Below are 72089 nucleotides of genomic sequence, written 5' to 3' on the forward strand. Positions count from 1 at the left end.
TTATATATTTTAAATTTATTTTCTTTTGTTCTTTCAATTTTTTTCTTTTTAATAATTCTTCTATCTATTATTATATAAAAATACTTTAGTTTTTATAATAATTTTTAATTAAATGTAATAAAAAAATATATACATAAAAATAAATTAGATTATATTTTATTTTTTATGATATTAAAATTAAAATATATTAAGTGAATTATTTATTAATATGAATATATCTTATATATTATATTCATTAATTTATTTTAAATACATATATTAAAAGTATTAGAGAAACAAATTTATATTATTTATGTTATATCTTTTATAATAAGGATAAAAATTAGAATTTTATGGAAAAAAACCTTTGATATAAATAATTTTTTTAAAATTAATTTTAGTTTAAAATAATATCAAAATATACAATTATTTTTTTTATTAAAACTTTCAGTTTTAATGTGGTACTTTCAATTTTTTTTGTTTTCGATCCCCTCTTTATAAGATTTCTGGATCCGCCACTGATTGTGAGGAAAATATATAAATGCAAGTATAATTGTACATTGTAGGTTCGAAAAAATATATACACACTACTTCATGAGTCCTCTCAATATCATTGTTAGTAGGGTTAAAGTTGTGTAAAAATTAATTTAAGTTGATGGAGTGATTAATTTGTTTATTTGTTTAAATAAGTATTAAATATTTGAATTTCATCTTGTGTATACACTAAGAATTTAAATTCGTAATAAAAAAGTGATGTTAATATAATTTTATATAAAAAGTTATTATAAATAGAGAGTAATGATGACAATATTTTAACATATTAAATTCTAATATACTAGAAAAGAAGTAATTTTTATTCATTTATTTAAGGACCTATGTAACAAGGTGCATATTACAATGAAAAGGAAAAATAGTAAAGAGATAAAAAATTTATTTTGATATATTGTTAGATACTTATTTAAGATAGTGTGTTATTTTATTTTTATTAATTAATTTCTTAAAATAAATTATACAATTTTCTATATTCTCTTTACACAAAAATCACTTTATCATAGAAATTTTCATGTAATAAATTCTTGTAAACATTTTAGAGGCTATATCTACCATTTTTTCTTGAATGGCCCATGATGATTTACAAGTCATGGTTTATAGAGGGATAGAAAGCAGAAACTATAGTGTCCCATAACACTACCAGCCACTACATAACCCATTTTCCCTTCAAATAATATTTGTATTGAAAAAGCATTAAAAATTTTGAAAGAAAAAAACAAAGACACAAAGGAGAACTTTGGCTTTTTAGAGGGAAACATCCACTAAGATAAGGGAATGCCCTTACATTTTATTATTTTATTTGCTCATCAAGTTTGCTGGCTACATTTTCTCTAATGTTCATTCCACTTGGCCAAAGATCCAAAACTAATCCCCAACAAAAAAAAAAAAAAAAAATTAAAATGATTTTTTAAAAAAATAACATAGAATTTAGAAACAATAAATAATGAAATTTCCTACCACAAAAAGTACATATTATTATATGACTTTAAGTTGAAAATATAATCAATGAAAAAATTTATACAAATATTCAATATTATATTACCTAATTTAAAAAATATTTGTCTTTTATTAAAAAATGTTATACAGTTATTCAATTATATTTTTATATTTAAACAATGACCATTTAAATAGTAAATTTAAAGTTGGTTTAATTATTTTGTCTGTCCCTATAGTTTTATTAAATTTTTAATTAGGTCTCTATACTTTTTTTTATTTTTAATTAGGTCTCTATATTATATCAGATTTTGTAACTAAATTCCTATCGTAACAAAAACGTTGGAATTAACAAAATATTCTGTTGAACTATAGGAAATATTCAGTCGAATGTTAGATATATTCGTTTTGTTTAACAGAATATTTTGTTCGTTTTGTTAATTCTAATATTTTTGTCACAGCAGGAATTTAATTACAAAATCTTATATGATATGGAACTCAATAAAAAAAAGTATAAAAATCTAATTAAAAATTCAGTAAAATTATAAGAACTAACAGAGTAATTAAATTTTTAAAATATAAATACTTTTCACAATAGCACAAATAATTTTTTACAATAATATTACATTAAAATTAAATAAAAAATAAATCTTAATAAATGACGATATAAATATATCAAAATTAAACTTTTACTATAATCACAAAACAAAAATAGTTACAAATTATGATGGGTTTTTTTACTATTGTTACATCAAAGTGTTTTGTTTAGTGCATTCTTTATGGATCCGATCTGAGAAGAGAGATCAGAGAGCGAGTGTGTGTTCACTTCAGTGTTTCACTCTTGTTCACTGCTGCACAAAGACACACCAAAGTTACTTCACTTTCTTGCTGTTTTTTTTCTTTTTTTTTTTGGAGTGCTTTTTTCTTAGCATGCCCACATGCTCTTTTTACCTCTCCACCTTCTTTCTCCACATTGTCATGAACAAATCAAACTACATTTCTCGCTCTTCATTTGCATTACCATTTCTCTACTCTGATCAGGTTCTCCCTCTCTCTCTTTCTCTCTGTTCTTTCTTTATAGGGTTGTTTTTTTTATTATTTATTCATTTTTTTTATTCGCTGTGGTTGAAGGAGAATCAAAGAAAGATCATTGGGACTTATAAAGAATCAAACTTTTCAGTTGGGGTGTTGTGTTTTTGTTCATATAAGTCTTGTTGGTTCTGAATGATGAGTGGGTTCTTGGGAAACATGTAAAAAAAGCTTGAACCTTTTACTGTCTCTGGGAACCCCTTTTGAGTTTTTCTTGATGCTTGATGAAGTTGTTGAGTTGATTGTGTTTTATTATGTAAAGAGTTCCATTTGGGGTGATTTTTCCACTGAATGTGTTATTCTTGAAGATTATGTCATGCTTTCTTTTTGTTTTTTGCTTGTTCAAATTCCATTCTGTGTTTGCATATTAATAATGTCTGTTATTTCTATCATCATAATCATTGATTTACGTTTTAATGGTGTGCAGGAGATTCTGTAATTAAAGGGCTTTTTGGATGATCAGATATTGATTAATTCACTGAGCTGAGTTGAAATTTCAATTTCAAGCTTTTGTGTTCATAGTTTCTTCATGGAGTCACCTGCAAATGGAGTACTAGAGTCTTTATCAGAGGTTCAGAATTCAGTTTCTGTTGCACAGCAGCATGATCCTCCTTCTACATCCGGGACTCCCTGTCCTACGCGGCCTCCCTTAAGACCATCTCGGAATCATGTTCATGGGCCTTCTCCCATGCCCCATTCGGCCGGTCACCACCATAGTCACGGATCAAAGTCCATCATCCATCATCAAAATACCTATGTAGTTAATCAGAAGCATTCCTATTTGGAGGGTGAAAATGCGGACCATGAAGGATTGCCTTCGAAATCTTGCATCAAGCAATCATTTGATGATTCCAAGACTTGTGATTCAAGTGTCATATTCGAATCTGACATTGACAATTCCATCTCAGGTCCATCGAGACGAGCCGTTGGTAATCACAGCAGGAGTTACTGCCCATCAGAGGTTACTTTTTATGCAAGTCCTCAGAATAGTTGCTATGCTGCTACTGTCTATTCGGAAGCTAAACAAAGTTTCACCTATACTGAAATTAGTGAGTGTGGTACTAGTGTTGATAAGTCACTAGAAAGTGGCATTGAGGTTGCGAATTCCTGTGATTTTAATGAGAGTAGGAAGACCAGCATCTGCAGGGCGAGTACTGGGAGCGATATCAGCGATGAGAGCAGCACCAGTAGCTTGAGTAGTGCTATGTATAAACCACATAAGGCGAATGATAAACGGTGGGAAGCAATTCAGGCCATCCGAGCGCGCGATGGTATGTTGGAGATGAGACATTTCAGGTTGTTGAAGAAATTGGGACGCGGAGACATTGGAAGTGTGTATCTAGCTGAACTGAGCGGCACGAGGACTTCTTTTGCCATGAAAATAATGAACAAGACAGAGCTAGCGAATCGCAAGAAGCTTGTGAGGGCTCAGACTGAGAGAGAGATATTGCAGTCCTTAGATCATCCGTTTCTGCCCACATTGTATACACATTTTGAGACTGAGACATTCTCCTGCTTAGTAATGGAGTTCTGCCCCGGTGGAGACTTGCATGCACTCAGGCAAAGGCAACCCGGGAAGTATTTCTCGGAGCACGCTGTCAGGTTAGCAATCACAATTCCTTTTTATGCTTGCTGTGTTGGATTGTATCCATGTATCAAAATGCAGGCTCCTATACCTAAAGCAACAATCAGCAAACCTGATATTAGCTGATTCTGTATTAGATTTATGAACTCAATTGTTCCACAGTTGGGGTTTTTGATGTACCTCTAATCACTCCAGTCCCTATTTGTAGCAAAACATGGTTTGCTAGTTTTATAACTAACCAAGTTGATTTGTTTTCTTATGGCTTTATTGTTGGAAAAACTCATGGATATGTTCCTCTTTATTTTACTTATTGCCTTTATGGTTAGTTGATTACTCTATCTCTATGCTTTCTGTTTTCCCAGAATTGTTACATTCTGATTCCATTAGAGTTCGGTTTTAATCGATTGTTGCTTTTGGTGAAAGTTTTACACTGTTTCCAAATCATGTTATTGTGGCAATACATGAATGGATAATAGTACAAACAAATTCTTTTTGTTGACAATTGATAAAAAAAATGATGAACTCATATACCAATTAATTGGCCTCTCTGACAGCTTGCTTAATATGTTAATTTCTCATTATTGAAACTTGTATCCAACTTATGACAAATAGATTAATTTTGCTGTTGTATTGGTTTCTAGTTATATCTTTAATGATCACTCTATTTATAAGTTGATGAATCTTTGAATGTAGGTTTTATGTGGCAGAAGTTCTCCTTGCTTTGGAGTATTTACATATGCTTGGGATCATCTACAGAGACCTTAAACCGGAGAACGTGTTGGTGAGGGAAGATGGTCATATAATGCTGTCGGATTTCGACCTCTCTCTAAGGTGCACGGTCAGTCCAACTCTTGTAAAGTCATCAAACTCTATCTTGGAGACGAAGACCTCAGGATACTGCATTCAGCCTTCTTGCGCCGAACCGACTTGTTCAATGCAGCCAGACTGCATCCAACCGGCATGCTTCTCGCCTCGATTTCTTTCCAGCAAATCCAAGAAAGGAAAGAAGTACAAGCCAAAGAATGACATGCATCATCAGGTGACCCCTCTTCCGGAGCTTATTGCCGAGCCAACAAATGCCAGATCGATGTCCTTCGTTGGTACACACGAGTACTTGGCTCCTGAGATCATTAAGGGCGAAGGGCACGGCAGTGCTGTGGACTGGTGGACATTTGGGATATTCCTATACGAGCTCTTGTTTGGGCGAACACCCTTCAAGGGCTCGGCCAATCGAGCAACGCTGTTTAACGTTGTTGGCCAGCCCTTAAGGTTTCCAGAGTCTCCAACTGTCAGTTTTGCTGCCAGGGACTTGATTAGGGGCTTACTCGTGAAAGAGCCTCAGCATCGTCTTGCCTATAGACGTGGAGCCACCGAAATCAAACAGCATCCGTTCTTTCAGAATGTTAACTGGGCGCTGATCCGGTGCGCGAATCCTCCTGAGGTTCCACGACTCGTTAAACCAACCCCAGTTGAGATGGACCCTGGTTTGAACCCTTCTGGTAATTATTTAGACATTGATTTCTTTTGATCCTAATGTTGTGTTTTTCTGGTTGTTTCTTGGTCCATTGTTCTTTTCCTTTGCAATAAGAACTGCATTGGTCCATTTTAAACATACATTGATCACCACTTCTAATTGTTCATCATGAAAACTGCTGTAAGAAAATTCTAATTTCCCTTGAAGTGAGGATCAAAGTTTCTGTTCTCATTTGTCTCAGTTTCCCCTTGGTAATTTTATTTTATAACAATGTTAAGATAAGTTTATGTTACAATCACATAATATAAATAACCTTCAAAGTAGACTAATTAATATGCTAGTCTTGATTATAAACTAAACTACTTGTAATGGAAAAGTAATCTATATACCAATCTTTATTGAATGAATAGGATCCATTCATTGATGGTCCTAGTCTTTGTGACAAATGACTAGTCATGAACCTAAACCTTGGTGTCTAGAAACTTGAAAAAAAAGTATGCTTCTCCAAAAAAAAGTTTTATGTACACATAACATTAAAAAAAAAAAAAATAGAAGAGGTTAAGGACCGGCAAGACTCTTGTTATATAAACACCATGCTCCATTATGGTTATACGTAAGAGCATACGTCATATATATATATGCTTAACAAAATTTGTTGATTTATATACGCATGCCAAGAGTGACAATTTTTATTCTTGGTCAAAATTAACTAGTCTATTCTATTATATCAACTAATAGTAGAATATTCGTAATAAATTGAAATACCTAAATGCTTAACGTGTACTCGACTTTGCTGAACAAATGAAATGATGCTATTACCATAATACCATCATACAAGCTTGATTATGTAAGAGATTAAAATTTTCATGCCATACTTGTGCCTTAAAATAATTTCAACCGCTTGAATTTAAACAGTTACACACTATAATTTGTTCTAATAATATTTAAAAGATCTTATTTTTGTCCTAACCATCATTACCTTTCTTCATCAAGTGCTAATCACATAGTATGTTAAACGTTAAGCAGAAATTGATGTGCACTTAGTTGATAATTGAGAGACATAAAATAATAATATAGCCAAACTTATTAAATTATTTAACCATTTTTAACTATTAACTTTATATAATTTAGCTGCATTTGAATTTTTACTTAAATATTAACGTGTCAAATCTTGTTATGTTAATATTTTACCTTATCATATTGTAATGCCTTTTTTAATCTTAAAATAAAAAATAACTATATATTATATTATATTCATACAAACAAATTCACTTTATATAATTTTATTTCTCAAAATTTGCATGAATATTTAGATATTTTAAGGGAAAATTAATGTTGACCGACCAGTGCAGCAGAAGTTAAGTAATCATGTGACCGGAAAGTTCTAACTTCTTAAATAGAATTTGGTCTTTAATAGTTTTAATTTTTTTTATTTGTTTTCAGTTACCTGCACCCCACGCAATTCTATTCATTCACCAAAGCGCGTTAATAACATAGCATATAAATTTGTATTTTATTTGGTCAAAAGTCAAATCCCCAAAGAAATTTACTTATATTTAATATGTTAATACATGGAGCCTAAAAACAGGGAAATACTTATATGTCCTCTAGAAGGAAGAAATTTTTTTTTTTTTTACACCCATCTCGCTCTCACACCATCAACTGATTAAAGCAATTTTATTGGGTCTTAATATAATAAATCTAAAAAATAATAAGAAAAACCTGTATATAAAAGATCATAAAAATTATGTGCGTATTTTAAAATTAGTTATTAAAATTAATCATTATATATTTATATATAGATATATGTATTATTTTTAATATATATTTTATATAAATTAATTTTTTTAAAATGAAAAATTAATAAAATAATATTTTAATCGTCTTTGAATCAAAATATTAAGACATAAATAATAAATATTACAAATTAAAAAATAATTAAAATATTATTTTATTATTTTACTATTATTTTTATTTTAGACAATTTTTTATTTTATATTTTAATATATATTTTATACTAATAATTAATTTTGTCATTACTGATTTTAGTAATTAATTTTTTTAAATATTAACTAAAATTGTAGTGCAGGTACTTGATAGTCAACAATAAATTATTAAATTTTATTGAGTATATAATAATAATAATAATAATAATAATAATAATAATAATAATAATAATAATAATAATAATAATAATAATAATATTTATTTGTCCCATTAAATTATTAAATTTGACTCAACAATAATTTTTTATTCAATTTCCGACACTTGATAATCAATTTGAGAACTTCATATTAGATGTCCATCATAATGATCAATTTTTAAACTTCAAATAAGATTGGTATTTTTTTTAAATCGACTCGAAAGAATATTATTTATCCATTTGTATTTCTTCTTGTAAAATTAGTTTTAGTATTTTTCATAACAACTACACTGATTGAATGAACCTTTTTAACTATGAATATCATCAAGAGCTAATTGTATGAACGTTGAGTTTTAAATGATTGTTTAACGACATATATAAAAAAAAGATATTTTGATTATATTATCAATGTTTCAAAATATGAAATATAAAAAATTAAATTTTAAATTATATGTTATTATTTAAATTATTATTTTAGTATTTTAATTTGTAATTAAATATTTTAAAATCTAATCATATTTTAAAATAACAAAATATAATTATAACAATAATTATACTACGTATATATAAAATAATCACTTGTATAGAATAAATCTTAAAATACAAATTTTAAAATATAAAATGTACATTAAAAATAAATTAAATAATATATATATTTATACACAAATTTATAGTAAATAATTTAATAGCTAATTTTTTATATAAACATAATAATTTTTATTATTATGTTATATATATTTTACTGTCACATTAAAATTTTTTGGATTCATCATTGAGCTCATTTTCTTAATTGATCCACATAGCATAAATGGATTGATTGGTCATTATCTAAAAATTTTTACAAATTTTAATATATGCTTGGACAGTTAAAATATTATTTTATAACAAGTAGATGTCATGTTAATTTCTTAATTGGTCCACATGGCATAAATGGATTGATTCAACAGTAACTTGTTAGCTGCTATTTGAATTATGGTCATATATCCAGAGTTGGCAACTAGTAAGGTAGGATAGGCCGGTAGGGTTTAAATTCTATCAATAACTTTATTTGTGGGTTAATTTTTTTTTTTAAATTTTACCTTACTCTATTCGCGGGTTGATGATTTTTCAACCCTAATCTTATTCGTACTCTAAAGTTCTAAATTCTACCCTATACGACTCTATCTGCAGAAAAATAAAAAGATTTTCAACAAATATAAAATAATTCAACCATTCTAAATTTTATCCATATTAATAAAATAGAAAATAAAAAACTAAATTCAAATTAAAATAAAAAACAATAAAATCTTAAAAAAATCTAATATAAAATTACAAATAATATGATCATCAACTAACTTAGTGATTATTTTAAATTTTTATAAAAAAAAGATTGTACGTTCAACACTCACTTTTTTCACTACATACATAACTATTACATATATATTATATTATATATTAGAGGTACGGGTAAGGTAGTATATATCCTAAATCTGTACCGTACTCTACTTGCAAGCAAATTCACACCGCACTCTATCCTACTCATAGTGGGTTGGATAGACAATCATACTCGAACATATTGATTCGAGTTGGATATTCATGAATAGGGTATATATTGCCAGCCCTATATATATATATATATGAATGAATGTTAAAAAAAAAATCAGAAAGAAAAGAAAGGAGGAGAAAAGAATTTGATTGATTAAAAAAATTTACTAATATAAACGCCATAAGACTGAATAGGCATGTGCGTTGACTTTGACAGAATCAGGGGGAGCTTGTGATGTTCGTTTGCGGCGGTTTAAACGAACCGTTCCTTTAGCATAATTAAGGTCACTCAGCTGGCAGTTGGTACAGTGAGTCTAAGTCACTTTCTTCATTGCGTCTAAGCTCCGGTTTTAAATAAATAAAGAACAGAAGCTCTTAACCTACGCATATATGCGCATTGCGCACTCATGACGCTAACTCTAACTCATAATATCTCTGCTCTTTTCAGAGTCCGCAACCATTTCTCACTTTTCGCTCCCATTTTCTCTCTTAACAGAAACACTCACACTCTTCTCCCAAACACCGTTGCGTTCATGGCTTCCGCCGACGTCGACGCCAAGAGCGGCTTCACGCGGCCGGAGATGTACAAGGAGAACCTTGCTGGCACCGTCGAAGCCTACGACCGCCACGTGTTTGTCTGCTACAAGAACCACCACTCCTGGCCCGCGCGTCTCGAGGCCTCCAAAGACGATCCGTTCTTGAAGGGCGTTGGATCGGCTTTTAAAGCTCGCAAGAAGGATCTCTCCAAGGTTTCTGCGGCGTCGTTTTTGTTTTTCACTTTTATACTGCGATTCTTCGTTTGCGGTTATTTTGATTTTTGATTTTTGATTTTTGATTTTTTTGTGTTTGTGTTTGTAGACGAAGATCACAGTGTGCGAGTCGCGTGAGGAGGCTGGTTTATTCGACGGTGACGTGTTGCTTTTCCCGGAGATGATTAAATACAGGTGAAACTTTGCTGCTTGAATATATTAGGAGTCCGGTTCTGGTTGTTCCTTATGTTGTATCGATTGTTTTTCTCCATAGCTTCAAGTTGCGGTTACGTGTTGATTAAGAAAAATTTACTTATAATTAGGGAAACCTATGGTTTGTGAGAACTTCGAAAAGTACAAATGTAATTGCGAACGGCAATTCAAGTTAAACTTAGACTAATACAGCTAATCGCTTGATGTATATTAGGATCTGGTGCTGGGTTCTGCTTCTGTAGTTCTACTTTAGCTTACTGCAAGTGTCAGATTATTAAAATTACTGATATTAGCGAAGTATGTGGCTGATGAGATTTGTGAAATTTTCGAAAGTACAATATTATGGTTCTGAACAGCAGTTTAAATTAGACCAACTTAGAATAATGTTTTGTTGAAGTATTACTTGTTTATGTTACCACCATTTAACTAGTTCAATGGTTCGATGCTTATTCTCATTGAGCAAGGTTTTGAATTTGGGACTTGCTCTTATTCTCATTAACCAAGGTTTTGAATTTGCTCTTGTAGATGGAAAATGTAGCGATTATAGATTTTTACCAGTGGATTGATCCAGCTGCTTGAGCTAAAATAGTTGGAGGTTTTCGATGCTGTTGTTTAGACAACGAGAAAAACACCCTTCTACTTAAGCTTTGGAAAAATATAACTAATAACGATTCAAATGCTTCTATGTTGTGATTTTTGAGACATTTAAAAGTACAATACTGAGTTTGTGAAGTTTAATTTAAAGTAAACTGTAACTTATGCAAGTATTTAGTTGTACGCCAGAATGTCTATATGTTAAATTGTACCTTTGAATTTGTATATTCAGACCTTTCCCTCTGTTGCTTCTGAGGATTTTTTCTCTCTTTCAATTGTCAGGAGGTTGGATGAATCAAATGCTGATAGCTTTTTTGATGATGTTCTGCTGGGTGGCAAACCATGGACTGCTGGTGTGCAGGATGGGTTGACTGGTTCACATATTTTTGTATGTGCTCATGGAAGTCGTGATGTGAGATGTGGTGTTTGTGGACCAGTTCTCATCGAGAAGCTTAATGAGGAAATTGAACTCCGCGGGCTGAAGGAACAGATATCTGTTTTGGCTTGTTCTCATATTGGTGGCCACAAGTATGCTGGGAATGTAATTGTTTTCAGTCCAGGGCCAGATGAGAAAATCACGGGTCACTGGTGAGATCTCAGACTCGTATATGATGTATCCTCCAATTTCGAAGGAATTTAGTGCTTCATGTTTCATTGTAGCTTTTAATGTTACTATTTACAGGTATGGCTATGTTACTCCTAATGATGTGCCTGCACTGTTGGACCAACATATTGCAAAGGGAGTGGTCATACAAAAATTATGGAGGTTTGTACATTTATTCTGCATTTTCTATTTGATGATAATTTAATGTGACGGATATGTTATTTTATTGTTTGTACAGACGGACAGAAAAAAAAAACACCTATGTTCTTTAGATTTGCAAAGTAACCTGTAAGTTTGTGGGTATAGACTTACTAAGATGGTTGCTGAGCATAGCCATATCAATATACATATCTGGGAGGTGAATGGTTGTAGACAACAACATCCTTCTAGTTATCAGATGTGTTTTATGTTCATTATCCTATTATTTACGTTCTATTTTCAACCCCACTATTGAATAAGCCTGTGTTTGTCAAGTAAACTTAGAAAAGTGATTTCCATAATTTTGTTCAAATTTTTTGTTTCCTTTCTTTCCCTAAATGTCAGATTGCCAGCTGGCATTAAAATTAATAAAAAACTAACATGTTATTAATCTAGTCTAATAGTGTTTACTTGTTATTACTTTCTGAGCCTTAAATTCTCTCCTTCAGCCTCAATTCTTCCATTTTTCTCTTGCTATGGTTCTTTTGAATTTTATGTGGTTTTCAACCTAAGTTGCTATATAAATAACTAGAGGAGAGAATTATTTGGTTGCTTTATTAAGTTGTTCATCATCTATGATATTGTTTGGTTGCTTGTTCATTTCGCTCATTGCATATGAAACTCGATCATTACAGTGGAAGATGACTTAATTTAACTATGGAAAATTTCATTAGGGGCCAAATGGGACCAGCTACTGAAGTTGCAAACGGAGGTGATACTGAGACTGTCAAGCAGAATAATGTTGAAAGTAACAATCTGAGCAGCAACGTAAATGTAGGTGGTTGTTGCCAGGGTGTTAATGGAGTTTCTTGCTGCCAAACTGCAAATTTTGAGCAAAACAAAGGGATTGAAGAAACCACTGGAGCACATAAAAAGCAGGGGAGCGAAACATGTTTGAAGTGGCCTGCCCTGCAGCAGCATAATATTATTACAGCTGCAGGTGTGCTTGGAGCTCTGGCAGCTATTGCTGTGGCGTACAGATTTTACCGAAGGTCAGGATGAAATACGCTTTAATAATAAGTATTATATACTAGGTTGCTTGCGGTTTTATAATCCATAGTTCCATACCTTTTTTTGTAGAGAGGGTTTATAACCTTAAGAAATAACCGTGAGAACCAATTCCTACACAAGTCAGGTACTATCTTCCTTTTGTTAAATGGGAAGATAGTAAAATCTAGTCAGAGATCTAGTAATGAATATTATATTTGTTCTTTTTCTACAGAGTTATGAGTTATATCTGTTTGATTATGTTGTATTTGGTACTAAAGCTGTTTGTTTCTATATTTTTGTGTGTACACTACTACCAAAAAATGTAGACACTGAATCGAACCTTATACTCATTTTGGATAAAGAGTACATATGCTGTATGATCTTTTGGTCTGCATTGTTTTTTTTTTTTTTGGGTCCGATACATTGGGCTATATGCAATATATTTGAGACTGCAACTGCTTGAGCATCTCTAAAGCAAGGGAAAACTTGTGGGTTAGGATATATAGTTTTATAGCCACATTTTAAATTCAAGGAACTGTCGGTTTCATCTCAAATACGAACATCCAAGTTGGCATGCGATCTTAGCCTAAATTCCCCTATTCATTCGGGCTTCTTGTTTTGTTCGTTAGCCTGAAGGGATGTTGATTCGTTTGTTCACTTGTTAGGAATTATATTATATAGTGGAAAGTAGCTTATGGTCACTCAGGTTCAAACTTTAAGAATTTGCTACTCACTATCAATATTGTTAGAAAATCATCAATCGAATAGGAACCGCCATAATCAAACTCGATACATATCAGATCACTAACCAATCTATGTACACAGAATGTTGTTAATTTTACACCGTCCTAGAGGACACCAATGCTTTTTTTTCTAGTTTCTTTTTTTTTCTGGTCATGTTTCTTTTCTAGTTTCTAATGGAAGTCTTAGTCCTATAGGTGCTCCACACTGATAACGAAATGTTCAAAAAAGAAAAAACGGGTGATGCTGTACGGCATTATGACCTGAACCTTATGCCCGTTCCTATTTACTCAAAAGATTATGTGTTCAGCTTTGCAATCATCTCCTCCACTAACCGCAGCTTAGCATCAGCCAATTTCTCTCCATCTGCATCAATTTCTTCCATGATCCGCTCTATGAGCTCATGATTCATTTGTTTTTGTCTTGAACTATAATCGGAGTAATCTCTCAGAAGCAACAACAGTTCTCGAGCCATGTTCTTGGCTCTCCGCGTTCCATCTATGCTTAACTGAAGCAGTCCTGGCATCACTCCCTCTCTCAGAATCAAACCTCTGTATTTCTCTCTGCAACTTTGGCATATAAGGAAAAGTATACCAACTGCATGCTCTTTCCCTAGTGATGATCCATCTTCAATAGTCTCGACCAGTATCCGAATTGCCCCACCAACACTAGCAGCCTCACAAAGTGCACTCTCCGATGAAGAGACAATATTTTCGAGCAAACCAATCGCCTTTTCACCCAGCGGAGATGATTTCACAGAGTTGTGGACCAGTTCAAGCAATGAAAGTATAATGCCAGAAGCAATGATTAATGGAACAATCTCTTCGCAGGTTGAGAGGTTGTGGATTGTGGCCACAACATCAAGCTGTAACTGAATGTCACCGCTATTTACAAATTCAGCCAAGTGTTGTAGAGCACCGGATGAAGCAATTGCAACCTTATTTGCCTTGCAGGATGAGAGGGTTAGCATGGCTGCTACTGTCAATTGCACCACTGTTTGGCTTTGAGAGTGAAGGTGATTCAGCAGAACTGGCAAAGCTCCACACTTGATGATCCTTCTCTTGTTTCTGTACAAATTGTGATAGAAGATACCGGTGAGATTTCACTAACTGCTAAGGAAACTTTTTGAAAGGCACTCTTACATCAGAAGGAAATTTTATGATTCTCCCTTTGTTTTTAAACATTACTTTATGCCAAAGATTAAAGAATCATGATGGTAGAATGTACCATTAACCAATGGCTAGCATTATTACCAAGAACATATTCCTTAGTCCCACAGAAAAAAAAAAAAAAAAAGAATCATGGGGTAGTTAAAAAGTTCAAACTTTTTAATCAACCTCATTATACTATCTTGGGTTGGGTTGTTTTATTTCATCTAGATAATCCTCTTAATGAGAAATAATAATCTTTAGTAACCACTAATCAATGATTGTTCTTTTATAATTTACTCTTGATCTTGGAATTGTTCCTGGCTAAATGCAATCTTGAGAAAAGATTTCACAAGAACTGAAAGAAACTTGCATTGAATATTGAAGGCGAATGAACTAACCGTTCGCTGCCGAATGCAAGACTGAGTAGAGCACAGAGAGAAGCTTCAATGGCTTCATAGTCTTCAGAATGAAGCATGGAAACCAGAGGAACCAAGACTCCACTTTCTCCCAACTTGTGCCTTTGCTTACTACTAAATCTGCTTAGCTCCATAGCTGCTTGAATTTGTGCATCTCTGTCACCATTCCAAAGGTTTTCCACAACCACTTTCTCCATTGAAGCTCTCTCTCTAGCTCTAACTCTAACTCTGTTTCTTGTTTTGCTTTGTCTCACTCCAAGGTTCTTCTAAAACTTTGCTATGAAGTGGCTATTGTAGCATCAAGAGTGGTTGCTTGAAGAGGTAATGTTATCCCAATCCATTGTTTCAGCTAGAAGCAACATACAATTCTTTTGGTCAGCTTTTTTTTTTTTCTTTCTCTTTGGTGCATGTTGGTGTTGTGAGTATAAAAAAACAATATCGATTCCTAAGAATGAATCTTTAACTTTCCTTATATGGAAGCAAACGCCGTCAGCTTTTGGAAGGTTATTTATTTTATTTATTTATTTTCTGGGTGTGAATATTTTTCTAGTGAGTTTGTGTCTCTCTATGTTAGGTTTGTAGGGTCTTAGAAAGAATGCTATACATTATAATTAATCCCTCTTGCTGGTCACGTTCTCAGCATTATTCTTTTCTTCAATAATGCCATATCCCTTGGGACCGTTGGTACTGTAGCTACTATTTATTTGTTTATTTATAAAATCAGATTTTAGAAGGATCTTGTTTTAAAAAGAAAGATTTTGGGATTTTCAATGATAATAAATGTATAGAAATTTGCTTTATCTATAAAATCTTTCCTCTTTTTATTGCTACAAGTGTACTAATAAGCAAAATTCTAAAAAATATAAATAGAAACACCTAAAAAAATGAAAAGAATAAGAAGAGCAACTGAGGAAGATAGGATAAAAAAAAGGTATATAATAGATATTTAAATTGAATTGAAGGCTTGAAGCATAACATGTTTTTTTTTTTTTTTTTAAATAATTTATTCTGTATCTATTTAGCTTTTACCTTTCATATTTGCCCACTTCCACGTTCATATTTATTAATCCGGTGATATAGTCTTATTTTACGTGCACTTCAACCCACCACCTCCCTCTTCCTGATTAGTCATTATATACTTCATCATTGTTCCAATATAGTAAATTCAAAGTAAAAGAGGGGACAAAAATTGTTTAGCTTGTTACACTTGGACGTATTCTCTGGCCAGCTTTTACAGTCAATAATCAAAATTAGGTTTCTTCACAATAAATTTAAAGGGATTTGTCTCATTCTTTTCTTATATATATATAGTGCGTTTAGGGGAATTATTCATTCTCTTAATAGTACAACCTAGCCTTGCAAATCATATAATTGGTACATGAATCAATTAGCATATGAATCTAACAGAGTATAGGTATGGTTTTAAAAAGATATGATTTTTATTATTATTATTATTCTTTTGACGTGGATGGGTGTTGATAAAGATCAAAGTTGAAATAACAAGAAGCAATCATAAGATTCACCTGATAAACCAAAAGAATATAGCAATACATGTAATGTACGTGATAGGCAAAAACTCAGGTCGATTTCACGTGAAGTTGATACCTGAGAGTCGTTAGATGAAAAATTAGTCAAATCAGCCAAATTATTTAACGGCTCTCAGGTATCAACTTCACGTGAAGTCGACTGCACCTGAGTTTCCATCTACGTGATATTATTTGAGGTATGACATTCTCCTTAAAAAATTATAGGATACACTATCCTGGTTTATTTAGTTTGGATATTCTCTATCTTTTCCGCGAAATTAAAAGGTTATACAATAATCTTTCTCTAGTTCTCTTTTATTTAGCACATTAATAATTATTAAAGCAACTCATAATTCGCCAGTGTGAAAAATATTTTAGTTCTTTAGTAATTTTGGGTTCGAATATTATTTAAAATAGAAAAAATCTTCATTAGAAGATTTCTATTCCCTATATAAACTTTAGTTAGGTCGAATCGGATTAATCTAAACCCTATTATTATTTATTAAGGATGGCAATAAAATAAGTATTACGTATTAGTGATTTTTTACTTTACCCAACCTTGCTTAGTACACTCTTACACTGATGACTACCTATTTTACGCTGTATAAGTGTAGTTTTATTTATATATTTATTATTTATTATATTTTATCAAAATATAAAAAATAAACATTTAATTATATGATGTGAATATAAATTAAAAATAATTCAATATATAAAAATATGAAAAACATGTATATAAATATATAATTATGGAAATAAAATTATATTGTTAAAGCAATGGCATAGTACATAGTTAACGCCATAACGGAATGATTGCATGGCTAATTGAGGTGAGAAATTAAAAAAAAAAAAGAAAAGAAAGAAAAGGTTCGTTATCCAAAATATATTTGTGTATCGAATCCAATAGCTTCTGCTTTCGTTGTTATTACTTTAGGGATATACTTCAGGTGTTCTCATTTGTGAAATCTTCAACAATTATTGTACTTAATATTATTCATCTATCTAATCAAAATATAATGACTTTATATCTATTATGATTCTCGCCATTTCTTTTGACCCTTGTTTTGCACTTTCTCGTAGACAAGTTCGTTTACCAAGAGAGTTTTTTTTTATATATTATTTTTTTTATTCAATAATGCACTCATGGGACAAGCTCTTTTTCTTTTAAATTTTAAAGCAGTTATTTATTTAAAAATTAAACATGTATGATTGGGCCATTTTTTTTTCTCAATAGACCTTGCTTTCCTTTTATTTTTATTATTCCACATTGTTCTATATATATATATATATATATACAAATAATTCAGGTCTTCCGATCCTTTGTGACAGTGTGATATGAATTATGACACTAACTATTTTTGTCCCACGTTGTTCATTTTTGAAACTTTAAGATAGATGCTCTACGGTTCACAATATTTGAAATGTTATAATCCTTTTTTGTTTTTCTTTTTTATTAGCAATATGACAAGAGTCCAAAAGAAATTAGACAATAATAACTATTTTAAAGAGAGTAACTTCTATTTTATCAACGGGTATTTTTTTTTTCAAATACTTTTTAGGTAAAGAGTTAAAGACAAAATAGATCCAAAAGGTAAAGAATGGCTAAACTTAACTAAATAGTCATAGATATTTGTCTTTCTAAACTCATATTTAAACAAGTCCTCAAGTTGGCACTATGTTTGCCAAAACAACTACATGCTAATTTTAATGTACAAATAATATTTTTATTACGAAAATTAAGGTTGTAAGAAGTTGAAAAGAAATTCTTTAAGATGAACACTAAGAACAGAGAGATATCAATAGAGAAGAGAAAAACATTTTTTTTCATTTTTTGATAATGATAGATGGCACCTTTCTTCATTCTATGCTACACGTATATGATAAGTATTACATATTTTAAATAAGATGTAAATTCACATGTAGTTGTCTTTATGTGAAATTAATATTTTATACCGTTAGATGATTTAACAAGTTTGACTATATTATCATCTAATAATTTTTAATTATGAATTTCACGTAAAGACAACTACATGTGAATTTTCACATTTGAATAAAACATGAGCTAATAAATTTGTAAATATATCAACCATTTCATTCTTAATAAAAATAGGTAGCGATTTCGTCACCTTCTCTTGTCACTTAGCTTATCCACATTTCAATGTGTTTAGTTTTTTAATAGAACATAAAAAATTAAGATATTCAGCTAACATTTTTAAACATCAATATTCTTCACAAAAATTAGGATTAATTTACTTAAAAGAATGAGAAAATAAGTTTATTCAATTGTCCTTAACTAAATTTTATTATATATTTGTCCTCTTTTTTCATAAAATCGTGGTATATTGTTAGGTATTACGTTTATTCATAAAACCATTAAAATACAATGATTTACTAACACGAATTTGCATGAAAATACAGTACTAAGCCTTCGGCTTTGCCAAGAATTTATAAAAAAGTCATAAAACCCAAGGATGTACCAAGATTTAGGAGAGTGAAGTAGATACTAAATCATGGTACACTCCAATAACGATTTAGTATGTTCATTTGTGTAGAAAAAAATGTAAAACCTAGAAAAATATGTACCAAGATTTAGTGGTGTCATTTTTTTTTTCACTTTTGGTCCTTTTTTCCTTTGGAAATTTCTATTACTAACAGTAAATAAATTTTTGAATGATTCAAAAATATGATAAAAATAATTAAAACTATATTTTTTTATAAGTGACAAATAAATTTTATATTTATCAAATAACTTGTACATTTGATTTGAATTTGTATGAGAATATTTGAATAATAATTAAAAAAATTCATACAAAAAATCAAAACAAAATTTATTTTTTGACTTTTTTTTTAATTATTATTCACAAAAAAATTACTTGATGTAAAATGACTAAATTTTAGAAATAAAAATGTCTGAAAAAATCACATCAGAAGATGATTTCAAGTTTTACTTTTTTTTTATACAATCATGCTAAATCTTTCGAATGTACCATGATTTGATGTCTGCTCCATTATATTTTCCTAATAAATCTTGGCACTTTTTTGGGTTTTATGATTCTCTTTTATAAATCATTGGAAAATCCATGATAGTAGTATTTTTTTTTATACAAATTTGTATTAATAAATCGTTGTATTTAAGTGGGCTTATGAACAAGCATAATATCCATTCATATACTACGATATATGTATACACACACACGATAAATATGTAACGAAATTTAATTTAGGACAATTGGATAATTTTGTTACTCATTCGTTTTATTTAAATAATTATCCCAAAAGTTACATTTGCTTTTTATTTCAAAATTCAAATAAATTGAACATTATATATAAATATACCTTTAAAATTTTGTTACAAACATATATATAAGTATTATTCTCTACATACAAGTCATTTTTCGATACAAGCCTATACAAATTATTTATATTCATGCGCGCATATTTTTCTTCGTGCCGTTACTGCATGTTTTTCTTCTTCTTCGTTATTTTTCTCTTTTATTATCGTTGTCACCACCACCACCACCACCTCCTCCTCCTCCTCCTCCTCCTCCTCCTCCTCCTCCTCCTCCTCCTCCTCCTCCTCCTCCTTTTTTCATTGAAATTTCTTCTCCTCCTTCCTTTTTCTCCTTCTCTTTCATCATTAGTTATCTCGTTGTTGAAGATAATAAATAATTCAAGTTCAGATTGTCAATTGAATTAGAACGAAATTGATTATTGTTTTGAATCCAATCAAGTGGCTGAGATGTGATTCGATTCTAGTTAATGTTTTTGTTAGTAGTTTATGATTCTGTAGGTGAATAATATTTTTGTTTGTAAAAATCGTTGATGGTTTGAATTGAATGTAATGTAAAAATTTTGCATTAGAGAAAATATTTTTCTGTATTTGCAGCAAATTTGGATGTAACACGAAGATATTTGGGTGTAACATGAAGATATTTGAGTGTATTATTTAAGAATTTTTGGTGTATGTGTGCTGAGAAGTTCTGCATAATTCAGAATGCTTCTTCCTCCTCCTCCTCCTCATCTTCTGCTTCTTCTTCTTCTTTTTTCCATCATCATCACTATCTTCTTCTTCTTTTTTTTCTTATTCATCTTTTCCTTTTTGTTTTACCTTCTCAAGTTTCTTTTTGTTTTACTCTCTTAACAAGAATAAAAACAAAAAAATCAAACAAAGAAAAAAAAGAAACACATAATGTTGCAAAATTACTTGGAAGATGATGAACCTACATTTATTCAACTAAAAGAAAGAAAAAAATAAGAAAAAAAAGAAGAAAAAAATGTAGCATTAGAGAAAATATTTTTCTGTATTTGCAGCAAAGTTGGGTGTAACACGAAAATATTTGGATGTAATACGAAGATATTTGAGTGTATTGTTTAAGAATTTTCAGTGTATATGTGCTGATAAGTTCTGCATAATTCAAAACTCTTCCTCTTCATCCTCCTCATCTTTTGCTGCTTCTTCTTCATCTTCTTATTTTATATTCTTATAATTTTCTTGGGAAGAAAAAAAAAATACATAGCGTTGCAAATTAATAGAAAGAGGAGAAGAAAAAAAATATAAAAACAACAACAGTAATAAAAAAAATGACGATAAAGATAAAACACGTGAAGAAAAAGAAGAAAAAACACAAAAAAAAAGAAGAAAAAAAAGAAGAGAAAAAAAAAAAGAAAAACACAAGATACAAAGAAAAACAACATAATTTTTACGCACATGTTATATAAATAAAATTTATTGAATTAAAATTAACTTGTATGACTTATATATGTGTGACAGTACTCTATATATAAATACTTACATTAAATGCTCACTCTCTTGTTGCTTCATATATTAAGTAGGTCTACAACACACGCATATATATAGCCTTTGGACACACACTATCATTATTTGGTTTTGTTTACCCTACATTAATTATTATCATTGTTTGCACTTGAGCCAAAAAGTCTTCCGCCAATCTTTCCTAATTCAGCCAACACTTTTTTTTTTAGTTTTTCACAATATTTTTTATTTAATAAATTAATCTGTCATAAATTTAAATTTTATTTAACAAATTTTTATTAATTAATAAATTATTATATATATAAAATAAAATTCAAACTACTAGTATGCCCTTAAAATACATGATAAGATTATTATTATTAAATAAAATATTTTAATTTTTTTTAATAAATATAAAATAAATACATTAAAAATATAAATTTGTTATATTTTTAATAAAAAAATTTTAATTTATAATTTTAGTATGTATTTTTAAAAAATAAAATCGACAAACTCAGTTAGTTACTAAATCAACCCAAATCTATGTCTTTATATCGTGCAATATAAAAGGGTGATATGGGTATGTACATATAAAGGGTGATGTGTAGTTCATGTCATCGCATATAATTAGGGAAAGATATATAGTAGTTAGAAATTTATTAAGTGTATGTCGGATTAAAATCTTCTCTGACATCTTTTAATTTTCTTTAATCTCTTCCACTCAAAATTTTGTGATAGCTAGGCATGAGAATTGAGAAGTGTGAAATGCCTAGATATGGGACGCATTAATTGCATGAACATGTCTTATTTATTCTTCTTTAGTCTCATTTATTTATTATTTCTTTTTTTTTTCTCTTTTCGTTTAAAACGATTTTTAAATAAATTTTCATAAGTAGATGAAATTATTTTTGAATAAAAAATCATATAATTAAACACTATTCAATTACTATAGTTACATTAAGAATATTATTAGCAAAAAATTAAAATAATATTTTCTTTTGAAATAGATAATTATTTTAAAACAATATTTTTTATTTTCAAATAAATAGTATTATCTAATAGATATGTAGGTCAATCTTAAAAAAAGTGAGAATCCAACAAGTAGAGAAATAAAGAGACATGGAATTAAGTGGGAGTGAAGTGGCATGCATTTGCATGGGAAAATATGAAACGGCAGTTGGAGGTCAACTCGCCAAATCATATGAGAGAGTTAAGGGGGTAAAAGAAATGGACCAATCCAAGCTAACTAAGCATGTAGCAATTTAATTTTTCTACCAACAAGTTTTAAATATTGTGGGGTAAGATGAAATTTAGGCTGGTAACCGCCAAAATAAGCTCCATATTCATTATAAATTTTTTGAAAAAGTATAAGTAGATAATGAAAATACTAAACAATGTGAACAATAGATATATTGGATGTTCATTTTACTACAGTTCATATTGTGATTTGATTGGTTGTTGTTCAAAAAAGTTATTGGTTACCTAGCATAATCTAAATTTTTTTATGTAATCAAATTTGATTGGTTTAATGGTTAATTTACTAGTCCGTTTAAGTAAGTGTCGGAGGTTTAAATCTTACTTTTTGCATGCAATAATTTATTATATGCCTAGAAAAAAATATTTTTTTTTAAATTTAGTAATTTTATGTCAGAGTAAAACATTTTTGTGATTTTTTCTTTTTTTATAAATGACTGAAAATATTATAAAAAAGAGACAAAGTATAAGAGATTAATGTTTTGTTTGTTAACATTAGTCGATTTTAGCATTTAAATTTACCATTTAGAATTTTAGATTAAAAATTTATGATTTAAGTTATATAATAAATAAAATAATTTAAAAAATAAAAATTCACTAATGTTGACTAAAAAAAAATAATTATATATCTATCATCATTACTAAAAAAGAAAACAAAAATCTGATTATCGAATTTTGCTTTTTTTTTTATGTATTTTTAAATAAATATTCAAATATTTTTATAAAGATTTTTTGATTAAATACACAAGTGATTTATCAAATATAAAAATCATTTGTCATTATTAAAAATTTCTTTCTATTTTTGTCACTTTTTAAATTTAATTTTTTTGTCGTTTTAGTTTTTTAGAGATAGTTTTGTTAGCATTAAAATCATTTAGAAATATTTTTATAGGTTATCCTTTTAAATATAGGAAAAGTTATGTAATAAATACTTTTCCTTCTTATTTCAATTCTATTAGGTAATCAATAAAAATTTACCCAACAACAAATCAATAATAAGCGTTTTTGAATTGCACTCTATACTAGTGATTATTCAAATTTTATTTTTAAAAAATATAAAATTAATAATTATTAATTACAGTTATTTAAAATTAACTGGTTAGGAGTTGTTTATCTATATTTTTTCTTATTATTTATATATATGTGGTTATTAAACTTTTTTCGACTTCTAAAATGTAACTATATATCATCACTATGTTAGTATGTTAATTAATAATCTCATGTTTATTACCATTGTATGTATTAGCGTCCCAACAGGTATTAGATTTTGTTTGTTTTTTAGATATTAATATGATTTATTAAATTTAAAACACAATATTATTATGGATTGTATAATATGTAGTGTTTATTCATTCAAATTTATTAACTGGCTTTATAAACACAAAAGCAACTACAAAATAGTAGTTATATATGGAACATTCGTCAGAGAATAATTTAAAATTATTTTATTTAATTACTTTAACATCTATAATTTTATATATAAAATATTTATAATTATATATTTATTATATTTAATATTGTTATATATTTATTTCAGTGATAATTAATAAATACAAACAAAAGCAAAAAATAACAAGTTATGAGTACCTCTAACTCTCAAACTATGGCTCTAAATATTTTTGTATTTAAAATACTGAATTCAAATTTACAAACTCATTTGTTTATATTCTAATGCTATCAAATTTCAATAATTGTATTAATATCTCTTTTTTCAAATATTTATATATCTTATAAAAGTGTACTAAATAAAAAAATTAGGAACCAATCATAGTAGAATTTCCTTAAGATGAAGTAGTTGTCCTCGCATTATTAGTAGGCAAACATGTGCACGTAGATATATTTATATAAGATTTATAATTAAAAATTATTAAATAATTTAATATATTTAATTAAATTTTTATTTAATTATTAGGTAAAAATTCAGGTGCAGTCGATTTTACGTGAAGTTAATAACTGAGAGCCGTTAGATAAAAATTTAGTCAAATCAGTCAAATCATCTAACAGCTCTCAACTATCAATTTCATGTGAAGTCGACTGCATCTGAATTTCTACTTTATTTTTAATTATCAATTTCATATAAAATTAACCGAGCCAATTTTTACCTAATTGGTATCGTTGTTGTTATTGTTGTTACCAAATGAAGGACTAGTGTCAAATCCGGTATGGCACTGTTCCAGTATAAATATAGGTTTGTATGTCTTGACATTTATGAAACTACCACTGTATCAAAAGTTTCATACAATATAATAATTCAAATAAAATTTTCCATGGCCATGTTTTTCTATCCAGCCATAATAACAATAATTGCATCAATCCTATACCTTGTTCATCACGGCAGAAGACGGCGTTGCAAAACTCCACTCTCCAACGATTGGCCAATCCTTGGCATGTTACCGCAACTTCTTTGGAACTTCTTCCAAATCCATGACTTCTTGGCGCACACCATCAACAAACAAGGCGGTACTGCGGAGTTCATGGGACCTTGGTTTACCAAAATGAACTATTTGGTAACTAGAGATCCCATGAACGCGCACCATATACTAAGCAAAAGGTTCGAAGATTATGTAAAAGGGGCCGATTTTCGCGAGGTTTTCGCCGCTTTTGGCGACGGTATTGTCGCCGCGGATTCAGAAAAATGGAAGGACATGAGGTCTTTGTTCCATTCTTTGTTCAAACACAAAAGCTTCGAGGTTTTGTTAGAGAAAACTATTCAGAAGAAACTTCAAAATAGCTTGCTTCCGATATTATCAAATCTTTGTGAAGAGACTACGGTGGACCTGCAAGATCTCTTTTGTAGATTCACATTTGATAATATAAGCTCGTTAGGGTTAGGGTTTGATCCCAATTCCCTTTCAATTGAATTCCCTGTTGTTGAAGCTAAGAAGGCTTTCGACCAAATCCAAGAATGCATTCTTTACCGACACGGAGTGCCGAGAAGTGTTTGGAAGCTTCAAGAATGGCTTCAAATCGGCGAAGAGAAGAAGATGGCGAAAGCATGCAGAGTTTTTGACAATTTTCTATGCACTCTTATAGCATCTAAGCTTGAAGAACTAAGCGAAAGAGAAACTAATAATAATCATCAAGTTGATGAAAGTGTTCTTCATCAATTTGATAGCTTGCTTGAGGTGGTTACAAGAGACGAAGCGCGACGCGACGAAAAGTTCTTAAGAGATTCAGCATTCAATCTTTTTGTAGCCGGAAAAGATACAATTGCTTCGGCTCTTACCTGGTTCTTTTGGCTCGTCGCTACGCATCCGTTAGTGGAAGCTAAGATTCTTGAAGAAATTCGAGAAGTTTTTGGCGCTAATGACGGAGAACAGTACAGAATTTTAGGCATGGTGGATGCCAAGAAGCTAGTTTATCTCCACGGCGCTTTGTGTGAAGTTTTAAGACTTTTCCCTCCAATACCTCTGGAGCGCAAGCAGCCTATGAAAGCTGATGTGCTTCCAAGTGGACATCATGTGGATTCGGATACAAATATTATATTTTCTTTCTACGCAATGGGGAGAAGTGAAGAAATTTGGGGGAAGGATTGCTTGGAGTTCAAGCCAGAGAGATGGATATCTGAAAAAGGAGGAATAATTCATGTGCCTTCTTACAAGTTTATTAGTTTTAATGCAGGACCAAGGACTTGTTTGGGTAAGGATATGTCTTTCATTCAAATGAAGATGGTTACATCTGCTATTTTGCGCCACTATTGTGTACATTTGGTGGAGGATCATCCTCGAGTTATCCCAAGCCTTTCAATTGCGCTTCTAATGAAGAATGGTTTGAAGGTTAAGATAACAAAAAGAGAAAACATTGATTCATTTAAATAGATTTTTCTATTATATATATATATATATAGGTGAATTCTACCGTACCTTCTCTAAAATAAAGGGTAAATTACCCCTTGTGATATATACAGTGATTATTGATAATTATCTTTCTACTAGAGTTTCAAGATCCACGTTATCTTCTCTTTCCTTTTTAATTGATGCTATGTTTCTCTTGATACTTGATAAGAATGTCATTTTCATCATTCCACCAAATACACTTCTTCTTTTTCAATTTTAAAATTCTAATTCCTTTTAAATCGAATCACCATTTCCAATCAATTAAGTTAGGATTTTGAACTTGTTCTTACGTTTTTAATCTCCAATTTCAACGAGTACAACTATCAATTTTTCAGCTCTCTTCTTTTTAAGATTTTTTTCGTATTAGAAGATATTACGTTCGGAGAAAAACAAGAGGGTATAGGTTTGTACGACAGATATAAATTTGCACCATAAATAAAATTCTTATAGGTAATTAATGGCATGAATAATAAAATAATTAATTAATATTTGAGCCGAATGTGAATATTAAAATACTTATTCTATTTTGTCTTATTGTTATCTGAATAATAATTTAATATTTTTTGTAACAATATAATAGTTTAATATGCTCCCACCAATGCATTAGTTTTTTTTTTTTTAAATTAGGGAAGAGATGTATTTGGTGGAGATAATGAAAATGACACTGTTATTAAATTTTAAGAGAAACATAAAGAAAAGAGAAGATAACGTGAATCTTGGAGTTTTAATGAAAAAATAATTTATCAATAATTACTGTATATATCACAAGAAATAATTTACTCTTAATTTTAGAGAGGATATAGTAGAGTTCACCACATATATATATATATATATATATATATATATATATATATATATATATATATATATATATAAAGACTTAAAATCGAAATCTTAGTTTGAGTTTAAGGTATTTAATTTTATATTTGTTGTGTTATTTTATATATTTAATAAATAAAATAGCGAATTATTAGATACTTACAAGAATAAAATAATTATGTTGAATATGTTATAAAATATTATTGGACAGTGAATGTGTTTGTATTTTATTGGATGCAAATTGTAATTTGATGTGGTATTGAAATTTCTCGCTCTTTGCCAATGAGTTATAGCTCAAATGACATAGTTTTCACATACTCAAGTAAAAAGTTGCGGGTTCGAGTCCCTTATCTTTAGTAAAAAAAAAAAAAGAAAAAAGAAATTTCTCACTCTTTGCCTATAATCCGTTTGGTGCGCATGCTCTCTCTCTATATATAATACAATACAAAAATATTTGATAACAAAAAAATTAATTAAAAATAAATTAAAATTTATTTTATTTATTAATTATTATAATAATTAGTAAATATTAAATAAAATAAAATTTGATTACTGTATAAAATATATGTATAGAATTTTTAAGAATATCAAAAAAATATTTTTCACCGTTATTTTCTATATATTTGCTTATTTAGCTTTTTTCTCTACTTTTTTTTGGTATTATTTTCTCACACAATAAGACGCAGTGGATTGCAAATTAAATAAATACAAATATAAATTCTAAAAGATTAACAACTTTTAATTAAGATTTAACTAATAATACACTAAATATTTTATATTTTATTAATTTTTTATATACGCTTACATGCATAAATCAATATAATTTATACAACATATTATATAAAATTTATACACAAATTGATAAAGTTATATACATATTGTTAAATTTGAAAATAAATATTAAAAATGATGATTAAATATTATTAAAATATTAATTAAATATTTATCAAAATATCACCAATTGTTTGTTTGATATATTTGATCAAGTGTGCAGGAAATAAAATGAAATAAGTTGGCCCAAGAGATAAATGTTTAAAATTCATAAACAAATTCAGTCTTGAACAAAATTGATTCAAATCAGTGGCTAAACATTGGCATTAAGAAATAAAAGAAACCAAACCCAAAAGGTAAAGCAGCCCAAAAAAGCAAGCTTGGATGAATTAAAGAAAGAAACCCAAGAGTTGACAAGCTTCATACGGATTCTATCATTCTTGGTAATTGAAAATTGAAATTCAATTCAATTTAATTTCCTTGAGGCTTCCACAGAAAGTTTTTCTCTCTCTTCTCTCACTTACTTTGGTCATATCACTCATTCAAAGAAGAAGAAAGAAGAAAAATGAAATGCACAAAGGAAAGGATAAAGAAAGGCAAAAAGATTATTGCCAAATCAAAGAAAGGAAAAAGGCTTCGGTCAAGAAGCAAATATATCTTGGTCAAAGCACAACAAAAGTTTATTTCCTCTTTTGTGCTTCAACGAGGAACGAAGAAGAAAGTTTCAAGTTCTCATGCATGGATGAAGCAACAATGGAGAACGTGAAGCCATCTTGGGTCAGAAGCACATCAACGCTCAATATCAAAACTTGGGGCCAAAGTCAAGCTCAATGGTCAAGATTGAAGAAGCTTGAAGAAAAATGATGAGAGAGAAGAGGTGAGCATGCATGCAACAACCTCGGTTCTCTCTCTCCTCTCTGTTGAAACCGCTGCTACTTTGATGTTGGAGAAAAAAGAAAGTGTGAAGGTTGAACAAATTTCAACCTTGGAAGATTCACCCTTCTATATTAAGGATGAACGACCAAGGGTTGAAAGTAAGGAGAGTAAGTGAAAAGCACAAAGTTCACTCTCATAGCTACCCAAACTGTTAGAGTTCTTCTCCTTCATGTAGTACATTAAGTAATTTCTTTTTCTTAGTTTTGATCTGTTTGAGTCTCATTATAAAAGGCAAACATGATGAAAAAAGCCAATGAGAGAAAAAAGACAGTGAGTTAAACAGTGAGAAAAAGCCATAAGATGTCTCAAAGGTTCTTTGTACATCTTTCTGTTTTGTGTCATGATCCTATGGGGATTCCCTTGCAAGTTGGGTTAGCACTTTGCAGTTCAAAGCAAGATTGAGGTCTAGTAAAATTCAGATTGGGTTTAGAATCTGGATTTGCTCCAGATAGGATTGGGTAGATCTTAGAAAAATAATTGGTGTTTGTAATCTGTTTAAAATAGTAAAATTCAATCATTATTGTGATGGAGACTGGATGTAGGCTACATTACACCTAGGATACATCTGGGTGTTATTTCTTCTTCTCTACTACTTTTCTATTTCTGCTACTCAGGAGACAAAAGCAAAAATATCTCTCAATTGATCACGAGACAAAAGTGAAAATATCTCCTAAGTTTTCTTGAGAAAGAAAAAGTAATATTCAGCAAAAAAGGGGTAGCTAAGATTCAACCTCCCATTCTCTTAGCCACTGATAACCATCAATTGGTATCAGAGCTTGGTTTCAAAGAGATCAAGCTTTGCAACTTGGAGGAAAGTCTCTTATGGCAAACAATAGTGGTTCAAATTTGGCGTCCTATACTCTGGAAGAAGGGCAATCAAGCAACAGACCCCCATTCTTCAATGGAAAGAACTACAGCTACTGGAAGGAAAGAATGAAGATATTTGTTCAATCTATAGATTTTAACATCTGGCATATCATTCTGAATGATCCCCAAATCCTAACCAAAACCAGAGCAGATGGTGTGGTCACTTCAAAGACCGTAGCCGAGTGGAATGATGAAGACAGAAAGAAAATGGAGCTCAACACTAAAGCTGTCAACTTGCTTAATTATGCTATCAGCTTCGAGGAATTTTGAAGGGTATCTAGATGCAAAACAGCAAAAGAAATCGGGGACAAGCTTCAAGTTACTCATGAAGGAACCACTCTAGTCAATCGGACCAGAATAGACATGCTGAGCAAAGAATATGAAATGTTCTCTGTAAGAACCGGAGTTTTCACGAATAAAATCATTTAAATGCCCAAATTAGATTTCGAAAAATTAGGATGAGAATTTGGGAATTTAAATATAATTTTTGGACTCAGTAGGTTTTTCTGAGTCAGAAAATGTGTTTTCTGCAAAAAACCGTGAAAAATCACGAACCGGCAGTTGAACTGGTTCAAGTCTGCCCGGTATTGCTGCGCAAGAAAAAGTGAAAACAGTTGAAAGCCTTAGAAAAGTATTAGAAATGAAAAGCCAGGCGTTAGTGTTTAAGGTTTGGCCCAAAGTTGGACCGAACGGGCTAAAAATGCTAACGGGTTGGACCGGGCCCAAGTCCAACATATATAAGGGTTCATTAATGAACCCTTTAGCCACACACACACACCAACCAGATTTGAGAGAGAAGAGAGGTGAGGGTGGGGTTTTACTATTCACCTCCACCTTCCGGGAGCCATAACTTGAGCTACGGAGCTCCGATTGACGAGCTGTTTGCGGCCACGTGAAGCTCTCGTCGAGCTCTACGTTTCTATCTAAGCAAACCTGATAAGAACTCGAAGCTCAAGCCCCAGTTTTGTGCCCTAGATTTCTGCGTTTTTGAGGTTATGGCTTTGAGTAGATTTTGTAGTTTTGCTTGTTTTGGTGATCTCTAGTAGCGGATAATTGATGGATTCTACCCCTAATCTCGTTGGATAAGGTAAGGAACCTATTTATCCTTGTGGTTTGGTATAGTATGGACTTTAGTTATTGATGTATGGTTATGTTGTATGTATGAAGCTTGTTTTTGGAGTTGGTGGTGGCTTTTGGTTTGGCTTTGATGGTTTGGAGCTTAGTGGAAGCTTGATTGGAATCAATTTTGGTGTTTGAGCATATTGGAAATCAGCCAAGGTATGGTTTCGGTTTTCTCTATGTAGTATATAATATTCATGGACACTTAAGCTAGTGACACATAAGATAGGTTTGGAAATTATATGTTGTTGATGATTGTTTGGGTTGATGATGTATAATGAATTGATGTTGTTGTTGTGGTTAAGTGATGAAGTTGAGATATGATGAATTTGGATGAATGAATGTTGTTGATTATTAATATGAATCATGGTTGAGTTGATGATGAAAATTGATAGTGATATAATGAGGATTAGTGAATATGTGATATATGTGATGTTGAGGTTGAGAATAATATGTGAAGGAAAATGTGGTAAGAATGGTTCAAAATGTTGTAAAATGTAGGTTTTGATGAAAAATGGAGTTTGGAATGGTTCTATTTGGTTTTGGTCGGTTTGAGCTATGAAAATGAGTAAATAGTGATATTGGGTAAAAATAGGTTTTTGGTGAACTTTGTCTGATCATAACTTTCGCCTTGGTTTTCAAAATTTGTTGAAATTGGTTTATAAACAAAGCTTATTGAAAACTCTTCGAAACGATATAAAGTTTGTAAAATTTGGAATTTTGAAGAGAAAGTTATGATCAAACAAAGATTGGTGTTAAAATCTGAAATTATGCAAAGTTGCAGAATTTTGTGATTTCTGGTATGTGCGCACGCACAGCCTTGTGCGCATGCACAACCCTGCAAGATTTTAAACCTGTGCATACACATAGATCTGTGCGCATGCACAGGCAGGGAAGGGTGTGCTGTTTGCAGCGCTAGCATAGCTTGCACACGCACACGTTGGGGAGGTCAGTCTATTGAGGGCGCTAGCACAGCTTGTGCGAGCGAACAGACTTGTGAATTTTGTACCAGTGCGTATACACACCTATGCGTACACACAAGTTTTAAAACTTCTTCTAGACGTGCGCGCGCACACGCCTGTGCGTACGCACACGTCCTGTTTCTCAAATTTAAGTTTTGTTTTCAACTATTTCACCTTCCCGACAAGATTGTAAGTTTCTATGACACAATTTTAAGGCTTTTGGACATAATTTTGGGTATGAGAACATAGGAAAGAATTTTAGAGATTTAGTTGACGTTATTTTGGAAAAATTAGAAAACGGAGGATTAGGTTTCGGGTGTACTGAGGATGCTTTGATGGTGTGTGAAGGTAGACTGTATGTGAAATGAGAAATGATGAACTGTTGAGTTCGGACCTGAAATGTGAATTGACAGTGATTGAGATAAGTCGAGGACTTTGAATTAGATGATGGATCCATGTATACTGAAAATGTTTTCTGAAAACCACTGAAGTACTGATTTGTACTGAGATTTGTTGATACGCTATGCGCCTGGCAGGGACGGGGTTGGATCCCGCCTGTCGAGGTAGCGGCGGCGGCATAAAGGCGGTGGTTCGTCCCGCTTGCATTAAGATGTGAGGTCTGTGGCAAGAGTATCCCGCTCGCATCCCTTCGGATCTATAGAGTGTGCAAGCACAAAACCCTGGACAGTGATCTGAGCACTATATCTCGGGGGTTCCTAATGATGATTCTGAAGGGCGACATCTCCATGGAGATGTGTCGGGTTGGTGATGCGTGAGCATCTTTCCTATCTTTTCCTAGTGAATTTGCATTTAATTTGTTGAGTTTAATCAAGAATTAATTATCTTTTAGCTACTATGGATGCTACTTTGAGTCGTGTGCAATTCTATTTATTTTAGGTAGCATTCTGATGGATTTGATGGAGTTTCTGTAGAAAAAGAGAAGGAAGCGAATGATGTTGTCAACCCTGACCTCTCTGCACTCAAACATGAATAACTCGAGCTACAGAAGTTCAATGGACTTGACTTTAGTGGCGTTGGAAAGCTAACTTTCAGAGCTTTCCAACGATATATAATAGTCTATACTTTTTTTTCCATCAACTCTGCCAAGGCTGCGCCTAACTTGAGAAATTTCAAGTTAGGCGCAATGCACAACAACAACACGCAAGATTGGTTCTGCCCACTTCAAGTTAGGCACACTAAAGCCCAAGTTAGGCGCAGCATCACTCAACTAAACTCCAATTCATGTTGCTATACCGAAGTTAGGCATGCTCCACTCCAACTTAGGCGCCAGTTCGTCAATTTAGCAAGTGGTCCTAGCACCAAATCAAGGATTGCACGAGTGTTTAATTAAATTCTGATTAAACTTTATTTTATTTAAAAATAGGAAAAGATATTATTTAGTTTTAGAAAATATAATTTACATTAATTAGGATTAGATATAAAAGGAAAAGGAATCAGCCCTTCGGGCTCATCTCTTCTCTTCTACCTCATTCCACAATTTACAGGTTTTTAGAATCCTTATTTTCTCTTTGAACCATGAGCAACTAAACCTCCACTGTTAAGGTTAGGAGCTCTGTCTATTGTATAGATTGATACTATTATTTTCCTATTTTAATTCATGTACTGATTTCTATTTCAAGAATTGTTTTCATTCTTTATCTTATGAATTTGGGTCGAACGGAAGTATGACCCTTTTTCTAATTGAGTTCTTGTATAACTTGGAAACGTTCTTTACTTGAACAACAACTTGAAAACAATTTCTCCTAAACTTCTAATTATCTGGACTTAATGGGATACGTGACATATAATCCTCTTATATTTGGGTAATTAGGGTTTTTGTGGCATATAAACTAGAATTGAACTTTACCCTCTAATTGGAATTAAGTGACCAAGGAATTGGTGGTTGATGAATTTTAGAGGAGACTAAATAGGTCTAAGAAATTAGGGTTTAGTCACATATAGTTTGCCATGAATTAAATCTTGCATGATTAAAATAGTTAGTAAGAAAAGTCAATCCGGAAAATAGATAACTTTGAAATCTTATCTGTTTCTCCATACATATTTCACAACCTGTTTACTGCTTGCTTTATTAATTTTCTAAATTTACTGTTAATGCGTTTGAACTCTTAAAACATCATTTTCTACTTGTCTAACTAAGTAAATTAATCAACCATTATTGCTTAGTCCATCAATCCTCATGGGATCGACCCTCATTCACTTGAGGTACTACTTGGTACGACTCGGTGCACTTGCCGGTTAGTTTGTGGTTATAAATTCCGCACCAGTTAGCAGTTGAACCGACAATATGATATCACAGCCAGTAGCACAGGCATTCATCATGTGCATTTTCTATCTGTTTATTTGCTTTGTCGACTTGTAATTGTATGCCTAATTGAATAACATGCCTATTTGCTTACTTGAATTACTTGCCTTATATACTTCTACTTGTGTTTTACTTGCATTGTAATTAATTGTGATTTCTACTGGGATTGAGGAGGTTCGGAAGGCGGTGGCGATGGGATCGCATGGAGGATAGGTTGGTGAAGGCTGTGGGATAGTGGTGTTTGGTTAGAATAGAAATCCCTTAAGATAGAGTACCCTGTTTATTTGTGTTAAGATTTATATAGTTATGCTTTATTATTTTAGTGTGCTTTAAGATTGAATCTTGTGATGGATATGAAGTCTAGGATTGCCTTTGGCGTCCCGGGGTCTTATATCCTACATCACTGAGCATTGTTACCATACTGAGAACCTCCGGTTCTCATACCATATTTCTGTTGTATTTTTCAGATGCAAGTCGCAACCCACCTCGGTGAGTTGCTTGGATGGTGACAGAAGCGGAGGATCCTATTACTCTTGAAGTCTTTTTGGTTTATCCTATTATATATCTCTCACTTTTGTACTTTTGTTTTTGGTCTAGAGGCTTGTTTTGAGAGAGAAAAACTTGTATAAGTTAGTTTTATTGTCTATTTTCTGTATAGTCTGTATATGGCTATCCGGCTTAAACTCCGCGAGCCGTGGCTAGATTATTATGATATTATACTCCTATCTTTTGTTATATTACATCTATAGCTTGTACTTTAAGTTAGAAGCTTCGATAGTACGTTTGTGCTTTTAAATCCTATTTTTGAGCTATATCCTTCATCGGGCTTCTAGATTATACTATTCTATATATATATATATATATATATATATATATATATATATATATATATTATGTATGAGCTTAGAACTGTCGTAATCTCTTATTAACCTTTGCTTTACGACGCGAAATAAGGCTTAGGCTAATTAGGGTGTTACATTTTCTATGAAGGAAGGAGAAACAATTGATGAAGTGTTTGAACAATTCAACGTCATCATAAATGGCTTGGATGCTATGGGAATCACTCACCCAGAACATGTGCTAGTGAGGAAAGTTTTGAGAAGTCTCTCCAAAGAGTGAAAAACTAAGGCTATAGTAATAACTGAGAGCAGTAGCTTAGATGAATTGACCTATGATGATATGAGAGAAAATGTACTTGCTTTTGAAACCACTTATTTGAAAAAAGATACAAAAAGAAAGGAATTGCTCTCAAATCAGTCAATGAATCTCTGGATGATGAATCTGGTGATAATTTATTTGATGAGTTTGTTTTGTTTGCTAAGAAATTCAGGAAAATGATGAAGATGAAGGAACGAAATAGAGGAGGCAGTTCAAGAAAACCAAAGAGGGATTTAAGCAAGGTCATTTGCCACAACTGCAGAGAAGCTGGACACTATAAGTTTGACTGTCCAAAACTGAAAAAGAAGACAAGCCAAAAAGGAAAAAGAAGAAGGGACTCATGGTGTCTTGGGAAGACTTGGAGAACGACTCTGAGGAAGAGGACGAATCAGAAACTAAGTCCCAAACCTGTCTCATGGCCGACCAAACCAATGAGGTAATTTTCATTGAACCTTCTACTGAAGACCTTCATCTTATGATCGATCATCTCACTGAAAAACTCAGATGCTTCTTGAACGAAAATTAAGGGAAGGTGAAACCGCTGTTGATCTTGTTGAAGAAAATAAGCAGTTAAAAGCTGAGCTTAAAGGCTGTGAGAAACAGCACTCTGTGATTGCATATTTAAACTGTTTTGAAGAAAATAAAAGATTGCACAAAGAGGTAAAAAGTCTAAAAGAGGACCTAGCTAACTTTGCTCAAAGTTATGAAAATTCGAATCAACTTTTGGTTAGTCAAAAACCTCTTTATGATAAAGCACATTTGGGTTTTCACAAAAAATCTGAAATGTTTATTGAAAAATCCCCTTTTTCTAATATGGCTTCCACTTCAGATGACATAAGATTTCAAAACTCAACAAATTTTAAAAAACAGTAGCCTAAAAGATTTTGTAGATTATGCAATCGGAATGGACATTTTCCTATTCAATGTTTCATAAGTGAGAAAATAATTGGAGACAAAGTGTACAAGATAGTAGGCAACTACAATGGTCTTGTCCAAAGAAGATGGTTTAAAATTAAAGGATCCAAAAAGATTTGGATACCTAAGGCCACTTGAGTATCTTTTGTAGGGTTGCCTAGCATCCAAGAGAAAAAATAATATGTGGTACATGGATAGTGGATGCTCTAGGCATATGACCGACAAGTCTACATTCTTCATCAAGCTTGACGAGTATGATAGAGGCTTTGTAACTTTCGGTGATAATGGTAAAGGAAAGATAGTGGCCATAGGTAAAGTTGGTAAGAACCTTTCTTCTTTCATAAATGATATTTTACTTGTTGATGGATTGAAACATAACCTACTAAGCATTAGCCAATTGTGTGATCTTGGATATTTGGTTATATTTAGAAAATTAGATTGCTTAGTTATTTGTGAGAAATCTGATGATGTTTTGTTTGAGGCAAAAAGATGCAACAATGTGTATGGACTTACTCTAGAGGACTTAAAAGATCAAAAAGTAACATGTTTTACATCTATAAAATCTAAAAAATGGCTTTGGCATAAGAAATTGGGACATGCTAGTATGTACCAAATTTCTAAACTTGTTAAAAAAAATTTGGTTAGAAGAATTCCAAATATTAAATTTGACAAAGATATTGTTTGTGAAGCTTGTCAATTAGGCAAACAAACAAAATCTTCTTTTAAGCTCAAAGATGAAATTTCTACTAAAAGGCCATTAGAAATGTTGCATATTGATCTTTTTGGCCCACTAGAACTCAAAGTTCGGGAGGAAAACACTATGGTTTGGTGGCGGCTGATGATTATTCTAGATATGGATGGGTTCTTTTCTTAGCTCATAAAAATGATGCTTTCTATGCCTTTTCTTCTCTTTGTAAAAAGATTCAACACGAAAAAGGTTTGAAAATTGCCCACATAAGAAGTGATCATGGAAAGGAATTTGAAAATCAAGATTTTGAAAGCTTTTGTGATGAATTTGGAATTGCACACAATTTTTCATATCCTAGAACACCTCAACAAAATGGGGTTGTTGAAAGAAGAAATAGAAGTATTCAAGAAATGACTAGGGCAATGCTTTGTGAAAATGATGTTCCAAAATTTTTGTGAGGCGAAGCTATAAACACAGCTTGTTACATTCTAAATAGAACCATCATTAGAAAAGGTTTGAAAAAAACCCCCTATGAGCTATGGAAAGGAACTCCCCCTAATCTTAAGTACTTTCATATTTTTGGATGCAAATGTTTTGTACTTAACAACAAAGAAAATCTTAGAAAATTTGATCCAAAATCTTATGAAGGTATGTTTGTTGGGTATTCAACCACTAGCAAAGCTTATAGAGTTTACCCTAAAGAACATAGAACCATTAAAGAGTCCATACATGTATCTTTTTGTGATGCTAACTCCATACCTAGTGCTATTTTAGATGATGATGCAGGAAGTGAAACAGAAGCAAGTCCTTAAGAAAATCAAGCAAATCCCAAATCTGTTCCAGCTGTGGAAAACGTCAGTCCAGAAAATGCTCCTCAAAATGAAGGAGACATTTTCATTTTGTCTCCTGACCAGGTCAAAGAATCCAAAATAGTGAACTCATCAGAATCTTGTCAAGGTCAAACTGAAGCCTCATCTCAAAAGCCACGTGAATGGAAGTTCTTAAAGAATTATCCTCATGAATTCATAATTGGAGACCCTTCACAAGGTGTAACCACTAGATCCTCAAGCAAGAAGCAAGTGGAGGCTAACAATGTTGCTTTCTTATCCCAATTAGAACCTCTAAATGTGAAACAAGCTCTTGAAGATCTCTCTTGGGTGAAGGTCATGGAAGAAGAGCTAAATCAATTTGAAAAGAATGAGATTTGGACACTTGTACCACACACAAATGGTAAAAAGATAACCAGTACCAAGTAGATTTTCAAAAATAAATTGGGTGAGGATGGTAGTGTTGTTTGTAACAAGGCTAGATTAGTAAGCCCAAGGTTACGATTAAGAGGAAGACATTGACTTTGATGAGTCATTTGCCCCGGTGGCAAGAATGGAAGCAATTCGGTTGTTTCTTACTTATACTGCCCACAAGGGTTTTAAAATATTCCAAATGGATGTTAAATGTGTTTTTTTAAATGAATATATTGATAGAGAAGTATTTATGACACAACCCCCCGATTTTAAAAACAAAAATTTTTCTAATCATGTTTTTTAACTCTCAAAGGCCCTTTATGGTCTTAGGCAAGCTCCAAGAGCTTGGTATGAAAGGCTTAGTGCCTTCTTGTTGCAAATGAGTTTCAAAGGGGCACCACCGATACTACTCTATTCATAAAGGAATCTAATGATGACATATTACCTGTCCAAGTTTATGTGGATGATATTGTGTTTGGATCGGCAAATGAATCATTGTGTGAAGAGTTTGGAAAACTAATGACTAGTGAGTTTGAAATGAGTTTGATGGGAGAATTAACATTCTTTCTTGGACTTCAAATCAAACAAACTCCTAGTGGTATTTCATTCACCAAGGAAAATATGCTAAGGAATTAATTAAGAATTTTGGTATATAAAACTCCAAACCAATGGGTACTCCCATGCATCCAAATACTAAACTTGACAAGGATGAGAATGGCAAAGATGTTGATGAAACAAGGTATAGAGGAATGATAGAATCTCTTATGTATCTTACATCCTCTAGACCAGACATTGTTCAAAGTGTGGGTGTATACTCTAGATTTCAATCTCACCCTAAGGAATCGCATCTTTCAGCCGTTAAGAGAATCATTAGATATATAAAAGGCACATGTGACCTTGGCTTGTGGTATCCTAAATCTAATGAGTTTGGTGTAGTTGGGTATTATGATGCAGATTATGTGGGAGATCGTGTGGATAGAAGAAGCACTTCGGGAATATGTTACTTTCTTGGAAACTTCCTAAATATGTGGTTAAGCAAAAAGCAAGCCACTGTTGCTTTATCCACGGCTGAAGCTAAATATATATCCGCATTTGCTTGTTGCTCACAATTAATTTGGATTAAAACTCAACTTGAAGATTACAAACTAAAAATTAATAGTATTCCCTTACTTTGTGACAATATGAGTGCTATAAATATTTCAAAAAATCCTGTGTTGCACTCAAGAACTAAGTACATAGTGAGATATTATTTCATTAGAGAACATGTGCAAAAAAAAAATATTGATATTCAATTTGTAAAATCGGAAGAACAATTGACTGACATTTTCACTAAACCACTGTGTGAAGAAAGATTTTGCAAGCTGAGAATAGAACTAGGAATGTTTAATTTTAATTCTGTTGTTTAAATAATGATTTTCAGGTCTTTGTGTTGTTTTGTCTCGTAGGTAGCAGGGAGACAAAACTGGGCAAATGACGAATTCTTCAAAAGAAGGCCTGCACAAAGCCTAGATAAATTTCTGGATTGAAACATGGAAATTTGTGTCTTAGAGCCCAGCGCACAGTACCCACCATTGGGCCTATGTAAGACAATCTTTGTTCACATGATATGGGCTCATTATTTTAAATCATAAATTTTTTATTTAAAAATTTTTTACATGAGCAATCACTTCATTCCATTTCCAAGTCATGTCAGTTTTAATTTTTCATCATTCCTCATGACTTGTCTTTTCAGTTTTCATGTTTTTTAAATTTAAATTAATTTTTAAAAACCATTTCATTGAATGATTTTGCTTTAAAAGAGAAAGTTCCCACTAAGCATTTATGACGGTTATTCACTCTAATCTCTCTCCATTACCTCCCCTCTTCGTTACTCTCTATCTTTCCTTCCACCATTTTTTTCAAAATGAGAAAGAAGATTGCTACAAGAAGAAGCACCGGAGCATACATTCCCTCCAAAAATCCTCCTCATTCCAAACAACCCCAGTCACACACACACACACATACACATTCACTCACACTCCTCTTCTTCTCATTCTTCACCATCAACCAAATCCATGGCAAGGAAGGTTATTCACCAAAAGGGGTCTTCAGCTCGAAAGGAGGCAGCATCTTCCCATGGTAAAGGTGCAAAGGGAAAGGGACCTATGCATGAAGAGGAAGCCCCATTGTCACCTCCTCCTCACTGCTCAACTCCTCACTCAATTGGCCGTTCTGCTCCTAGTCATCATCCTTCTTGAGATTCAAAATGCTCTGTTCTTCAAAATACAAGGGAGCCCCCTAACCTCGATTAACTGGACTTCAAATAGAAATATGGCAAACTCATTCTCACTTTGACCCTTATCGTTTTGTATCATGTGTGGCCTATGAGTTTCATACACAAGTCCTTACAATTTGTAATCTTTGTTCTTCCTTTGTTGTTGATCTCGATGCATTATCTAAAAAATGGATTGCTTTTAAAACAAACTTTCATGATCTGAAATGGTATCCTATTTTCAAAATCCGAAAACCCTTTTATCTGAATTTAGTGCGCGAATTTTATGCAAATGTGATTTTTCACGAAGGAGAGCTCCATTCTTTTGTTAAAAACACTCAGTTTGTTCTAAATTCTGAAACCATAAATGCGGCCCTGGGGTATGAGGACACAGGGGTAAGAGCTTACATGTCTGGTAAGTGGGATAATCATGTTGGCATTTTTTATCAAGATGCTCTGGCTTAAGTTTGTAAAAACTTTTATTCTATGGATGGCACTACTCCCACACACAAAGCCCTAGGACCTGTTAGGCTCTGCTGCATTGAATCATCACTCATATTATCATGCCACAAAGCGGTTCATACCAGAGGGTAACTGTCTGTGATACCCTCGTATTCTATGATGTTTTGAATTCTTTCCCATATCTTCTGCTTACTTTATGATACGTTATATGTGGGATTGTGTGAAAAGTGATAAAAAGAGTTCTCTGCCCTATGGAATGTTTTTAACTTGCTTGTTTGAGTATTTTAATATTGATTTGAGTAATGAGCCTGTTGAGAACAGAGTGTCCACAATCAAAGGTGTTGGTGTACCGCAACATGCTAAAGGAAAAAATGTCAAAGAGACAAGGGCTACGGTTGTGTCTAAAAGTGAGGATGAAAGCCTCCCACCTCCCTCAATTGCTGGTATATTTGATTCCTACAAATATCTCTTCTCTGAAATAGTTAAAGAGGTCCTTTTGAAATTTGCTACCATGACTGAGCAAATGGTTAAATCTAGTAAGGAAGCTCATAAGCTGGCAATGCAAAATGAAAAGGCTTGGCTAAAATCTCATGACAGGGTATCTATGCTTCTAAAGCACTTGGATTCCCTTGATGAAGATATGGTAGCCTCCGAGCAAGAAGATGATGTTCTGGAATCTGATGAAAAGCCCTCTGATGCCTAATTCTGCTCCTTGCTGCCTATGACAGATCTTTACTTTTGATAACTCTGGATTTTGAACTCTGAAACTGTTTTCATTTATCTTGCACTTTGCTTCTCAGTTGGATAACTATAATAACTTTAACTTTAGTACTATTTTCCTATTCTGCATGGTTTAATATTATGGACTGCATTCCTTGCCTTGTTTTACTTGTAGGTGTCCCTCTTTGATGACAAAAAGGGGAGAAAAGGGTCTGAATTGAAACAGTTTATATTGTTTTGAGCCCTCTGTTTTGTGCTCTGATTTGACTCTAAGTGACCTGTCCATGTGCTATGTTTTGATTCGACCTTGAGCATTGAATTGTTTGGATAAAATTATTTGCTCAAATTCATCGTGGGCTGTTTGGCTAATAGAGCTTTATTAATCCCTGTCTTGAAACAGTTTTATGTGCATTCACTTGTGAAAATCTGGCTCCGTTTTTAAAGGTTCCATGTCTTAAAAATTCTTCATCATCTCTTAGGAATTTTTTTAGAGCTTAGATATTGTTTCTATGAATATTTTCGTACAAATAGGGTAATCAAAGCACATATTGAGGGGGAGCATATTGAACAAAAGAAAGGGGAGCAATCCGTGAATCATCAAAGGGAAGTTTTCTATCCTAATTTGTTTCAATTCATTTTAATAATGTTTTGTCATTAAGGAAGAGATTGTTGAGTTTGGAAACAAATATTAAAAATGATGATCAAACATTATTAAAATGTTAATTAAATATTTATCAAAATATCACCAATTGTTTGTTTGATATATTTGATCAAGTGTGCAGGAAATAAAATGAAACAAGTTGGCCCAAAGGATAAATGTTTAAAGCCCATAAACAAATTCAGCCTTGAATAAAATTGATTCAAATAAGTGGCTGAACCTTGGCATTAAGAAAAAAAAAGAAAACAAGCCCAAGAGGTAAAGCATCCCAAAGAAGCAAGCTTGATGAATTAAAGAAAGAAACCCAAGAGTTCACAAGCTTCATACGGATTCTATCATTCTTGGCAACTGGAAATTGAAATTCAATTCAATTTAATTTTCTTGGGGCTTTCACCGAAAGCTTATCTCTTCCCTCTCTCTTCTCTCTCTTGCTTCGGTTACATCACTCATTCAAAGAAGAAGAAAGAAGAAAAATGAAATGTACAGAGGGAAGGATATGAAGAAAGGCAAAGGGATTATTGCCAAATCAAAGAAAGGAAAAAAGCTTCGATCAAGAAGCAAATCTATCTTGGTTAAAGCACAACAAAATTTTATTTCCTCTTTTGTGCTTCAACGAGGAACGAAGAAGAAAGCTTCATGTTCTCATGCATGGATGAAGCAACAATGGAGAACATGAAGCCATTTTGGGTCAGAAGCACATCAACGCTCAATATCAAAACTTGGGGGCCAAAGTCAAGCTCAATGGTCAAAATTGAAGAAGTTTGAAAAAAAAGGATGAGAGAGAAGATGTGAGCATGCATGCAACAGCCTCGGTCCTCTCCCTCCTCTTTGTTGAAGCCGCTGCTACTCTGATGGTGGAGAAGAAAGAAAGTGTGAGGGTTGAACAAGCTTCAACCTTGGAAGCTTCACCCTTTTATATTAAGGGTGTACGGCCAAGGGTTGAAAGTAAGGAGAGTAAGTGAAAAGCACAAAGTTCACTCTCATAGCTACCCAAACTGTTAGAGTTCTTCTCCTTTATGTAGTACATTAAGTAATTTCTTTTTCTCAGTTTTGATCTGTTTAACTCTCATTGTAAAAAGCAAACATGGTGAAAAAAAGCCAATGAGAGAAAAAAGACAGTGAGAAAAAGCCATAAGATGTCTAAGAAGTTCTTTGTACATCTTTCTGTTTTGTGTCATAATCCTGTGGGGATTTCCTTGCAAGTTGGGTTAGCATTTTGCTGTTGAAAGCAAGATTTAGGTCTAGTCAAATTCAGATTGGGTTTAGAATATGGATTTGTCTAAGATAGGATTGGGTAGATGTTAGGGAAAGAATTGATGTTTGGGTAGATGTTAGGGAAAGAATCGATGGAGACTGGATGTAGCCTGCATTGCACGTAGTAGCTGAACCAGGATACATTTGGGTGTTATTTCTTCTTCCCTTCTACTTTTTTGTTTCTGCTACTCAGGAGACAAAAATAAAAATATCTCTCAGTTGATCACGAGACAAAAGTAAAAATATCTCCTAAATTCTCTTGAGAAAGAAAAAGTAATATTCAGCAAAAAAAAAAGGGTAGTTAAGATTCAACTCTCCCTTCTCTTAGCCATTGATAACCATCACATATGAATATAAATTATAAATCATTATATTTTATATCTCTTTTATATATAAATGTTGGTTATATATTAAATAAAATAAAAATATTTGATAACAAAAAAGAATTAATAAAAAATAATCAGAACTTATCTTATTTAACATTCATTAATTGTTATAATAATTTTAATAAATAAAATAAGGCAAATTTTCACTTTTTTTGATCTTCCTAATATTACCGTAAATAAAAAAATGTATTATAGTTGCCTAACTAGGACTAAGGAGACTGTTGAAGGCGCAATTATTACGAAGTATTCATTAGGGGTGTAAATTATCAAATCGGATAGAAAATTACTGCAAAACCAAACTAAAATTTTCAACAATTGATACGAAAACTGAAAAAATTGATTTTTTTTTGTTTTTTCAATAAAATCGATCGGATTGGTTCGGTTTTGAATTGGCTTAATAAAAACCAAATCAAACCAAACCAAACCAAAGATTAACCTGCAGTGATATATTTTTTTACTATTTCACCCTTTAACCTAACATAAAATATCGTAAATTTGAGTGACTAACTCACGAACTCAAAGGATGCAACTCCTCCCTCCTTCTTCTGAAGAATCTCAGAATCTCCCTCTCTCCCTCCATTCAGGGACGGATCCAGAAATATTATTAGGGGGCCAATAACATATATAATATTAAAAAATTATGCAAAAAATTATATAATATAAGATATATTACAAAAATATACCGATAGAAAATATATTTTAAAGTGCAAAAAATATGCGTGTACTTTTTACTAACAAATTGGTCGATTCTTCGTTTCATAAAATTCATCTCTAATAGAATCTATGTCAAATTTTTCAGCAATTGTCTTTTCAATATAATTAAAATACAATTAACAAGAAATTCATCTTTCATTTTGTTTCTGCGTCATTATTCACAATATTCATAGTTAAAAAAGATCTTTCAGTTGTAGCAGTTGAAACAGAGAGAATTAATACCAAATGAATTAAGAAAGACGGTCACAAGAAGAAAAAATTCACTTTATGGGATTTAAAAAATTTTATTTAATTAAAAAATATTAGTAATAATATATTTTTCAGATTTTTTTAATATTGTTACTTACTTTTTAGATATTAGAAATCATTAATATTTAGGTTGGACTGAAATTTTATTTATAATAGACTAAATATTAAATAAAATTTTTAAAAAATTAAATCATACTTAATAACTTATTACTATTAATCTTTTAAAAAAAAGCTGGGGGCCGAGGCCTCCACTCGCCCCCGTATGTCCATCCCTGCCTCCATCTAGTCGTAGATCGTAGCCATCTCCCTCCATCCTCCCTCTTCCCATCCATCCTTCTCACGCAATCTGCGGTGGTGATTTGTTCCGTCACCAAGCAAGAAGCCCACGCCACCATGAAGCACCTATCCGTCGCCAAGTAGCCCTCACCGTCACCAAGCAGACATCTCCGTCGCCGAGAACCCTGCGCCATCGTCAAGCCCTCTCCTGCAACTCAACAATGTCTTCTTCAGAGGTCAGTATATGTCCTAATTTTGGAATAAAAATTGTTGTTGTTGCTGGTTCTTCTATTGCTGATTTGCTGGCCTTAATTTGTTGCTATTGCTGGCCCTAATTTGTTGTTGTTGCCGCTAATTTATTGTTGTGGTTGTTGTTGCTGATTTGCTGCTAATTTATTGTTATTGTTCCTAATTTTTAATTTTTAAATTTGTTGATGATTTATTGCTAATTTATTGTTATTGCTGTCATTGCTGATTTGCTGCTAATTTATTGTTGCTGTTGTTGTTAATTCGTTGCTAATTTTTTGTTGTTGTTCCTAATTTAAATTTGTTGTTGTTGTTACTATAATTTGTTGTTATTGTTTGAAGATAGATTTGTTGTAATTCTTGTTGTTTGATGACAAATTTTTTATATAATAATTTAATGTATGTTGTTCATTTGCTATGTTTATATATATGCAACCAGCAAGTAGTGAACCTATACTTGATGAAGTTGGAGATGAAAATGTTGAGTCCGTGGTACGTTTCTAATGGACAACGATTTATTTTCAAATGTATTTGTTTTATGTTTATGTATGTTTATTTTATACTTAGTAATTGAAATAAGTTAAAATTGTATTGAATTTGAATGTGATGTATTTTTATTTTAATTTATTAACTATTTTAAATCTCATTTTATTGTGATTAATGTTCTGTTTAATTAAAATTTAAAAATTAAAAAAATCAACCGAACTAAACTGCTGTTTATTTAATTCGATTTGATTCGATTGGTGCAAAAATAGCAAAAACCGATTGGTTGCTTATGAAAAAGAATCGATTATATCGATTTAGTTGGTTTTTGTCTAAAATCAAACCAAATCGAATCGATAACCCCTCTATCCATCATGTTTTCTCGCGAGTTTTCACTCATTTCCAATGAAATCATCACATTACTACTTTTAGTTATTTACATATTTAATTTAGATTCATAATAAAGATCGAGCTCTATATATATAGGGAACTCCCCCTTTTTGGAGGTCGAATGAATTTTGGGCATGTGCATCGATCACATGTTCTCTATTCGAAACCAATGGGGTAAGACGGTTCATAATTTCTTAATTATTCCACGGGTAACAAAAGTATTTCAAACAATTTCAGATCTAATTACTTGGATGAGAGGTTTTCTCATTAGTATTTTTCGTGGGTTATTTCAATTAAAAATTTTGAAATTCTTTTTATTAGATGAAACAATGAATGTTACTGGAATTTTTCCATCTAATATGATGGTTTTTAAAATGGCAAATGAGAATAGAGATTTGGATAATAAGTTTTGTAAAATATAAGTATGGGAGTTGATTCAAATTTTTAAATTTGCGCATGCAGGTTTTTCTTTTCTTTTGATGTTGCGTTTTTTTTTTTGTTATCTTTCTCTTTCGTTATTATCGTTTTTAATAATTTTGAATTGAATAGAATGGAATAAAATCTAATGCAATTGAATAAAGTGATAATAAATAATTTTATTTTTCTTTATTAAAATCAATATTGTTTATAAATTTAAATTTGGATAGAATGCAGGAGTTTCTGAATTTATAGAATATACGATTTTCGGTTCATTTATTATTACACAATAGTGTTGTTATAATAATATTTCGGTTCATTTTTTAACAATTTTAAATTCAATAGAATAGAATGCAATTGAAAAAGATAATAATAAATAATTTTATCCTTCTTTACTAAAATTAGTATTGTTTATGAATTTAAATTCAGATAAAATGTAAGAATTTTTGAATTTATAAAATGCACAATTTTCAATTCATTTGTTATTATAAAATGATATTATTATAATAATATTTTGGTTCATTTGTTAATATCAAATATGTTTGGCTACAGTTAACTTAAAGAATGTGCAGTTATTTTTTATACTGCAAATTAAAACAGTCTCTTTCAATCTTCATAGTCCTTATCAATTATACATGATATGTCATATGTCATATGTCAAAGTTAATTGTATTTAATTATAAGATGAATAGATAAACCATATTTTAAGCTGCAATAATAAAGGAAGATTAGATGAATTAAAGGTGGAATGATGATTGGTAGGACGTGGCAGCAATGAAGTTGTATGCATGGGTCATTGCATTATCAAAGATTCAAGAATGGTGTGAATGTGAATGTGAATTTGATGTACTCACTAGTCACTATTTTAGGTGTATTGTTGATAAATAATTTGTTTCAATAGTTAAAATGACTTTTAAGATAAATTGAATGGAATGAAATAAAATTTAATATAATTGAATAAAGTGATAATGAATAATTTTTTTTTTTTGCTAAAAAAAGACTCAATCATTAACAAAAGTACATCAAATTATTTCTGGATCCAAATGAACATCAATTAAACTAAGAAATGAACCGAAATTACTTAAGGAGTAAAAAATTTGATCAATACTTATCAACAGCATCAAGTGAACCTTAATTAACACACAAATGAACTGAAATTAGTTTAGATTTGAACAAACAGTCAAAAAGACTCAATCATCAACAAAAATACATCGAATTTATTTCTGGATACAAATGAAACGAAATTATTTAATAATGACACCAAAGAAAATTAGAACCAATAAATATATTAGCAAAATGTTGGTGTTGTTAGTGATGACGATAACGAAAAAGAAAGATAACGAAAAAAGAAAAAAAGAAGAAGAAGACGTAACACAGGGAAGAAGAAGAAGAATGATTTTTTTATATTAGAACATAAAGAATAACGTTTGTTTGGGAGATTTTGAGAGCGTGTACACACTGTAACAACCCAAGTTTTCGGAAAATTAAATAATAAGTTATTTACAATTTATTATAATTGTGATAATTTTATTTTAAAAAAAAATTATTTTACTAAGGATAATTAAATAGAGTTTCATGATAATTGAAAATTAAACTAATTAAAATTTTATTATAATCTTTATTATAATTGAATATTTCATATAATATCAGCCATTGAAAAATAAGAAAGAATTGTATAATTTAATTTAAATAAATTTTATTATGAATGTTTTATGATTTAATTCGAGTTTCTTATTTTTAGAAAATAATTTATTAAAAATGATTAAATTGATTTTATAAATATTTAGAATTTAAGTTAATTAACATTCTTGTGTAATTTTATTATAATTGGTTATTTTATAATTTAAATTAGAAATAATTATTTGAACTTAGCAATATATTGATAAATAGTGTTCTTAAATATTTTTAATAGAGTATATTTGATTTTAAAATTACTCTACCCTCCAATTTTATTAAAATATCTATTCATATTTATCCTTATTCCCTTATAAACTCTTTAATTCCTAACCCTAAATCCCAAAATCTCCAAATTAATTCAGAAACCCTAATTTCCCAATTTCTAACCCTAACCCCCCTTTCTTCCTAAACACAACGCACACAGAACTGGAAAGGGAGAAGAGAGCTCGGAATCGAAGAAGAGGGAGCCGCACCCTACTGCCGCACACGGGAGCCATTGCCATCGCGGAGAGAGGAGCGTCGCTGTTGAGCCAGAGCCGCCGCTGAGGATTCTGTCGCCGCCGTCCATGGAGCTTCGAGTAGTGCCGCCGTCAACGCGGTTCAGAGAGGAAGGAAATGTCGCGATGAGGAAGGAGAGCAGGAGCCCGTCACGTCAGCTGCAAGCACGTTGTTCGTGTCTTGTCGCCGCCGCTGGAGGACCACTGTCGCCGAGTTGCCTGTCGTTGTCGTTAGATCCGCTGTCAGGGGAGGTCAAAATGCGAAGGAGGAGTTTGGTTCGCGCTGTCGTGCCTCCACCATTTCCAGGTTCGTCGCCGTCAGCCCTGTGGGCCGTTCTGACCGCCGCTAATAGAACCCACCAGAGTTGTTCGGAGGCTGATGCTGCTCAGTTGTCTCGGTTTCGTGTTAGTGCAGTAAGTTATTTTTCTTTCGAAACCCTTATAGTCGCTATTCAGTTATATGTTACTAAGGATTTTGCGGCGTTAATTTCCATACGGTTGAGTATCGATGCTTGCATGTCATGTTTGAAGTCGTCGTTGTTGCCTCGGAAATGGTCTGAAGCTGTGGATTTTGCGGGCCGCAAGGAAAAAAGAGGATTTTGTCGCATAGTTGAATCGCGATCGAGGTAGGGAATTTATTTTAAAATTAATTGTTTTAATCTATGAATGCCAATGAAGTTTAATGAGTAATTGCGAATAATTTAAAAACAGTTTTAAATGATAATTGATAGGAATAAGCTTGGTTTGAGGTTATAAAATTGTGATTTGTTTAGTATTGAGATGAAGTTTTGGTGTTATAATTAGTTTATTGAGTTTAGGTCATGGCTGAGAATGTGATTGGTTTTATTGTTATTATGAGTGATTAATTGATAAGATTAATTTTGGTGTGAGGCTGTGATTGATATTGGTTTTCTGATTTTGATGGAGTTGCTGAAATTTTAATTTTGTGTGATTGTGATGGATTGGTTGAGTTGTGGCTGTGAAAGGTGATTAAATTAGTGTTACTTGTTAAATAGAAATATGATGAGTTAATTATTGAAAAAATTGTCGTATTGATAATTGTTGAATGGAGTTGGATTTGAGTTTGGTTTGGAAAGTTATGAATTTGAGGGAGCCCGCATGAGTGGTGAAGTCCAATTTTAAGGAGAGATGCTGTCCAATTTTTTTTGTAAAAATACACGAAAAGTGATTTCATTTTAAAAATCCGATTTAGAAGCTTATTTTGAGAAATTATTGATTTGATTTATTAATAATGATTGGTTTGACTCAATAATACAAGATTTGAAAGGTCTAAATTTTATTAAAATAGAAAGTGGCTTAACTTTAAAGAAAACGTTTTAATTACTAAAAATTATTTGATTTTGATTTATTACAAAAAGTCTTGTTTTTAGCTTGATTTATTAAGAAAGTATAAAGTTTTATGTTCAGTTTTTGAGAATATATTTTGTTTCAAGTTATGATTTGAGTTTGGTTTGTTAAGAGAAAGAAGGAAAGAGGAAAGAGAACACGGCACGTGTGATTATGAAATGAATAATAGGTCACGAGAGGGTGACGAAAAGTAACTAGTTAGGGTGCTAATGTGAAAATGTTAAGCCGTGGGCTTTATGTATAAATGATTGTGCGGGGATGCCCGTGTGTATGGAATGGCTTCCAGGAGAAAGGGGCACATGCTTCAGCTGGAGAATCAGCGCCTACAAGAAGTAGAAACTTGCAGAGGTTATGCCGCTGGAATGCCTTATCTGACTTGCGAGTCGGATTGCGTCAGGTGCGGGTTGAAACCGACAAATGAGCTTATTACCTCCGATAGGACTAGATATGCATCATCCTTGTTTGCACATTTGCATTTGGCTATGTTTGTTTGTTTTACTTCTTTGTGATTGTGCTGTTTGACTTGTTTGTGTGTTGATTTGGATCTCTTACTTGTGCTGTTGGTTTACGGAAGCATTGAGGTGTAATGTTGTGGTTGAGAAATGATTATATAGCTGAGAGATGGTTAATATGACTAATTTTGTGATTAAAATCTGTTGGAGTTTAGAAATTTAGAGAAAAGTAATTGGTTATCTAAAATAAAACTAAGTATTTTCAGGGGTTTAATAAAAATAGTTTTATTGAGTAAAGTTAATTATTTGCATTTGATATAATTACTTTTACGACATTCTCATTTCCCTACTGAGAACGTGTGGTTTGTTCTCACCCCAAAATCTTCCACCCTTTCAGTGACATGGGTTCGAAGACCCAGTTTGAAACTGCGGACGATTATAGAATTTATTTATGAGTTAAGTTTCTTTCATAGAATTCTCTCGCCCTTATTGCTTTAGATTTTATTTTATCCAGAGGGATAGGTATTGTATTCGAGTTTCATATTGAATTTACTTGTATGTCATTTAATATTATTAATAATTATGTGACTATTATTACTTGGTGATGTTTGATATACGATTTTGATAAATAAAAACAAAATTTTCTGATATTTTTCTTAAAAGTTGAAATGCGATATCGAACTAAAGGCTCAATATTAAATAGTTAATAAGAAAAACAGGTTAGTAACGCCTTACTTTTGGTACGATCATGAGGTGCTAAAAATTAAGATGTTACACACACTCTTTTAATGAGAGTGATTTTTACTAGTGTTAGGCTTGTTTGGTTTGACTTAGATGACAATAAACTTAGATGTGTAGCATATCTACAAAATTAAATAAATATGTAAAATATAAAATAAAATATAATTTAATCAAAACTCTATTTTTAGTATTTTATATATATAATAAGTATCACTCATTTTACAGTTGTCTTAATGGCAAAGTGATCCTAATGAATTTTTAGCTCCATTCCTAATTTTGTCGATTAGATCGGATTACAATTAGTTTCCATAGATTTGAGCAATGTTGACAAATTCGATTATAGGTTTGATCTGTATAATTAATCGAATTGGATAGATCACAAGTTTATAGGTTTTTTGGCCGAATCAGATGGTTCAATTCAAATATTACAAAATTGTATGCGAAACTATACAGATTTTAAGAATAATATTTGTAATAAATTTGGATAGGTACACCATTCATTTGAATGTATTTTCACACATTTTTACTTTTATTTTTTTTATCTTTATTATTTTTTGGTAGATAAAGTTCGTTGGACCGAGAATTTTTAGATGCAAGTAGAGTTTATGTTAAAAAAATTTAAACCCAAATATAGAATAATATTAAAGTGCCGTTTGGACTATCACTTTCTCCCTCTCGCTCTCACTCTTACTTTCTCGTACAATAATTTAATTATGTTTTCATATGCACCCTCATCTCAGTTTAAAAATCGAAACAAAAGTAAACGATAGTGACAGTTTTAAACCATTACAATCAACAAAAATCGTCACAAAATACTTAAGCATCATGATAAAGTCTAAGAGTTAGGCCTATGACTCATCATGATGACCAAGAAAATGAAATCTCAGCCCAATAATGTCAAGTTTTTTTAAAGCTGAGATTTTGGGATTAGATTAGGTTTTGCAAAAATTTTTGTTAACATAAAAAATTAGCACTATATATATAATTTATACATGTTACTTCACATATTTTTTAATAAATTAATTGATTATATATTAGAAAATTAAATTTATCAAAATAGAATAATTAACTTGTTTTATAGTAATATAATCAAAATTTTTCATGAACACAAATATATTTTTCTATATGATATATATTTGAGATTGAAAGAAAGTTTTCAGTGTATTCTTTACTTTTCTTTTTGAAAGTGAAGTGTTGATTAACAATAGGAAAAAAATGACAAAATTAAAATTTGTTACTTTTTTTATATACAAATGCTATGGATTAATTTGTGTTCTTCCTGAGATTGGCCGGTGTATAATTCGTCTGCCGGTGAATACTTGTAAGCTCTCCGTCAAGATGAGGTATACGTCAGCAATGAGAGAACAAGGGGGTAGATACCTGCAAAAGACACGTCGACGCTTAAGTTAGTAAGTGTTTAAGAGGTATATAATAATAATTCTATGAATATAGAATGTTAGACATGAAATATAACTTCTCATGTGTGTTTATAATAATTCTATGAATATAGAATGTAAAACAAAAAAATAGAACTTATCATGCATTATGTTTTGAGATATAGAAATTGGTGCCTTTTATAGGTATAAAATTGATGAATGATATTCATGTTATGACCGTTTGGTCATTAAGATGGAAATGATGGTCATTAAGTCGGTAATGAAGGTGTCGATTACAAGCAAAGAATGAATGATAGTTAACGCTGAGTTATAACTCATAATGCATAATAAAGACCAAGTTATAGGGTGACGGATCACAGCTCCCAAGCATTGTCTGCTGATCATATGATCCAGGCTAAGCTTAGAAAATAAAATGAGTTATAACTCGGTTAAAAGATAAGTGAATAATGATATGGTGAGCCCCAAGCTTAGTCGGGTTATTATGTCGGCACTTATTCAAAAAATAATTGAGTGATAAGAGTCATTCAATCAAGATAGTTGTGTGGGGATACTTTTTCGCTTAAGAACAATTTTAGCATTTGATTGTATGTGAACTGAAAAGTTCAGACATAGATATCCATTGACGGAATCGATTGTATGATCCGAAGATAAAATGATTAATTGTCTTGGGAATTTTTTCGACCCACAACAGCTTATTGATGAATTTCTTGCTCAAAACAATTTGTTATTGAATATTTACAATTTACAGTGAAGGTCTGACATGAATACGATAAATTGAGAAAATGAATATGTACAAAGTCGCAATATATATTGAATAATATATATTGTAAAAGTAAAAGAGTTCAAAGTAAAAAAATATACCTTAAAAGTTGATAATTGTAGAGAAGAAGATAACATATATGAATGTCATACATGTCAAATATAAATTATTTAATTTTATTTGTTAATATTTGAACTTTATTTCGTAGAATTTGCATTAACTTGTTAATAAAGCAATAAAATTATTAGTCATTTAATAATATAATAAATTTTGTTTAACTATGAAGTATATTCCTTGTGCAAAAATAGCAAATTTGCATGTTTGTAACTATTTTTTTGTTTAACTTTCTGTATTAAACAAATAGTAACATAAAATTTAATAGCATAAAGTATAGGACATATATTAAGGTTTGAATATAACTAATAAATTAGTAAATATTAGTTACACAAAATATAAATGCAAAAGTATGTTGAATAAAATATATAATTTTATTTGTGTAAATAGAGAACTTTGAAAAAAGTAAGCAAAATTGATAAGCGAGTATGTGCTCGGATTGATTGAAAATCGAGTTTGTTCTTGGATTGACTTTGTTCTCGAATTGATTTATTGATCAATTATGAGATGTGAAATATTATGATACGTAAAAGTAAAGCAATTCGAATGTATAAAGTACATACTTTATAAAAAGTTACTATAGATTGAAATTTGATAAGAGGTATTAAATAAAATCTTAAACAAGATTGTTGAGATTGGTTCAAAAATTTAAATGTAAATCAAATTTTATGAACCTAAGGGGAGTATGAATTATTTTACTCGTTTCCCACAAACGGCGCCAATTGTTCTTGCTGAGATTGGCCGGTGTATAACTCGTCCGCCGGTGAATACTTGTAAGCTCTCCGTCAAGATGATGTATACGTCGATAATGAGAGAATAAGGGGGTGGGTACCTGCGAAAGACACTCCGACGCTCAAGTCAGTAAGTGTTTAAGAGATATATAATAATTCTATGAATATAGAATATTAGACATGAAATAAAACTTCTCATGTGTGTTTATAATAATTCTATGAATATAGAATGTAAAACATGAAAATAGAACTTATCATGCATTATGTTTTGAGATATAGAAATTGGTGCCTTTTATAAGCATAAAATTGATGAATGATATTCATGTTATGACCGTTTAGTCATTAAGATGGAAATTTATAAGCATAAAATTGATGAATGATATTCATGTTATGACCGTTTAGTCATTAAGATGGAAATGATGGTCATTAAGTCGGTAATGAAGGTGTCGATTACAAACAAAGAATGAATGATAGTTAACGCCGAATTATAACTCATAATGCACAATAAAGATTGAGTTATAGAGTGACGGTTCAATTTGTTTATTTATTTTATTAAGAATTCAATTATTTAATATTCTAAAATATAAATAATTAATTTGTCATTTTTTATTAAATATTAATTTATTCAATATAAATATTACAATTTTGTTAGAAAACCAATTTTTTAAACCAACAATCAACCAACAGAGTTACAGAGCAATGGACCGGATTGACAAAGGTTGAAAGAAAAAAAGAAAAATAAAAAAGGATAAATGTTGATGTCTTATTAACTCAAAAATGTTAATTTTCAACTTTTTCCCCTAAAACATACTAAGAATAATAAATTCTGGGGGATCACTATTTAGTATTTTCCAAACTTTTCTTAACCCACATTAATGTTTGCAGCCATCCTACTTATATTATTACTTATTAGTGTTGCCGTATCTATGTAGCATATATAGCCGTATGATAATTCCCCAATAAATTCTTTTGATTTTTTGAATGTTGTTATGTAGAAAAAAGATAACGTCAACAAAATGCCTCTAGCTAATTTCTCCGTATAAAAATGTACAATTATACTTAGATGTGTATTAAAAATTAATTATTAAATCAATTATTTATATAAAATATATATTAAAATATAAAATATTTATTAAAATTAAATTAAATAACATATATTTATATAAATATATAGTAATTAATTTAATAATTAACTTTTGAGGTATAAATAATATTTTTTATGAATGTACAAGTAATAAATAAGCTTGTATACAATATAAAAAAAATATTCGAGAGACAATATAAATAAGTTCAAATTAAAGTAGCCTAAATTTATGTTAGTTTGCATTTTTAATAATTATCACTTATTTTATTCTGTATTCTTTAAATATTATCTAATAATTGAATAATATTAAATATAATAAATGTGCACCTATGATGTTATATATATGAATTTATATATATTAAGTTAAATAAGATAACTTTAAAATATAATATCAGCCAAGTTTTTGAAATTACTTTTTGTCTTAAATTTAAATTCTAAATTTTAATAACTTTATTAAACTCAATCTTTTAAAAAGTGAAAATTTAAAATTAAAATTATTTTATAATAAAAAATTAACTAATATTAACTAATTAAAAATTAATTTTCTATACTTATTCTATCGTTATCATTATTTTTTAACAATTATCATGTGTCAAAATTTGTTTATTTTCTTTGAAAATCTGATAACATTTGACATTTTAAAAGCTTATAAAATAAACCTAGAATAAGAAGGAGAATCAAATTTAACAAATCCTACAAAGCAAGCTAGTTAGTTTGATCAACCAAAAATGTCAATGGCCATGCTATTCTTCTATGCAGCAACAATTGCATCCATAATAATAACAATAATCCTCCTAGTCCTCCATGTTCTTGATCGCAAAAGAAGTTGTAAAGACCCTCTTTTCATAGATTGGCCACTCTTTGGCATGTCACTTCAACTTTTTTACAACTTGTCCCAAATTCATGATTTCTTAGCAAATGTCTTGAATCGCAAAGGAGGCACTGCTGAATTCATGGGACCTTGGTTCACCAACATGAACTTCTTGCTCTCTACCGATCCCATGAACGCTCATCACGTATTCAGCAAGAATTTTGAAAACTATGTCAAGGGACCCGAGTTTCGCGACGTTTTCGATGTTTTCGGCGACGCCATAATCGTGACGGATGATCTTGAGAAATGGAGATACATGAAGTCTTTCTTCCTTTCTCTGATCAAGCATAAAGGTTTTGATATCTTCTTCGAGAAAACGATTCAGAACAAGGTGAAGAATAGTTTGCTTCCCATGTTGGATCATGCATGGTTGCAAGGAACAGTGTTGGATCTTCAAGATGTCTTTTGTAGGTTCACATTTGATTTCACAAGCTTGATGGTGTTAGGGTTTGATCCCAAATCCCTTTCCCTTGGATTCCCAACTGTTGAAGCTGAAAAGGCTTTTGATGAGATTGAAAAATGCTTGTTCTACAGACAAATGGTGCCGAAAAGTGTTTGGAAGTTTCAAGAATGGCTCCAAATTGGTAATGAGAAGAAGATGGCGAAAGCGCTCAAGGTTTTCGACCATTTCCTTTGTACTCAAATAGCTTCTAAACTCGAAGAGCTAAGCAAAACTAAGAAAACTATGAATGCAAAGAGCGATAAAACTATTCGATTCGGTAGCTTTCTTGCTGAAGCTACAAGATACGAATCGCTCGATGCGAAACTTTTAAGAGATTATGGATTTAATTTTTTTGCTGCCGGAAGAGATACCATTGCCTCAGTTCTTACGTGGTTCTTTTGGCTTGTTGCTTCGCATCCGGTAGTAGAAGCTAAGATTCTGGAAGAAATAGATAAAGTTTTTGGCGCTGTTGACAGAGAAAATTACAAAATTTTAAGCACAGAAGATGTCAAGAAGCTAGTTTATCTCCATGGCGCTTTGTGTGAAGTTTTAAGGCTTTTTCCTCCAATACCTATGGAGCGCAAGAAACCAATCAAAGATGACATACTTCCAAGTGGACATGTTGTGGATTCGAATACGAATGTTGTATTTTCTTTCTACGGAATGGGGAGATCGGAAGAAATTTGGGGGAAGGATTGCTTGGAGTTCAAGCCAGAGAGATGGATGAATGAAAAAGGAGGAATCGTTCATGTTCCTTCTTACAAGTTCATTAGCTTCAATGCAGGACCAAGGACTTGTTTGGGTAAAGATATGTCTTTCATTCAAATAAAGATTGTTACATCTGCTATTTTGCAAAATTATAGGGTTAGAATTGTGAAAGATCATTCTGATGAAGTTACACCGACCCTTTCGATTATTCTTCTTATGAAGCATGGTTTGAAGGTCAAGATAACAAAAAGACAAGCTTGAGTAATGAATTTCAGTTTCAAATAAATGTATGAATGATATGTTGCTCAATAGTCAAAACTATATGTCATGGCATAATGTATGAATAATGAATGTACGTGTGTTTTCATAATGTATAATAAGATGCAATAATGTTAGAGAAAAAAAGACATAATTTATCTTATTTAATATTTATTAATTATTGTGATAATTGATGAATATTAAATAAAATAAATATTAGTTGTTTTTGTTTAATTTTTTTATTATTAAATATTTTTTAATAAAATGTGTAAAACTAGGTTGTGATAAGCAAGGAAGGAAATAAAGTTTCTCTTGCTTATTCAGCAATTATGTTTTTTTTTTTTTTCATTTTATCGGTAGCTTTGTATTTGTACTGAATATTTTTAGATGAAAATTAATTTCTACTGAAAATATTAATAATTATTGGAAAATAATAAAAATATTTTTAGAATGAATTTTTGTTAATTTTTTATTTTAAAATTTTTTTATTTAATAATAAAAAGTATAATAGATAAAAATTAATCAATAATTTTGTTGAAAACGGGACTAAAAGATAAAAAAAAAAATAATAAAAAAAATTATAAAAATATAACTATTCGAGATAAAAAAATCTCTTTGCAGTCATCATCTAAAATAGACCTTAAGTCTACTTTGTGAAATATGTAAAAAATGATATCCTGCTCTTTTACTTAACCTGCCTATTCGTAGTAAACTAAATATTTTAAAAAAGACAATTTTTAATTTTAGATAATATATTATATATTTGCTCACACAGCTAATATTTTTAAGAGTTGTTATTAACTATTTAATATTTCCAATGTTCGAATCTGGATGTTGCAAAAAAAATTAGGTTCATAAAATATTTTAGTATTTATACAAATAGAGAACAAGGCCACAAATGCCAAACAGGATATTTTGTCAAAAAAATTAGTTAGTGCTTAGTGGGTTTGGATTAAAGTTATTACATTTGTACCCTATCAAAAATAATAAACTTATTACATTTGTAAACATTTTTGTTGAAATATATAAATATTAATACATAATAGTTAGATAAACTAAAAATAATTAAGATTTTAAACACAATTTTCACAGCTATTTCATCAATGTCTCTATTTTTTTTATTATTTTCAGATTACACAATAGATGTGACTAGATGTGTTGACTACAAATTAGATAAATAGAAATGGTGATTTGTCTTTTGTATTTTCTTTTATAAATAAGTTTGTTTTTTTTAAGTATTTTAATATTTTTATTCTGACAGAATAACTACATAAGACTATCCCAAATTCTCAAGATTATTGTTCAAGGCAATTAATTTCCAATGAAATCATCACATAGCTTTTGGTTCTTTAGATTCCAATAAAGACTGAAGAGCTCTATACAAAACCCCTATTTGGAGGTCGGATGAATTTCGGCCATAAATGGATAAACCAATTTCCATGGTGAGAAAGTATAGAAAACGGCGTTTTTTCTGAATGACCTAAATAATTATAATAAGAGGTTAAAAAAATTAATTTTAATTTTAAAAATCAAATTTTAAATTAATTAGGTTTAATTATAATAGAAAGAAAGTTAATTTTAATTTTTTTTTTATTTTTTCAGCAACCACTTTCTTGCAATTCTGTATCGTCGTCGTTGCTGTATCACGATTTCGGTGTCCCTCGCAACTGCTATGTCATTACTTATTTTTTATCAATTAAGTCAGATGTTCATTTTACTATGTGGATGGTTCTTTTTATTTTAAAATAGATATTTATTTGGATATATTATTGATTTTCACTTTATTTACTTGATTTTGTATACACATGTGTTCGCAGGATGTTCATTTTACTATATATGCGGATAATTTTTTTTATTAAAACGTGGATGTTCATTATTAAACACCACTAAAAAAACTCCAATTTCTTCTCCCTCTAGCTAGTATATGATTTGAAAAAGGAACCAGCTAGGTACAAACATGATAAAAATGCAGGAGACTCACGGTGGGGAGGGTGGTAACACAGTGATGGACCGAGTCGGGCTTCGCCGTTGAAGAGGCGCAGCAAAGAGGATGATCAACGCTAGTTTGAAGCTGCAGCAACAATCATACTGGATAGAGACATGACATTGAGGAGAAAGCTGGACAAAGGTGCGTCGCGACAACAACAGAACAAAAAAAAAGGTGATTTCGTTGCGGTGACGGCAGGTAAATGCGGCATTGAAAAGCTTCGTACCGGTCACAATGAGCGGCGTCACAAGAAAGGCAGTGATGAACGTCGTCATAGGAGCTCCGGCAGTAGAATAGTTATGGTTAAATTAGAATTTAGAATAGATAAACATAAAAATAAGTAAATGTATAATTAGGCCTATAGATGCAGCCCGTTATTCATAATTTCCATTATTATTTCTATCCAACTTGGACACAGTAAAAATAAAAATAATAATAAAAAACAACACAGGAACAAATAGGATAACCATCTTGACCCCAAATAAAAAAACATTTAAAACAATTTCAGGCAATCAGGCCTAAGTAGTTGGTCGAGATGTTTTCTTATTATTAGTATTTTGTTGTTATAAATCTTAAAATATCTCTAAATTTTAAGACAGGAAGTGAGTCATATCTGATTGGGACTCAATTCGAATTTGATTAATGAACAATTCAATAAACTGAATTATGAGCTTGTGAGACACCGCGCCCATGTTGAATAGCTTAATAAGGACGGTGGTCATGCTTAATGGCTAGATATGGGACTCCAAGGGCTGGGATGGTACGATATTCGGCAAGGCTTGGAAGGAATGAGCGGAGTGGTGACCAGTTGCAATGAAGGAAAGAATCAAGGACAACGCCATCGACGGTGGGGATGCCTTTGCTAGAGCAAGGTACTTGAGCCATGTTGAACCGGACTTGTTGTCGGAGCAGATTAGAGCATGGTGGGGACAGACCGACAGAGAGAAAGAGAGTGTGTGTGAAGGGTTTGGGAATGAAAGTGGCTGGGATAAAAAAGAGCAAGTTGAGTTGTATACATCATAAAGTAAAAGTCTACGGCAGCAACTTTCTTAAATTCTGGTCAGCATATAATCAGTAAAGAAAAGTGAATCATTGGATGAAATCTCACACTAATCTCATTGATAGCTACAAATCACAAAAGTTACTGACTCCTAACATTTCTCTATCATAAAATTATTTTTTTTTTAAAATTTAAGTTGATAAAAAAATAACATAAATAATTATATTTTTAATACAATCTAATTATGTATTCTGCACTCATTTCAGAATTTCATTGCTTCTTGTTTCTCTAATTATTTAACAAAATTATAATATGATATTAACAAAAAATTCAATCCCTAATTAGTTAAAAAATCACACACTTTATTATGATAAATTATATAATTGAAACAAAGTAGATAGCCTTATTATTACCTTTGTTTTTTTTTTTCCTTTTTTTTTTCACACTCCAATTCCATCACAGTGAACATTATAAGAAAAGTTTAGGCCAGCAACTTTTATGTTTTGTGGTCAGCACTTAACCATTAAAAGAAAAGTGAGTAATTTTCTATTATTTGATGTAATCTCACACCATTGAAAACACTATTGATGGTTACAAAACACAAAAATTGCTACTCCTAACACTCCTCGAACACTATATTACTCATTTAATTTCCCTAAATTACATAAACAGAATGCGTGCTATCTTATCACATTTGATATAGAAATTCGTTGATCAAATTAGAATTGTCTTTTTGTCATCATAACCTTTAAGCCATGCTTCATAAAAAGGACAGTGGAATGAGCTGGGGTAGTAGGATGATTTTCCACCACTTGTATATGATAATTGCGCAAAATAGCAGATGCCACCATTTTCATTTGAATAAAAGACAAGTCTTTTCCCATGCATGTCCTTGGACCTGCATTAAAACTAAAAAACTTATAAGATGGAACACGTATTGTTCCTCCTTTCTCTGAAATCCATCTCTCTGGCTTGAACTCCAAACAATCTTTTCCCCAAATAACTTCAAACCTTCCCATTGCATAAGTAAAAAACAAAATAATTGTATTTGGATTAACACGATGACCACTAGGAAGTGTGTCACATTTCAATGATTGCTTACGTTCAATAGGAACAGCTGGATATAGTCTCAAACTTTCACATATAGCACCATGCAGATAAACTAGCTTCCTTACATCTTCCTTCCCTAAAACTTTGCGTTTCTCCCCGTCATTTGCGCCAAAACTTTTTCGATTTCTTCAAGAATCTTGGCCTCCACTAATGGATGTGTTGCAACGAGCCAAAAAAACCATGTAAGAGCCGAAGTTATGGGATCTCTCCCGGCTACAAAAAGATTGAATACGGCATCTCTTAGAAACTTATCATCATGGACCATTTTGCCCTTTTCTTCACCCATCATCATGATAGCACTAAGCAAGTCATCACCACTACTTTTGTTGCATTCATTTAACTCTTGGCGCTTAGTTGCAATGCATGAATATAGAAATCGGTCAAAAACTTTGCATGCTTTTGTCATCTTCTTCTCCTCACCAATTTGAAGCCACTCTTGAAACTTCCAAACACTTCTTGGCACTATGTGTCTATAGAATATGGACTCCTCAATTTCGTCAAAAGCCTTCTCAACTTCCACCAACGGAAACTCAATTGAGAGACTCTTAGGATCATATCCTAAAACCATGATGCATGTCTCGTCGAACATTAATCGACTAAACACGTCTTGAAGATCCAAAACATTTCCGTGTAACCATGCATGATCAAGTATCGGAAGCAAGCTATTCTGAACCTTCTCTTGAAAGGTTTTCTCCACCGTCGTCTCAAAACTCTGTTGCCGGAGCAAGAAATGATGCATGGTCCTAAGGTATCTCAATGACTCTGAATCTGCAGTCACAATACCGTCTCCAAAAGCTTGGAAGATCTCGCGAAACTCTGGGCCCTTGACATAGTTGTCAAAGCTTTTGCTCATTATGTGATGAACATTCATGGGGTCACTAGTCACCATATAGTTCACTTTGGTGAACCATGGCCCCATGAATTCACCGGTGCCTCCTTTTTGTCTCAAAACATTTGTTGCAAAATCATGGATATGCCACAAGTCGCTAAGGATTTGTCGTAACATGCCAAGGATTGGCCAATCTATCAACAGAGGGGTTCTACAATATCTTCTGCGATGAAGAACATGTAGGAATAGGAGAATTATTGGTAGAATGAGGAACAATGTGGCCATTTGAAAAGTTTGGGGATCGGATAGGATTATGCAACTTTTTTATATTGGTACGTATATTTGCTGTGTCGATGAACTCTTGCCAGCTACGGTTATATATACAGATGGAAGGATAACGCCTAAAGTGCCTACTGTTAGAATTATTAATAAGGTAGTAACTTTTGTAATTTATAGTTATTAATTAGTGATTATTAATATTTTTAATAGTGTAAAATTATATCTAATGCTATATGATTATTCATTTTTTTTATTAGTTAAGTGCTGTTCAAATCTTAATAAAAATATTGATTCTCTAACTTTTTTTTATTGAATTCTTTATAATTATTTATGTTAAATTATTAAAAAAATATCTGAAAACAAAAATATACTTTTATATATGAGCATGATTAATTTTTTTAATTGTTGACTTAAATTTAATTCTTGATTATTATCTTAATTTGTTATTTCTAATTTTAATGTATGTGTGGTTTTCTTTTTTTTGACCTTTTTCAATAAAAATTTGCACAATAGCAATTTTCTAATTGGTAAGGATTAAGGTGATTTTGGTAGATTTGTAATTAAAACTTGTATTTTTATTTATATTTTACTATTGATTTTCTAAAATTCAAATAAAATAAAATAATATTAATTTTATTCTCATCAAAAAACCTAAATTGATAAGTAATTTTATTTATTCATTTTATTATTTATACTCATAATAAATTTATTTTATATTAGTCAAATTATAAAACAACTTAGATGATTATATTTAGGTATAATTATTTGTCCATCTTTATAGTTTAACTAAATTTTTAATTAGGTCTTTATATTTTTTTTTATTAAGTTACTACCGTAATAAAAAGTATTAGAATTAACAAAATATTTTATTAAACTATACAAAATATTAAGTTAAGTGTTAGGTATATTTATTTTGTTTAATAGAATATTTCATTAATTCTAATATTTTTATTATAGTAGAAACTTAATTACAAAAATTGATATGATATAAAAATTCGATAAAAAAAATATAATTTAATTAAAAATTTAATAAAATTATAAAAATTGACAGAATAATTAAATTTTGTATTTATTTATATCGCTACACGTAATATATATACAACCGATAAAATAAAATAGAAAAATTTCCTAACACCTTATCCAGGAGCAGTCTTTGTTCCATCGATGAGAACCTGTCCTCGTAGCTATACTTCCTCAACGTGTCCACAATCTTGGATTTGGAATCTTGGATTTAGATATATATGAGTTTAATTAACTGTTTAAGTGTATGTTTTGTTTAATGTTTATCATTCAAAAGTAATTCTTTTTGCAACTTCGTTTGGTAATCAATAAGGATTCTGCAGCTAACTCTTTTTTAGGCCACACTCTAAGGTTTACGAAAAAAATATTCATAATATAGCAAAAAAATTCAGAGCTTTCCTCTTCACCAAAATCAAAGCTTCAATGCTCGGCCATAGCGGATGTGAACTGTAGAAAAGTACACTTGCTACTACTACTCCACTACGATTCAAAATCCAGTGCTAGTTTGGATAAGATGAAAAATGAGTTTGTTTGGAATGTTGATCTCAAGAGTAAAGAGGAACAATTTCCTATTTTTTATTCTAGTCACAATTAGGTCTAAATGCTTGCCAAAAACCTAGAATTCTTATTTCGATTGCAATAACTATAACTCAATCATAATCATAATCACATCAATAGCAATCTAAAACCATAATTACAAGTTTAGAATAAGACGTAAACCAGATTTAACCACACCTCTTCTTATTCTTGCAGTTGTCGTTGATCCTGCTGCGCAAATAGTGGACATGATGTGAGTTATAAACTTATAATATGGTAGACAGATATAAACAGCTTCAAATACTACTTTGATCAAATGCATTTCATTCTAAAAGCGCTAAAGTTCTCACCTGCCACAGAATGCAGCCCAACGAAGAGCAGCCCATCCATTTACATCGCGGAAGTTCACATTTACACTAGAAATTATTGTGGATTGTGAGGCCCAATCATAACCAAGAGCAGCCGTAAGATGAAGTACTCCTTGGCCACCCTCATCCAATACATGGGATTTAAACAAGTACTTTTCATTCAATCCTTTTTACAAGATAATTAACAAAATAAACAACAAGAAGATTCTTTAAATAATTAGGTATTCAATTTACTAGGTAGAGTATATCTTTCTTTAGACAACTTAGCATATAAACAAGTCAACTGCAAACTAAAATGCAGTAAATGTAGTTTGATTTTCCCAGCATAAAATGTAAGCATTCAAGTCATGACATTGATGAAAAAAGAAAACAAAGAAGGCATGTCCTTGCTGGATTCACATTGGGAGCTAAGCTAGTTTTGAATTTCAAAAATGCACAATAATGAACATGCAGTAATTATAATAATAAGTACCAAAGAATCATCATCTATAACAGAAAATAAGTTCCACTCTTCTCAGAAAATTCATCAACCACATGGCAAGCATAACAATACTGAACCGAAATACAGTTAGAAAACAAGCAATTGAGAATGAACAAGAAGAGAAAGAGAATAAAAATAGAAATTGAAAATGAACAGAAACACACTACAAGTAATGTTGAGTGGATCGAAGAAGAAGAGAATGCAGAAGTGAGAACGTACCGTCGCTGCTGGCGGAGGAGACACATTAATGGATAGTGGAGGCGCCTTCACTCGAACCTAGAAGGTTGATTTCGCGGCAGAAATGAGATGAATGGTGGTGACCATGGCAGCGACAAGCTTTAGTGTTTCAAATCAATTCACTCTCATTCTCCTTTCCCTCTCATGTGCGATCTCAGATTATACCTAGAAGGAAAAAGAAAATTAATTAACCAAGAGAATTATACTTAGAGAGCTATTGAGACGAAAGCTTCACAAAACTCAGATTCAACCAAGCAGGACCACCATTGAAGGGGAAAAAGAAAATAAAGGCTCTGTACAAGGTTAACCAAATTAGAATTAAGAAAATTCAGGATAAACTAAGATGCACAAAACCAGATAACAGAAGCTCCACCGAGGACAGCAATGATGGTGTTGCTTGTGGTGACAAGGAGATAAGTGGCGACGCAACGAACCCTCAAATCGAAGTCAGAAAACCTAATCAAAGAAGAGCGCTCTTTCGAAGGCAGCAACAACCGCATTGTATACGACGGCAAGAGATGAACGCCGACAACAAGCGAGATCTTAAAATTAGGGTTCGTCACATTCAGATCCCTCTAGCTCGCTCTCTCACATGCAACAATACTGATTAGTGATTACTTTCATATACAATACACCACCTCAGCTTTAAATGTGTTTCCTTTTTTTAATGATAATGGCGTTTTAACCTGCCACAACCAATGAAAACCGCCAATAAAAACATGATCATTCTGGCAGATGATAAAACCACCAACATTAGCAAGAATTGTGGCAGTTATGTAAAACTGCCATAATATTAGTGCCATTTTAATCAAAATTTTTTGTAGTGCGTAACTGCTGTCTCGTTACTTATTTTTTATCAATTAAGTCAGATGTTCATTTTATTATATATGCGGATGGTTTTTTCATTCTAAAGTGGATGTTTATTTGAGTATACCGTTGATTTTTACTTGATTTGCTTAATTCTACATACACATGTTCCACAAGATGTTTATTTTACTATGTATGCAGATGATTCTTTTCACTAAGGTAGCGTTTATTTTCGGAGACAGGACACAAAGATATGGACAGTACATGTTTAAAACGTGTTTGGAAGCAGAGACATGGACACGGAACACATCGTCTCCGAGACAGTTTTTTATATTTTTGTGTCCACTCTTCTACGAAGGACAATGATGGACACAGGATTTGGAAGAGTGGACACGAACTTTTTATAAATTTTGTTTTCCTTTTTGTCCATAGATATTTTTTATTATTCCACTATTATCTCTTCTTATTTTTTCTATAATTAGTCTTAAACTTTTTTTTTCATGTAAAAATGGATTCCTTTTTAAATCTGATTTTTTATTTAAAATTAATCTGGCTTATTAACTTAAATAAAATTTTTTATTAATCAAACTCAGATCTATTTTTTTATTAATCTTAACCATATGTATTCCTACATATTAATAATAAATTTAAAATAAAATAAATATATTTATAATTTTTATTTTAATATAAATACTATTATATATTTTTTTATTAAAATTTTTGGTCTCTTCAAACATTTTTTCAAATTTCGTCTGTACTCCTACGTACTCTCATTCTTTATTAAATTAGTTTGTACTTGATGTAGAAAATTTGAAATCATATGATTATTTTAGTCATTTCATATAATATTTTAGTCTTGTCCACGTGTATCCAAACATAATACTGGACATTACATTAGTGTCTTGTACATGGTATCCAAACACAATACACAAACAATAATTTTTAGTGTCTCCGTCCTATTGTCTCTGTCTCAATGTCATGTTCTGTCCTGTCTCTGAAAACAAACGCAGCCTAAGATGTGGATGTTCATTATTAAACACCACTCAAAGAAAACCTCCAATTTCTTCTCCCTCCAGTATATGGTTTGAAAAAAGAAATAAGTACGAACGCGATAAAAACATAGGAGACTCATGGTGGAGAGGGTGGTGGCGCAATGATGGATCTGGTCGGGCTTGGTCGTTGAAGACGCGCAGTAGAGAGAACGATCGACACTGGTTCGAGACTGCAGCAGCAACCATACTGGGCAGAGACACAACATTGGGAGGACACTGGACAAAGATAAGTTGGAGTAGCGGCGGAAAAGAAAAGGAGAAGATGGCTTCGTTGAGGTGACAGCAGACGAATGCGACATTGAAAAGTTTCGTGCCAGCCACAGTGAGCAGCGTCACATGGAAGGCAGCGATGAGCGTCGTCATAGAGACGGTGACGGTGAAATGGTTGTGGTTTAACTAGGATTTAAAATAGGTAAAAATAAAAATAAATAAATATATTATTGAACCTACAAATGTAGCCCGTTATTCATAACTCTTTATCTATCTAACAAATTGTTTCCATCCAACTTGGACACGTGAAAATAAAATAAGGAAAAGTATAGGTAACCAACAATATTTTTTAACAATGTATGAACAATGTGAATTAATAGGGTTAAAAAAGTAAATTAATCTTAAATTTAATTAGTAGCATTAAATTATGGTGTACTGTATTTTTATTTGATTGATAGTTGTTCATATTGTTCAAGATAGTCATTGTTTACCTAGCATTCTCCATAAAATAAAAAAATAAAAAAACAATACACGAACAAATAGGATAACCATCTTTACCCCAAATAACAAAACATTTAAAACAATTTCAGGCAATCAGACCTAAGTAATTGGTTTAAAACAATTAAACTGAATTATGAGCTTGTGAGATATGTTTGAGTTTGAATTTGAATTCATATTTTAATTGAACTAAGTTTGAGTTTAGGCAAACTCAATTCATTGGCTCATTATGAAAAAAAATTGGCAAGAAAGAATTTTCAGGTGGGTTTGTTAGTGAGATATTTTTTGGAGGGTAGGTTTGGGTTGCCGGGACGTCGCTTGGGTCACCAATCTTGACGGGGTTAATAATTCTACTATGATAAAAAATAGTCATAAATTCATCTTGGTTGGCCAAGTCAAGGATGCACCTCTTACTCTCAAAGAGCTTAGAGAAAAATAAGTACACAACTTACTTCATATTCAAATAAACTTCAATTCTATTTCATAAATAAAAGGTACATGAGTTATTTATACTAGTGAGAGAAGGAAGAATCTTCATAACTTGAACCATATAAGACTAATACATAACACAAAATTCATTATTCTAAATAATATGAAACTTGTATTCCCTTATTATATTTAATTAATATAATTAACCTACTAACTTTACTTGCTTCCGCGTCACGGGTGATGGTGGCACCCATGTTGAATAGCTTAATAAGGATGGTGGTCATGCTTGATGGCTCGACATGGGCCTCCAAGGGCGGGGATGGTACATTCGGCAAGGCTTGGAGGGAATCAGGGGAGTGGTGACAGGTTGCAACGAAGGAAAGAATCAAGGTCGACGCCACCGACGGTGGGGATGCCTTTGCTAGAGGGGTACTTGAGCCATGTTGAACCCGACTTGGTTGTCGGAGCAGATTAGAGCATGGTGGGGAGAGAGAGAGTGCCAAGGTTTGGAAGAGAAAATGGCAGGGATAAAAAGAGCAAGTTGAGTTTTATATATCATAAAATCACTCTTTCCAAAAATTTAAACGAATTTAAATAATTATATTTTTAACACACTCTAATTAGTCTTCTGCATTAATTTCAACCCCCAATTGAATTTCATTGCTTCTTGTTTCTCTAATTATTTAACAAAATTATAATATGGTATAACAAGAAATTCAATCTCTAATTAGTTAAAATTCACACACTTTATTATGATAAATTATATAATTATTGAAACAAAATAGATAGCTTTATTATTACCTTTGTTTTTTTTTTCTTTTTTTTTTTCACACTCCAATTCCATCACAGTGTACATTATATTACTCATTTAATTTCCCTAAATTACATAAACACAATGCGTGCTATCTTATCACATTTGGTATAGAAATTCGTTGATCAAATTAAAATTGTCTTTTTGTCATCATAACCTTTAAGCCATGCTTCATAAAAAGGACAGTGGAATGAGCTGGGGTAGTAGGATGATTTTCCACCACTTGTATATGATAATTGCGCAAAATAGCAGATGCCACCATTTTCATTTGAATAAAAGACAAGTCTTTTCCCATGCATGTCCTTGGACCTGCATTAAAACTAAAAAACTTATAAGATGGAACACGTATTGTTCCTCCTTTCTCTGAAATCCATCTCTCTGGCTTGAACTCCAAACAATCTTTTCCCCAAATATCTTCAAACCTTCCCATTGCATAAGTAAAAAACAAAATAATTGTATTTGGATTAACACGATGACCACTAGGAAGTGTGTCACATTTCAATGATTGCTTACGTTCAATAGGAACAGGTGGATATAGTCTCAAACTTTCACATATAGCACAATGCAGATAAACTAGCTTCCTTACATCTTCCTTCCCTAAAACTTTGCGTTTCTCCCCATCATTTGCGCCAAAAACTTTTTCGATTTCTTCAAGAATCTTGGCCTCCACTAATGGATGTGTTGCAACGAGCCAAAAAAACCATGTAAGAGCCGAAGTTATGGGATCTCTCCCGGCTACAAAAAGATTGAATACGGCATCTCTTAGAAACTTATCATCATGGACCATTTTGCCCTTTTCTTCACCCATCATCATGATAGCACTAAGCAAGTCATCACCACTACTTTTGTTGCGTTCATTTAACTCTTGGCGCTTAGTTGCAATGCATGAATATAGAAATCGGTCAAAAACTTTGCATGCTTTTGTCATCTTCTTCTCCTCACCAATTTGAAGCCACTCTTGAAACTTCCAAACACTTCTTGGCACTACGTGCCTATAGAATATGGACTCCCCAACTTCAACGAAAGCCTTCTCAATTTCCACCAATGGAAATTCAATTGAGAGACTCTTAGGATCATATCCTAAAACCATGATGCATGTCTCGTCGAACATTAATCGACTAAACACATCTTGAAGATCCAAAACATTTCCATGTAACCATGCATGATCAAGTATCGGAAGCAAGCTATCCTGAACCTTCTTTTGAAAGGTTTTCTCCACCATCGTCTCAAAACTCGGTTGCCGGAACAAGGAATGTTGCATGGTCCTAATGTATCTCCATGTCTCTGAATCTGCAGTCACAATACCGTCTCCAAAAGCTTGGAAGATCTCGCGAAACTCTGGGCCCTTGACATAGTTGTCAAAGCTTTTGCTCATTATGTGATGAACATTCATGGGGTCACTAGTGACCATATAGTTCATTTTGGTGAACCATGGCCCCATGAATTCACCGGTGCCACCTTTTTGTCTCAAAACATTTGTTACAAAATCATGGATATGCCACAAGTTGCTAAGGACTTGTGGCAACATGCCAAGGATTGGCCAATCTATCAAGAGAGGGGTTTCACAACTTCTTCTGCGATGAACAAGATATGAGAATAATAGGAGGATTGGTATAATGAGAAACAATATGGCCATTTGAAAAGTTTGGGGATCGGATAGGATTATGCAACTTTTTTATATTGGTACATATATTTGCTGTGTCGATGAACTGTTGCCATAACTACGGTTATATATAAGAATGAAGTTGTAATTTAATTTGTATAAAGGGTAAAGTTGAAATTAATTAATTAAAATGGGAATATTTTAGGTATAAAATGTTATTAAAATTTTAGTTTTTATTTTTAAAAATTTTAGTTCTTTGTATTTCTACTTTTTAGAAGTACTAAAATACTGAAATTTTGGAGATAGAAACTAAAATTTTAGTACCTATCTTTAAGTCGATACCGACTTTCAATCTCTTAATTTTCGTTCTAGTATCTCTAAACAAATACTGCTAAAGTGTCTACTGTTAAAACTATTAATAAATTCCTTAATTTTATGATTAATTATGTTAAATTATTAAAAAATATCAGAAAACAAAAATATATTTTTATTCATGAGCATGATTGATTTTTTTTTTTCTGACATAAATTTAATTCTTAATTACTATCTTAATTTATTATTTTTAATTTTAATGCGTATTTTTTTTTTTTACTTTTTTCAATCAAAATTTGCTCAATAGCAATTTTCTAATTGGTTAGGATGAACGTGATTTTGGTAGATTTGTAATTAAAATTTGTATTTTTGTTTATATTTTACTATTAATTTCCTAAAATTCAAATAAAATAAAATAATATTAATTTTATTCTCATCAAAATCTAATGGTCTAAGTGTACAATGGATTATGAGTTAACAAATATGAAATCACTTATCCCAAAAGCTTAAGTTGATTGGATTGAACTCTTAACTTTTTGAATCTAAAATTCTAATACCATGTCATACAACCACTCATTCGAGAAGTCTAAAGCGCTTTGCTCCAAGAATGTCTCTGCAACAAGGAAAGAGGTTTTCACTGGGGTATCCTCTATCAGATTTGTCCAGGACTTGGGCAAGTATCTTGGAGTTACCCTTAGCCATTCTAGGGTGACTCGTTCAGCTTTCAATGGTGTCCTGGATAAGATTCGGAGTAGGCTAGCAAGCTGGAAAGGAAGTTTACTCAATCGGGCTGGTAGGCTTTGCTTGGTT

General features: G+C 31.5%; 4 protein-coding genes and 3 pseudogenes across 5 annotated transcripts; 4 read left to right on the top strand and 3 right to left on the bottom strand.

The window, feature by feature from the left end:
• The first annotated feature begins 2256 nt into the window (after positions 1-2256).
• Positions 2257-5845, top strand: LOC107644543 (protein kinase PVPK-1). The gene is made up of 3 exons (XM_016348425.3): positions 2257-2505; positions 2981-4155; positions 4832-5845. The coding sequence occupies exons 2-3, from the start codon at positions 3083-3085 to the stop codon at positions 5664-5666; spliced, it is 1908 nt and encodes a 635-aa protein (XP_016203911.1). The 5' UTR covers positions 2257-2505; positions 2981-3082; the 3' UTR covers positions 5667-5845.
• A 3779-nt stretch (positions 5846-9624) lies between these two features.
• On the top strand, positions 9625-13004 carry LOC107644545 (Sucrase/ferredoxin-like family protein). 2 transcript variants are annotated; one of them, XM_016348426.3, is made up of 6 exons: positions 9625-10028; positions 10138-10223; positions 11118-11423; positions 11518-11601; positions 12312-12629; positions 12718-13004. In XM_016348426.3, exons 1-6 carry the CDS (start codon positions 9687-9689, stop codon positions 12728-12730), a joined length of 1149 nt encoding a protein of 382 aa, XP_016203912.1. In that variant the 5' UTR covers positions 9625-9686; the 3' UTR covers positions 12731-13004. The 2 variants fall into 2 exon arrangements, with proteins under 2 accessions (XP_016203912.1, XP_020958703.2); XM_021103044.2 differs by having other exon boundaries at positions 9627-10028; positions 12312-12773.
• A 535-nt stretch (positions 13005-13539) lies between these two features.
• Positions 13540-15230, bottom strand: LOC107641363 (ARM repeat superfamily protein). Its single transcript, XM_088486497.1, has 2 exons — positions 14918-15230; positions 13540-14435 (listed from the first exon to the last, which is right to left on the bottom strand). Exons 1-2 carry the CDS (start codon positions 15130-15132, stop codon positions 13667-13669), a joined length of 984 nt encoding a protein of 327 aa, XP_088342623.1. The 5' UTR covers positions 15133-15230; the 3' UTR covers positions 13540-13666.
• Positions 15231-24735: 9505 nt separating this feature from the next.
• LOC107641364 (alkane hydroxylase MAH1 pseudogene) lies at positions 24736-26286 on the top strand (annotated as a pseudogene).
• A 29878-nt stretch (positions 26287-56164) lies between these two features.
• LOC107641365 (alkane hydroxylase MAH1 pseudogene) lies at positions 56165-57712 on the top strand (annotated as a pseudogene).
• A 3703-nt stretch (positions 57713-61415) lies between these two features.
• LOC107641366 (alkane hydroxylase MAH1 pseudogene) lies at positions 61416-62920 on the bottom strand (annotated as a pseudogene).
• A 6380-nt stretch (positions 62921-69300) lies between these two features.
• LOC107641368 (alkane hydroxylase MAH1-like) lies at positions 69301-71064 on the bottom strand. The gene has a single exon (XM_016344862.2). It carries the CDS (start codon positions 70998-71000, stop codon positions 69495-69497), a length of 1506 nt encoding a protein of 501 aa, XP_016200348.1. The 5' UTR covers positions 71001-71064; the 3' UTR covers positions 69301-69494.
• Positions 71065-72089: the final 1025 nt, after the last annotated feature.

This window comes from Arachis ipaensis, chromosome B5 (genome assembly GCF_059453495.1).
Source record: "Arachis ipaensis isolate K30076 ecotype BB chromosome B5, ASM5945349v1, whole genome shotgun sequence".
NCBI classification, from domain to species: domain Eukaryota; kingdom Viridiplantae; phylum Streptophyta; class Magnoliopsida; order Fabales; family Fabaceae; genus Arachis; species Arachis ipaensis.

Bases quoted from the DNA above. Each gene is read 5' to 3' on its own strand.
- LOC107644543 (XM_016348425.3), top strand. From the start codon at position 3,083: ATGGAGTCACCTGCAAATGGAGTACTAGAGTCTTTATCAGAGGTTCAG. The intron at 4,156-4,831 runs GTTAGCAATCAC...CTTTGAATGTAG, and splicing joins TTCTCGGAGCACGCTGTCAG to GTTTTATGTGGCAGAAGTTC.
- LOC107644545 (XM_016348426.3), top strand. From the start codon at position 9,687: ATGACGCTAACTCTAACTCATAATATCTCTGCTCTTTTCAGAGTCCGC. The intron at 10,029-10,137 runs GTTTCTGCGGCG...TTGTGTTTGTAG, and splicing joins GCAAGAAGGATCTCTCCAAG to ACGAAGATCACAGTGTGCGA. The intron at 11,424-11,517 runs GTGAGATCTCAG...TACTATTTACAG, and splicing joins GAGAAAATCACGGGTCACTG to GTATGGCTATGTTACTCCTA.
- LOC107641363 (XM_088486497.1), bottom strand. From the start codon at position 15,132: ATGGAGAAAGTGGTTGTGGAAAACCTTTGGAATGGTGACAGAGATGCA. The intron at 14,436-14,917 runs GTTAGTTCATTC...CAATTTGTACAG, and splicing joins CTTGCATTCGGCAGCGAACG to AAACAAGAGAAGGATCATCA.
- LOC107641368 (XM_016344862.2), bottom strand. From the start codon at position 71,000: ATGGCCATATTGTTTCTCATTATACCAATCCTCCTATTATTCTCATAT.